At 54.3% G+C, this 56,250-nt stretch overlaps 2 protein-coding genes across 4 annotated transcripts; one reads left to right on the plus strand and one right to left on the minus strand.

Annotated features, from left to right (window-relative positions):
• Positions 1–2,428: 2,428 nt before the first annotated feature.
• CREB3 (cAMP responsive element binding protein 3) lies at positions 2,429–10,222 on the plus strand. Of its 3 annotated transcripts, none has more exons than XM_074953848.1 (10): positions 2,429–2,505; positions 4,904–5,041; positions 5,148–5,445; positions 5,672–5,781; positions 5,965–6,057; positions 7,163–7,269; positions 8,019–8,087; positions 8,305–8,389; positions 8,533–8,617; positions 8,917–10,222. In XM_074953848.1, the coding sequence occupies exons 2-10, from the start codon at positions 4,904–4,906 to the stop codon at positions 9,318–9,320; spliced, it is 1,389 nt and encodes a 462-aa protein (XP_074809949.1). In that variant the 5' UTR covers positions 2,429–2,505; the 3' UTR covers positions 9,321–10,222. The 3 variants fall into 3 exon arrangements, with proteins under 3 accessions (XP_074809949.1, XP_074809948.1, XP_074809946.1); XM_074953847.1 differs by having other exon boundaries at positions 2,432–2,505; positions 4,784–5,041; XM_074953845.1 differs by having other exon boundaries at positions 2,481–2,505; positions 4,345–5,041.
• A 14,264-nt stretch (positions 10,223–24,486) lies between these two features.
• Positions 24,487–45,853, minus strand: LOC141988024 (avidin-like). Its single transcript, XM_074953849.1, has 4 exons — positions 45,778–45,853; positions 32,400–32,610; positions 27,666–27,798; positions 24,487–24,533 (listed from the first exon to the last, which is right to left on the minus strand). The coding sequence occupies exons 2-4, from the start codon at positions 32,566–32,568 to the stop codon at positions 24,500–24,502; spliced, it is 336 nt and encodes a 111-aa protein (XP_074809950.1). The 5' UTR covers positions 32,569–32,610; positions 45,778–45,853; the 3' UTR covers positions 24,487–24,499.
• Positions 45,854–56,250: the final 10,397 nt, after the last annotated feature.

A 56,250-nucleotide genomic window follows, 5' to 3' on the forward strand; every position in this document is an offset into this window, starting at 1 on the left:
CCCGCCCAGCTCATCCCGCCCCGCGCCACTGACCTCGCCCTTCCCCGCCCTGCCCAGCTCATCCTGCCCCACCCCCTGACCCCGCCCTTCCCCACCCAGCTCATCCTGCCCCGCCCCGCCCTATCCCTCCCTTCCCCATCCTGCTCATCCTGCCCCACCCCACCCAGATCATCCTGCCACACCCCCACGCCCCATCCTGCCCCCCCATCCCCACCCAGCTCCTCCTGCCCCACCCCACCCCGTCCTGCCCCACCCAGCTCATCCTGCCCCACCCCACCCACCCCCACCATCCCTGCCCCTGCTCTGCCTCATCCCACCCAGCCATGCTGTGCCCCGCCCCACCCAGCTCATCCTGCCCCACCCAGTACAGCCACACCCGGCCCATCCTGCCCTCCCCTCGCAGCACGGTGAGCCCCCGCCGTACCTCATCCTGCCAGCACAGCCAGTCCCCCATGACTACTCCCATCCCGTCCTGCCCAGCATGACCAGCTACTGCCCCACTTCATCCTGCCCCTCCCACTCAGGACAGCCAGCCCCTGCCCTGCTTTAGACTCATAGACTTTAGGGTCAGAAGGGACCATCATGATCTAGTCTGACCTTCTGCACATCGCAGGCCACAGAACCACACCCACCTGAAATAGACCCCGAACCTCTGGCTGAGTTACTGACACTCTCAAATCATGGTTTAAAGACTTCAAGTTACTGAGAATTCACCATTTACTCTAGTTCAAACCAGCAAGTGACTCATGCCCCACGCTGCAGAGGAAGGTGAAAAACCCCCAGGGTCTCTGCCATTCTGACCTTGGGGAAAATTCCTTCCTGACCACAAATATGTTGATCAGTTAGACCCTGAGCCTATGGGCAAGACCCACCAGATACCTGGGAAAGAATTCTCTGTAGTAACTGAGAGTCCTCTCTATCTAGTGCTTTGTCCTGTCCTGTCCCACCCAGCATGGCCAGCCCCTGTCCTGCCCCATCTTGCCCAGCATAGCCAGCCCCTGCCATGCTTCATCCTGCCCCGTCCAAGGCAGCCTCTACCCTGCCCCACACAGCATGACCAGCCCCTGCCCCATCTTGTCCTGCTCCGTACAGTAAGGCCAGCCCCTGGTTTCTGGTAGGAGAAGCAGAAAAAAATACACTATATACATGAGCAGAGGCTATTAGAGACAGGAAGTAGAGGGAAATACGATCTACAGCTGTGCCTGAGAGCGAGTCTCAAGGGAAAAAACTGAAAGGAAATATGATTGGTGAAAAAGGGAAGTGATCAAAAAGCTGTGTTAGAGGAAAGCAGATCCTGAGAACAGTAAGCAAGAAGCCCACCCAAGTACATGAAGAGAGAGAATGACTGTTTGAACGACTATTGACAGAACACAGTTCCAAGATGACTCATGGACAAACCCAGCAGGGTGAACAGCAGTGCCCAATCCCCCTTGTCCCTGTGAGACTGTGACGAAGTGGGACTGTTCTTAATGTTTCCTTTGAATAGTGTGGAGGTGCCTCAGTTTCCCCTAGGCAGTTCTTAAGTATCTAGGTGGTAGGGTAAGGGTGTATGATCATTGCCTGGGCGGACTGGCTGTGGGAAGCGCAGGGAGGGGCAGAGGAGGCTGAATGCTCCGAGGTCAGACCCAGGAGGGTGGAAGCGGGTGAGCTGTGTGTCCTGCAGACAGGCTGCTCCCCGAGAGGAGACTACCCCAGAGTCCTGCCTGGCTTCATGGGGAGCAGTTCCAGAGCATCGCCTGGGGACCCTGTGACAGACACCAGCAGGGTGAACAGCAATGCCCGATCCCCCTTGTCCCCGTGCTAGGTGTCTGAGAGTGCCCCATCGCCCTCCTCTTTCCTTCATCGTTCTGCATCTCTCTCTTGTGCCCCTTCCTCACGCCAGAGATTCACCTCTGTCATCCACAGCCCTCGGCCCCGCCCCCTCCCACGCCCCCGCGCCCCGTCACTCACAGCCCTTGTCCCGCCCCCTCCCGCGCTCCCGTCACTCACAGCCCTCGGCCCCGCCCCCTCCCACGCCCCGGCACTCACAGCCCTCGGCCCCGCCCCCTCCCACGCCCCCGTCACTCACAGCCCTCGGCCCCGCCCCCTCCCACGCCCCGTCACTCACAGCCCTCGGCCCCGCCCCCTCCAGTGCCCCGTCACTCACAGCCCTCGGCCCCGCCCCCTCCAACACCCCCGCACTCACAGCCCTCGGCCCCGCCCCCTCCCACACCCCCGCACTCACAGCCCTCGGCCCCGCCCCCTCCCACGCCCCGTCACTCACAGCCCTCGGCCCCGCCCCCTCCAGTGCCCCGTCACTCACAGCCCCAAGACCCCGTCGTTCAGGGGCGGGCTGGGGGCGGGCTCTTCAGTGCTGGCTGAGTGACATTATTTCCGACCAATGGGGTCCGAGCCAGCCCCAGCGCGCCAATGAGCGGGCTTTCGGCGCAGAGGCTGCTGGGGGCTCGGTGACGTCATTCTTGATGTGTTGGAAGCGGCTCCGTGCAGCGAAAGGTGCCGAGTGAGGTACGGGGGGGGGGTCGGCAGCGCCGAGGCTGGGGTGCGACCGCCGGGAGAGAACCCAGGAGTCCTGGCTCCCCCCCCCCACTCTAACCACTAGCCCCCGGGCCGGGAGAGAACCCAGGAGTCCTGGCTCCCCCCCCCCGCTCTAACCACTAGCCCCCGGGCCGGGAGAGAACCCAGGAGTCCTGGCTCCCCCCCCCCGCTCTAACCACTAGCCCCCGGGCCGGGAGAGAACCCAGGAGTCCTGGCTCCCCCCCCCCGCTCTAACCACTAGCCCCCGGGCCGGGAGAGAACCCAGGAGTCCTGGCTCCCCCCCCCCGCTCTAACCACTAGCCCCCGGGCCGGGAGAGAACCCAGGAGTCCTGGCTCCCCCCCCACTCTAACCACTAGCCCCCGGGCCGGGAGAGAACCCAGGAGTCCTGGCTCCCCCCCCCCGCTCTAACCACTAGCCCCCGGGCCGGGAGAGAACCCAGGAGTCCTGGCTCCCCCCCCACTCTAACCACTATCCCCCGGGCCGGGAGAGAACCCAGGAGTCCTGGCTTCCCCCCCCCGCTCTAACCACTATCCCCCGGGCCGGGAGAGAACCCAGGAGTCCTGGCTTCCCCCCCCCCGCTCTAACCACTAGCCCCCGGGCCGGGAGAGAACCCAGGAGTCCTGGCTCCCACCCACCCCACTCTAGCCACTAGCCCCTGCTTCCTTCCCAGAGCCAGGATAGAACCTAGGAGTGCTGGCTCCTGGCTCCCAACTCCTGTGGCTCTAACCACTAGATGTCAGTCCCCACCCAGAGCTGGGGAAAGAAGCCAATAGCCCTAACTTCCAGCCCCCCCGCTCTAACCAGGGGACCCCACCCAGAACTGGGGAAAGAACCCACAAGTCCTTTCTCCCAGGCCCCTCCCCTCTCCTGCTCTAAAGCAGCTTAGCTGATGTTACAGGATTTTGGCATGTTCCTGAGCTGTCATTGCAAAGTCGCCTAGCATGGCATGGTGAAGCAAAGAAATTGAAACCAGAGTTAGGCTGAACCTGTTTCTAACCCCCAGGGCCAGATGGTCCCCTGGGCCTGCAGGCTGTGTAGAGGGGTGGGATCACCCTGTGCAGTGCAGGGTGTAGCTGTCTGTTTAGGGCTGAGAATTGCAGAAAAAGCAGCGCAGGGTGGCTGCAGAAATCACACATGATGCAAGTAATCAAGGATCTGTGTAGGCCAGTCTATTGCCAGGGGTGATCACTGGGGCAGTGGCTCATGGCCATGGAATTGGCCACTGGATGCCCACAGAGAACTAGTCTGATTCTCCATTCCTGTATGTGGGCTGCCTGTCCGCAGCTCCCCAGAGCTCAGAACTGGTCAGGAGAGGGGTGCGTTTTGGGGCTGCATGATTGGTCCCTTGAGGGCCCAGACATAGGGACTCAAGGCAGTGAGACGATGGGGGAGCCTAGCCCTGCCTCAGGCTCTGCCTCTAGGCACGCTTCTGCAGCGATGCCTTCTGACTTAGCAGGGCAGAGCCGGCTCCCAGCCTTCCTGTTCCTCAGACAGGCTTGCAGGGGCAGAGAGTGTGGCAGCCGCGTGACCCCCATTCAGCATTGTCTGATGTGCCCAATAGCTGATGCCTCGGCTGCTGGGTGTGCGCGTGCGCGCGTGTGTGTACACACGTATGTTGGGGGAGGTGTCACTCTATGTGCAGAGCAGCTTTTATGACCCTTCCTTCCGAATCGCCTGCTGTAGCCCACAGTGGCCCAGCTCCTCCTCTGGCTTCCTGCCTGGGGACCTGTTCAGTGTGCTCGCTGGAACAATGGGGCCCCTGCGTCCCCCTTCCTCTCACCGCCTTGCTTCCTGCTCCTTTGATGCAGCAGAGGGAGGGATCCACGGACCAACTTCCTGTTTCCGAGCAGCTGCTGCGGTGCTGAGATTCAGGCTTCTGGGATCTGCCTTCCAGCTTGGTCACAAGCTGATGCACCTGTCATCCAGATCTGAGGCCTCCAAGGAGTGCCGGCCTAGCTGGCATCAGGCCAGGGTGCAAAGAATCTTTTGGCTCTAGGGAAAGCTGCAGGAGCCAGCCTCGTATCGTGGCTGGGAGAGGTGACTGCCCTGGGCCCTGCCCAGCCAGCTGCGCCTTGTTGCAGCCGCTCACACTGTGAGCTGCCGTGGCCGCATCGCCTGCTTTCGTTGCCCTGCGTGTGGGCTGCTGGGCCCAGACAGCGCATGGCCAGCCAGGCAGAGGTGCGCCAGTAGTCCGGCTGCAGGAGCCTCCGGGGCCTGGCTTTGCATGTGTTGTGCCCTTCCCTGTAGAGCTCCTGGCAGTTACAACCTTGGAGATGTGAGTGCCCAGGAGGGAGGTCCTGTCCCTCTCCTGGATGCGAGGGTGAGTCTCTCCCACGGCCCCTGGATGGCCCTGTCTGTCTTGCTCAGATGTCGTGCCCAGAAGAGATGGTTGCCTCTGCAGATGACGAGCTGCTCAGCTTCCTCCTGGCGGATGATGCTCCCTGTGCAGAGTTCTCAGGGGACGAAGCCAACCTCCTGGGAGACTGGGGTCTGCTGGAGCCCGAGGTGAGACTGCTGTCTGGTGCAGAGCATAGAGAAGTGAGCTGGGCTGGGCCGTGGGAGGGGGCTTTCAGGCCTCCATCCTCTGCTTAGCAGCAACTTTTCTCTGCAGCTCCTGAATGACAAGGAGGTGGAGGACTTTCTCAGCTCCCTGCTGAGCCCCTTTGAAGAGGGGCCGAGTGCCTTGCAGGGTCACTCGCCTCTCAACAGTGATAGCGGCATCTCAGAGGACCAGAATCCCTTCCCCAGCCCCAGCAGCTGGGACGCGTCTCCAGCCAGGGACCTCGCCTGCAGCCCTTTGAGCTCTGACATCGTGCAGGTTGATCACAGCTACTCCCTCCATCAGGACAGGGCGGTGCTGGAGAGCGTGAGAGCAGACACGGCAGAAGGAGACATCTCCATTGACCTCGGTAAGGGAGAGGCCTGGGGAATTCCAATTCAGCAGCTTGAGCCCATGGCTACCGGCCGTGCTCGGCTTCGCAGGGAAGCAGCCTAGCACTTGGTGCTGTCTGCCAGGTGGAAGAAGAAGGCTGGGGGTTGGGAAGAGGGGCCTGCTGGCTCAGTCTTCCTCTGCCACATGGGGCCAGCTGGCTGGGGTGTACAGTGGGTGGCGCCTGACTCTTGTTCCTCTCCCAGATATGTGGGGGGACTCGGGAAGTACAGAGGAGACGCTGGTCGAGGAGCAGAGTTTCAGCTTCCCGGTTGCTGTGCCCATGGATGACTTCGTGCCTGGGACCCCCATGCAGGTACTGAGGCCCACGCCCCAGGGACAGGCCCCACTGCTAATGCTGGTGGGCTCCTTCTTTCCCTCCTCACTTACACTTCCACTCCCTGTTCGGGTGCTGACTCCCATCCTGCCCTGGGGGCTTCCCTCGCTAGTTCAGAAGAGGGGTTCTCCGTGCTCAGCAGCGGGTTGGTTTGTGTTGTAGTTCGGTTTCCCGGAACTGATCCTGACAGAAGAGGAGAAACAGCTTCTGGAGAGAGAGGGTGTCTCCTTGCCATCCCACCTGCCCCTGACCAAGGTGAGTTCACGCCCCCCCCCCCCCCACGCTCTAGTGCATGGCCCCTCCCCTCACTCATTCCTTCAGAGGGGGCCCAGGCCAGAGACTGATAGGAGCCATGAAGCGGGGGCCCCATTACCACAGTGCAGCGCCGGTGTCTTGCTGAGAGGCTCAGCCTGCAGCTCCGTGAATGGGGATGGTGCTGGATTCCTGCCCTGGACCCTGCTTGCGGGGCTCCATCTTCCATAGCAGCCACTGGCCAGACCCCAGCTAGGTGATCTGCAGCCACTGCCCCTCTAGCTGCTAGAAGGAAGAAGGTGTTGGGGAGGTGTGGCCTGCTGCTGCCCCTCCCCGGCATGTTGGCCACTGTGGAGGGATGACGGGGTCTGTGCTGCTGCGGAGAGTTCACTCGCTTTCCTGCTGCTGGGGAAGTGAGTCTTGACAGTCCTCAGCTGCCCACGGGGACCTGAAGAGCAGCCATGAAACTGGCCAGTCTTAGTCTGCTGTGCCTGTTTGCACCCTCCGGATGGCTGTGCTGCATGGGGCCGTGTTCTGCAGGGACACTGGCTCAGGCCCTCCCCTCCTGCCAAGGAGTTTGGCCTGGTCTCCTAGGGCCAGTGGCTCTTTCAGGCCCTGTTTTGGAGACCTCTGGCTGGGCTGGGTTCTGGTGGGCCTGCCTGGTGTGAGCTGGAGGCCAGGCCCAGGCGCGCATGCCCGCCTGGTGCAGGGGCTGTGGGCTGACGGCAGTGGAAGTAGGTATGGGTGCACATGCAGAGACTGGAACGGCACAAGGTGCTGTCAGAGCTGGGGCTCCTCTGCCGTTTGTCTCCCTGCTGTGCTGACAGTGCCCCTGGATTTCCTGACGCATTGGAAGGCAGCAGGTCACTTTGCCCTCTGGGCCAAGGCCTGCAGCTGGGTTCCTAGTGACACCACAGGTAAAGCATGTGAGAAGTACCTGGAGTAACCTCTGCCCACCCCAGGCCCTTCCTGCCCCTGGCCCGATGGCAGATACCCTCCAGCTGCTCCTCCCTGTGCCCTGGAGGGTCCTTGGCAGGGCGGGGTCAGGGCTCTCGCCCCAGAGTCTGGAGGCCCAGGCATGGCCTGTAACCTGAGCTGGCTATTTCAGGCTGAGGAGCGGCTCCTAAAGAGAGTCCGTCGAAAGATCCGGAACAAGCAGTCAGCCCTGGACAGTCGGCGCAGGAAGAAGGTCTATGTGGATGGCTTGGAGAGCAGGTACTAGGGGCACAGCAGTGGGTTTTGCATCCCCCCCCAGGATGTCAGGGAGTGATAGGCCCAGCAGAGGGCGTCGCTCCTCCCGTGGGTCTGGGGAGCGCCCACTGCCAGAGTACTGGGGGTCGTGAACCCTCTGGCTTGAGGACACCAAGCGCTTGCACTCCAAGCGCTGGAGGCAGCTGCCAGCCCCCGGGCCCAGAGGAGCAGAAGCCGATAGGCATGGCCTGTTTGTACCACGCTCTGGCGGAGCTGCAAAGCTCTGATCAAGGGCTGAGCCCCACCGGCGAATGAGCCCTTTCCCCTCCCATGGGAGCCGCGTTCTGCCAGACACTCCTGCTGAGCTGCCTTGGCGCCAGGGCAGTGCCTGCTGCGAGTGACCCCAGCAGCCCCGTGCTGCGGGAGCAGAGCCGGCTCGGGGGCTCCAAGCACTGGTGTGAGCGTGCGGAGGAGTGGGATCTGATTTTTTGAGGTTTGTCCCAGGGTGACCCCAGTGACCCCGTCTGCTTGCCCCGCGACTGTACTGCAAATCAGTGGCTGCCCATGGCCCTGCCTCCTAGCTGCGTTAGAGCAGTTTGGCTGTCTGTGTCCCCAGCTTGTGGCTGTGCTAGGGACAGATGAGGTCACACCTGCCCCCCACCCTCAGGACATTCTGCACCAGGCACTGAGCCAGGACCCTCCTGAGCCAGCAGCGCGGTTTCCCCTGGGGGTCAGTCTGACTCTTTCCTCTCTCCCCGTCGCTGCTTGGGAAGGGTTGTCACCTGCACGGCGCAGAACCACGAGCTGCAGAAGAAGGTGCAGCTGCTGCAGAAGGAGAACATGTGAGTTCCTGACACTCCAGACATGGAAACCTGGGGGCAAGAAGGTGGGAAAGGGGGCACTGTCTCCCTGTGCCCCTCCAGTCAGCACTGACATGCCAGGGGAGCGAAGGCTGTTCCCCAGGGTGGAGGGACATGGCGGTCTGTGCGGGGCTCAGCGGCAGGATGGGCAGCTTGGGATCAGGGGCTGCACTCACCTGCGTTTCACACTTTGCCCTAGGTCATTGCTCGAGCAGCTACGGAAGCTCCAGGCCCTGGTGAGACAGTCCTCGACCAAAACCACCACCGCCAGCACCTGCGTCATGGTGAGTGGCCCCGTAGCTGGGCATTGGCCCCAGCTTCTGCCCCCAGGATCTGTGCTGGCCAAGTGGGTGGTGCTGAGGAGCCTCCTTGGCTGGCGGGGCTGGAGTCATACGCTGGTGCTGATGGCTCGGTTGTCTCTCTCCAGGTCCTGCTCCTGTCCTTCTGCCTCGTTCTCTCACCCAGTCTCTATCCGCTCGGAGCCAGAGTACAGCAGGAGGGGTTCCGAGGAGGTGAGTGACTGGCTGCATGGGGGTGAGCGGGAGGGGCAGGATTGTGCCCTACAGTGAACTCTTCCAGGGTGAATGTTCCAGGTGATGCGGCCCCAGCAGAGACATGGTTTCCCAGTCACGGGCTTATGCCTCGTGTGTGCGGGGCCTGTTTGTGGGTTGCTCTGCTGTCCTGTCCGGCTGCTGGCAAAGCTGCTCTCCCCTGCCCCGCGCAGAGTAGGGCCAGGAGAGCCTGGGGTCAGCTCCCGCCCTGGCGCACGACATTCTTGGCGATGTCAGGCTGACTCTCCTCTCTCTTACAGTGCTGTCTCGTCAGATCCGGGAGTACCCGAGTGACACGGCCCACTTTCAGGCAGCAGCTGCCCAGCAGGCAGAGGGGCCTGAAACACGGGGGGAGCGCACAATGGAGGGACTGGCCCTGGAATCTGAGAGGGCCCCGCTGCCAGGAAGCCTCAATCACTCCCGGGATGGGGGACAGAGCCCACCCAAGGCGGAGCATGGCTCTGCCATCAACAGTAACTCATCCTCCGACCCACCGCCAGGAGCCAGCTCTGAGCTGGGTCCCCCCCACCAGCAGCCAGAGCAGCTTCCTGGGAAGGGCCCCCTGCACTCTGCGCAGCCATCAGCCTGGGGGACCAAGAAGCATGAGTGGGTGGAGCGCACCACCAGCGTCGTGATCCAGCAGCACCGTGCAGATGAGATGTGAGCGCTGGGCACCTCGTGCTGCCTGGCTGTGAATTTGCCAGGGCCGTTTTGACTGATCCTTGTCTACGCAAATGCTTCTAAATGCCCCTGAGCAGCATCTGTCTCCTGACCCACCAAACCTGACTGGGGGGGGCGGCTGGGCTCTGTGGTAGCAGGAAACTGTTCTAGCTGCAGCGTGGAGGGGGCCCAGCATGGGGAGTTGGGCCTGCGTTACTTAGTTCCCTGCAGCTGGACTGAGTGGGAAACCACTTTGATTGGGCTGGGCCCCTGGGTCCGGGTGCCCTTAGCAAGTCCCGCAGCTCTAAGCGACCTGTCCCTTCCAGTAACACGATGATTCCCCATCCCTCAGCTGGGCACGCCAAGCCCCTATGCCCCGCAGGGACTGCCAGCTGGGTGTGGTTCTGCCAGGGGACAGCACTAAACTTCTCTCATCGACCTCTCCGCTGCAGAGCCCCAGCCGCTGTTCTTGGTGTGGCTGGGGGCGGCTGCAGGCAGAGGGTCCCTGCCCAGCGCTATGTGCTGCCTTCCTGCTGGTCAAGGGGCTGCTGATCATGATCCCCCGGAGGGGAGGGGGCTGCACTGCTGCAGGGGTGGAGGTTCAGAGAGCCCTGAGGGGCAGCCTCTGTAACAGGGCTGGTGGGGCCTGGGGCCCATGTCAGGGGGGAGGGCTAGGTCAGCTGGGCCTCCTCCATAAATTGACCTCTGGCCTGCAGCCCTGGGCAGGGGTCGCTGTAACGTGGCTGAGCCATGGGATGAGGACCGCCAGCTGAGCCAGCACCAGCCAGGGTCGCCCTCCCACCCGGCCAGCTCCAGCCCAGGGAAAGGAGAACAAAGGGGCCTGGTCCAGCAGGCTCCTAACTCCTACAGTAATGGCTCTGTTATAATAAAGTATAAATAAAGTGGACCTGCTGCTGGGCTGTCCCCTGTGTGCAGTGTCTGTCTAACCCCACAGCTGCCTCCCAGCCATGCAAGGGGGCACCTCACTATGCTCCCAGGGTGAGACTTGGCCCCTATTGACCTGGGGCCTGTTCCAGGCCTGCTCCCTCTCCAGGGCAGGGGGTGCTGTGTTTCAGCCAAGCCAAAGAACCAGCCTCCTGCAGGCAGCCTTTGCTCAGAAGCAGCTGAGCCTCTTCCCCTGGGGAACCTGCTTTGCCCCATGTGCATTTGGAACCTCGCTGTCTGCACAGTCCCAGGAAGCCGGGCAGAGCCTGAGCCTGGTGCAGCCAGGGCCAGCCCCACCTGTTTGGAGAGAGGGGCCTGGCCCTGCCCCCAGGGGGAGACAGGTGGTAAAGCAGAGGGGGGAAGTGGGGCTGCCCTGTAGCACTAGCCTCAGAGAGTTTATCCAACAGAAGGCTCAGGGGTGATGATCACACTCGCGGTAAAAGTGGGGGAAGAGGAACTCGATACGCCAGGGTCCGTCACTCAAGCTGAAAAAGGTCCCACTCGAGCCAATGCTGCAGCGGGACCATTCACACTAGAGCGAAGGTGTAAGTGGTGACAGTGAGCGAGGAGCCACGGCAGCAATTTCATACCGGGGTGGTAGCGGATTCTCCATCGCTGGAAATTCTTCAGCCACCAGGGGGATGTTTTTCTAAGGGATCGGTTCAAACCAGGATTGATTCAGGGAAGTCCTGTGGTCAGAGCAGTGCTGCAGCTGCGTGAGTCACCTGCCCTGTCCCGGGTGTGCCCTGGGGAGAGGGCAGCTGCTCTTGCTCCCCCCTGGGGCAGTGCCCGGTGTGGTAAGGCTTGTGTGCCCCAGGAGCTGACCTCTCCGTGGCCGGCAGGGCTCAGCTAGGCCTGTGCTGAGCTGCAGGCCCCTCATGAATGCTTGTCCCTACATCAGGTTTCAGAGTAGCAGCCGTGTTAGTCTGTATTCGCAAAAAGAAAAGGAGGACTTGTGGCACCTTAGAGACTAACCAATTTATTTGAGCATAAGCTTTCATGAGCTACAGCTCACTGCATCGGACGCAAGAATAAATGTGTTCGTCATAAAAACCTCCAGTAAAAGGAATTTGTTACACACCAGCGGCACCTACTGGCTACCAACAGATGTAGCACAGAAACTAAGACCAGAAATCTGAGCGCCCCTTTGACAAGCGTCCAATAAGCAATTAGAAGGCTGCAGCTTCCAACAGGCCCTGACGTACATAATATGAGGTCACCCTGGTGGACCTCAGAGTTTGCTGAACCCCCCAAGGAAGCTGCAGAACCCAGAAATGCTACTGGATGCTTGGGCCAGGCTGCGGGCCATCTCTGCCGTCTCCCAGGGTCCCCAGGGCTGAGGAGCAGGGAGAGTTCATTTCTGAGATTATCCTTCTCTTTGTGAGCTTTAACAGATGTAACTGACTGTTCTTCTGCGAGTGCCTGCTCATAGAATCCTAGAATATCAGGGTTGGAAGGGAACTCAGGAGGTCATCTAGTCCAACCCCCTGCTCAAAGCAGGACCAATCCCCAACTAAATCATCCCAGCCAGGGCTTTCTCAAGCCTGACCTTAAAAACCTCTGAGGATGGAGATTCCACCACCTCCCTAGGTAATGCATTCCAGTGCTTCACCACCCTCCTAGTGAAAAAGTTTTTCCTAATATCCAACCTAAACCTCCCCCACTGCAACTTGAGACCATTACTCCTCGTTCTGTCATCTGCTACCACTGAGAACAGTCTAGAGCCATCCTCTTTGGAACCCCCTTTCAGGTAGTTGAAAGCAGCTATCAAATCCCCCCTCATTCTTCTCTTCCACAGACTAAACAATCCCAGTTCCCTCAGCCTCTCCTCATAACTCATGTGTTCCAGTCCCCTAATCATTTTTGTTACCCTCCGCTGGACGTTTTCCAATTTTTCCACATCCTTCTTGTAGTGTGGGGCCCAAAACTGGACACAGTACTCCAGGTGAGGCCTCACCAATGTCGAATAGTGGGGAACGATCACGTCCCTCGATCTGCTGGCAATGCCCCCATTTATACATCCCAAAATGTCATTGGCCTTCTTGGCAACAAGAGCACACTGTTGACTCCTATCCAGCTTCTCGTCCACTGTAACCCCTAGGTCCTTTTCTGCAGAACTGCTGCCGAGCCATTCGGTCCCTAGTCTGTAGCGGTGCATTGGATTCTTCCGTCCTAAGTGCAGGACTCTGCACTTGTCCTTATTGAACCTCATCAGATTTCTTTTGGCCCAATCCTCTAATTTGTCTAGAGCCCTCTGTATCCTATCCCTACCCTCCAGCGTATCTACCACTCCTCCCAGTTTAGTGTCATCTGCAAACTTGCTGAGGGTGCAATCCACACCATCCTCCAGATCATTAATAAAGATATTGAACAATGTTGATTCCATTCTAGGTGTGTGCGCGCCCATGTGCGTGGCCATCGGCTATTTTTGCCTTAGTGGTACTCGTAGGGCCGGCTGTGGCGCCCCCTAGAGTGCTGCGCTCATGCCGCGGTATATCAGACGCTGCCGGCCCACGGTCTCTCAATTCCCCCTTACCGCCTGTGGTGGTCAGTCAGAGCGCCTCTCTTGCTTGTCAAGAGCTAGCAGTTTCTTCCATTGGGACTTTGTGCCGTCAGGCTGTTGTTCGATTGTAGTTAGTGTTAAGTGCATAGTTAGCTCATAGTTAAGATCCCAGCAGGGAATTCATCCCAAATGGGTGAGCTCCCGGGACACTGGGTTTAGCCGTCGCTGCCCTTCCTCCTCTCGCTCGCCAGCCCAGCTGAGACCCGCTAAACACCCAGGGGGCTAAAAGTGATCGTTTTGAGGCTGCGCTTGAGAGCGACGCCCTAGTCAGCTGGCCGGATCCTGCCCATCCTTTGCTCTACTGCCTTTCTCCCTACCTCTCAGCCTGGTCTCAGGTTACCTCAGACCACTGGGTCCTGGACATAGTAGCTCAGGGCTATACCCTGCAGTCTGTGGATACCCCTCCTTCCCACTCCCCTGCTTCCCCATCCCTCTTCAGGGACCCCTCTCACGAGCAACTCCTGGTTCCGGAGGTCGACAAGCTCCTGCAGCTGGGGTCTGTGGAGGCGGTTCCTTGGGACATGGAAGGAACTATTCCCTCTGCTTCCTAATCCCAGAGGCCAAGGGGGACCTCAGACCCATCCTGGACCTCCGTGGCCTCAATAAGTCTCTCTAGAAGTTGAAGTTTTGCATGGTCTCCATTATTCCCTCCCTGGATCCAGGGACTGGTACGCGCTCTCGACTTAAAGGACACGTATTTTTCCATGTCTCCATATTTCCAGGACACAGACGGTTCCTGCGTTTCATAGTGGCCAGGCACCACTTCCAGTTCACGGCGCTACCCTTTGGCCTGTCCTCAGCCCCCAGGGTGTTCATGAAATGCATGGCACCAGTAGTGGCTTACCTTAGATGTCAGGGGGTCCAGATCTCTCTGTACCTTGACGACTGGCTCGTCAAGGGCAGGTCTCCAGGACAGGTGTGGAGAAGCCTCGATCTGGTACGCTTCACCTGCAGTGACCTGGACCTGCTAATAAACACAGAAAAGTCCTCGTTAACACCAGTCCAGAGCATGGAGTTTATCGGAGTAGTTCTTGATTCCACGCAAGCCAGGGCCTTCCTTCTGGAAACATGCTTCCAGGCCATGGTGGATCTTATTGCCCACGTGAGGAGACATCCGATCATCACAGCCCACACTTGCCTGTGGCTGATGGGTCACATGGCAGCATGCACGTACATGGTCAGGCCCGATTGGCTTCATCTGTGACCCCTGCAAATGTGGCTAGCAATGGTCTACGTTCCCAGCAGGCACCCCCTAGACCGAGCGGTCACAGTGCTGCACCACATCCTCTCATCCTTGAACTGGTGGCTAGACCCCAAGTCAGTGCTAAGGGAAGATCCCTTTGAGCCCCCATCATCGTCGCTCACCCTGGTCTCGGACGCATCAGATCTGGGCCGGGAAGCCCACCTGGGCAAGCTCTGCACCAAAGGTTGCTGGATGCAGCACGACTTAGCTCTTCGTATCAACGTCAGGGAGCTCACGGCGGAGCACCAGGCCTGTCAAGCGTTTTTGTCCCACCTGGGCCCGATCCTGTTTTCCTGCATAATATCTCTATTTCCTCACATATAGAGGCTTTATACTGATTCAAGGGATCTGTTACGGAGTCCCCGGGCGATGCTCTGGAACTGCTCCCCATGAAGCCACTCAGGACTCTGGGGCAGTCTCCTTTCTGTGAGCAGCCTGCCTGCAGGACACACAGCTCACCCGGCTCCACCTTCCTGGGTCTGACCTCGGAGCCTTCAGCCTCCTCTGCCCCTCTGTGCGCTTCCCACAGCGAGTCCGCTCAGGCGGGGTCCTGGGGAAGCCAGAGGGTCCTGCCCCCCAACTCCGCAGTCAGACGGGACTCTCAGCCAGCCAGTAAAACAGAGGTTTATTAGACGACAGGAACATGGTCTAAAACAGAGCTTGTAGGTGCAGAGAATGGGACCCCTCAGCTGGGTCTATTCTGGAGGGCAGAGAGCCAGACAACCATGTCTGCCCTTCACTCCATGTCCCAGCCAGCCCCCAACTGAAACTCCCTCCAGCCCCTCCTCCTCTCAGCTTTGTCCCTTTCCCGGGCCAGGAGGTCACCTGATTCCTTTGTTCTCTAACCCTTTAGCTCTCACCTTGCAGGGGGAAGGGTCAGGCCATCAGTTGCCAGAAAACAGGGTGTCGGCCATTCTCTGTGTCCAGACCCCTGCACACACCTGCCCTCTAGGGCTCTGCAACGATCATACACCCTTATTCCCCCACCTAGATACTTAAGAACTGCCTAGGGGAAACTGAGGCATCCCCACACGATTCAGAGGATCCATTAAGAACAGTCCCACTTCATCACATCTCTCCCCCCTTCGAGATCGAACTGAGCGGGGTCACTTTAACCGGTGACCAGGGGAAGTTCGACGCGACCAATGTTCCCATGGATGCCCCAGCATCTCTCCCATTCCTTGGTGGGAGTTACACCAGGCCCTTCCAGTTTCACGCCCTCCCTTAGGTCGGGGGTGGTCGATAGCCCTCGCATGCCGCATGTGGGAAGGTTTATGCGGCCGATGCCCTTTGGCCACCCCAAAACCCCAGGGGGTCAAACTGGGATCGGGTCTTCTCCCAGCACTCGAGTCTAGAGGGCTGCAATTCGGGCTTTCTTGATTAAGAGCCCCCATCTTGACCTGGGCCACATACTGTTCACTTACAGAACCAGCATGGAGACATTCCTTTCTCAACAACCTTGTCTCCCCAACAAGCTGGCCAAACACAGCCACTTGGTTAGAGGACTGTTTAACTTTCTTAACAGCTTTCACTCCATCTGAGACCTTCTCAAAGCTATCCACACTGGATCCTTCAACAGGAAAGTCGGTGGATCCATTCACAACAGAAAATTTCTGGCTGTTAGGAACTGAAACTTTCTTGATTAAATCACTTTCACACCCTTCAGTGGCAGTAAACTGCTTGCAAAGACTCCATGAGGATTCCTTTCCCTGGGGCTTTTCTATGCAACAACTCACCACTCACAGAAATTCTGCTCTTACCCTCTTTACCTAGGGCTTGCTCTAGAGGAACACTTTCCTGAGCAACAACAGTATCTTTCTGGGTCTCCCTTACATCCAGAATCACCTCTGGCCCATCCGGCGGATTCCTACACAATCCCCTTTCAGGCAAACTGACAGACTTCCTAGAGAAAAGGCTAGAAGCATTCTCCTTCCCTTTGTCACACACAAGTTCAGGAATCTTTTCCTTCGTGCTACAGGTTTCCACACACTCAGTCGGTAACACAATCACATCACCTTCATGCTCTCCTTGTGCCCTGGCTAGGATCTCACCCTTGTTGGGGACACTGGGGCATGGCCACTAGGTAACTCGAGGGGATGGAAGACCACGAGTGTCGATGAAGCCCCCTCGCACTAGGCCCAAGTGTCCTTGGCCCCCCCGCCTGGAGGCACTCGCAGCAGTTATGCTGAGGATCTGCAACAATATGTTGCAGAGTCAGACTGCCTGAAACTAAACAAGGCCAAACAGGGCAGATATGGAAGAACAATGCTGAATAAAGCAGCTTTATGTATGGTTTAAGAAATGATACAGAGAACAAGGGAACTAGCTGGGAACTGGATTGGCTGGCTATATGGATACTTAGGGCAGCTTGCTATTGGATAAGTATGCTGAAGAAAGGATGTATAAAAGCCTGTGTAACTTCCTGCTCTGGGTGCAGGATTTGAGATTCTATTCTCCCTGTACCTTGTTTGCAGCTGCAAATAAACTTTTCTGCTTCTCCACCCTGTTGTGATTATTGGGTGACGCACACCGGGTATCGGACCCCCCCGTCCCCCACTGTTGTTTTGCCTCTCGGCACTGGGTGCTGGCAACAGCTTTTGGCGTCCCTGGGTGGGCGACGAGGCTGCTATTAGGCTTGCCCGGACCCCTCCTGGAGGTTGAGGATTGCGGCGAGAACCGACACCCAGCACGCACCGGTGAGTTCATCGGGAGCCTCGGAGGAGACGCGATATGATCGACCCCGGAGGGCACAACGGTGCAACACACTGATATAGTGGAGAAGCAGCTGTGGGCGATGGTGAGGAACCGGTCCCTTGGACATAGGGGAGGAGCAGCTGCGGGTGACGGTGAGGAACCGGTCCCTTGGATAAGGTAGGAACCTTTTGAAATCCGGATTGTATGTTCTGTTGGAACCTGGGGACGCCCAGAGTTACCCTGTAGGTATGGGACAGGGACAGAGCTCAGGGGTTAGGGCACGGTGTACGCCCCTAGAATGCATTCTAGCAAACTGGAAGGTATTTGGTGCGGATCTGATGACTAAGAGCCAATTAAAACGATTCTGTACAGTTGACTGGCCTCAATATCAACTCGAGGACCAGGAGTGGTGGCCACCAGGAGGGTCAATTAATTACAACACAATCCTCCAATTAGTTTTGTTTTGTCAGTGAATGGGTAAATGGAATAAACATCTGTATGCACAAGCGTTTATAGCTTTAAGGGTTAGAACAGAGTTGTAATTCTGCAGAGCCGTAATTTGACTCCGACTGGTTTGGTAGTAGCTAATGTTAGACCCCAGACGCCCACCCCCACTGTAATGGCAGAGCCGGTGTCCCCTTTGGCCCCCACACCCCCACCTTATAACAGTAGGACGCCTCGGGTTACAGAGATTGCCCCCTCGGTGGGACTCTATCCTTTGATTACCGAGACGGTTGTGGCTTGCCCAGGGGCAGACGGACGTCAGGCTACCACTATGCAAGTTTACCCCCATGTGCCATTCAATCCCATAGACATAGCAGCTTTTAAAACACAGGCTGGGGAATTCTCCATGAACCCAAGCCGGTTTATTTCAGTCTTTGAGGGGTGCCTCAGTAGTCACAAGCCGGATTGAGACAACTGTAATATCCTCCTGAGAACCTGTTGTCTGAGGTGGAGAGGGATCAGGTTACAGCTAAGGCAAGGGGAGCGTCAGCTTTCAAGCAAAAGAAAGGAAGCTATCTGTCAAGTTCGTACCCCAAGTAACCGTAAGCGGCTCAGGGCATTTCTGGGTATGGCAGGCTTTTGCAGGATATGGATCCCAGAGTTTGGACTGTGGGCTAAACCCCTGTACGACTGTGTAAAAGGAGCAGATCATGACCCCTTCTATTGGACCCCAGAGGCTGACAGGGCATTTAAAAATCTTGAAAAGAAAATTGATGGAAGCCCCGGCACTGGGCCTGCCGGATCTCTCTAAGCCGTTTCAGTTGTATGTACATGAACGAAGGGGGGTGGCCCTAGGAGTGCTCACACAGCTGTTAGGAGCATGGAGACGTCCCATGGCTTATTTTTCTAAGCAACTGGATCAGGTTGCAAAGGGTTGGCCGGCACGTTTACGGGCGGTCGCAGCTCCTGCCCTAGTGCTTGAGGAAGCGGAGAAGCTAACATTGGGAGGGGTTATGCAAATCTATACTCCCCATATGGTCCGAGCCGTATTGGATGCAAAGGGAGGGCTTTGGCTCACCCAGGCTCGGATTGCTCGGTACCAGGCTAAGCTGTTAGAGAACTCTGAAGTCACCTTACAGCCTTGCCCCTCCCTTAACCCAGCCACTCTCTTGCCAGAAACAGAGGAACAGAAACATGACTGTTTAGAGATCATAGATGCCCAGTACTGCAGCCGTCCGCATTTAAAGGATGTACCCCTCCCAAATGCAGATTAAGAGTGGTACACTGATGGTAGCAGTACTGTAATAGATGGGCAAAGGAGGGCGGGTTATGCTGTTGTGACCCTCCATGACACTGTGGAAGCTGAAGGTTTGCCTGCTGGGACCTCTGCCCAGCTTGCCGAACTAGTAGCCCTGACCCATGCACTTGAACTGTCAAAAGGAAAGCGGGTCAACATTTTTACTGATTCAAAGTATGCTTTTGGTGTGCTCCATGCTCATGCTGGCCTATGGAAGCAAAGGGGAATGCTGACAGCCCAAGGCTCCCCAGTCAAGTACAGGCCCCAAATCCTCCGGCTCCTAGAAGCCGTACAACTTCCCTCGGAAGTGGCGGTGGTACGCTGTAAAGCCCATCAAAGGGAGGATCAAGATGTGGCCAGAGGTAACGCCCGGGCAGATAGAGAGGCTAAGCATGCTGCCACCCTGCCATCCCCTCAGACTGAGAACGCCCATATGCATGCCCTTATCCCATCAGTAGGGGAGCTTCCAACCCCTCAGTACTCTGGGGAGGAGAGACAGCTAACTGACAAACTCGGTCCCCGGGAAAAGGAGGGATGGCTCCATTCCCCGGAAGGGAAGGTCCTCCTAGCAAAGGGTCTGATCCGGCCGGTGCTGCAAAAACTACATCAGACCACTCATGCTGGCAGGGAAGCACTTATCCAACTAATGGGAAAATACTTTATCACTTCCGGACTCCGACCCCTGGCTGCCCAGGTACAAGCAGACTGCTTAGTCTGCCAAAAGAATAACCCCCGACCGGGACATCCTGTGCCACCAGCTGCCCTAGAACCCACTCCGGGCCCCGGACAAGTGTGGCAAATAGACTTTACTGAGTTTCCCTGGACCCAAGGGTTCAAATATCTCCTTGTCATAGTGGATCGGTTCAGTGGATGGCCAGAAGCCTTCCCATGCCGTAACTGCACTGCCAGAACATTGGCCCTCACGTTTGTTAAGGAGATCATTCCTCGCTTTGGACTCCCCCTGTGGATGGAATCTGACAACGGGACACACTTCACGTCAAAAATCATCCAAAGCATCTCACATGCCTTACAGATCACCTGGAAACTCCATACGCCCTGGAGACCGCAAGCCAGTGGGGTAGTGGAGAGTACCAATCAGACCCTTAAACGGCATCTCTCAAAAGTGTGCCAAGAAGCCTCACTGCGATGGTCTGATGCTTTGCCCCTCGTCCTACTCCGTATCCGCGTTCTCCCAAAGGGTAGATTAGGGCTCAGTCCCTTTGAAATTATGTTTGGAAGGGCATGGCCTATAAATGGCACCCCGGTTCTGTCAGGGGAATGGGAGCTGGGTAATGGTTTTTGTCACAGTATATGTGTTCCCTGTCTGCTGTTCTCTTGTCTCTTCACAGGTATACCAAGGATTCCCAGCCTCTCCCCTTGGACTCTCCCGTCCACTCCTTACAGCCCGGTGACTCTGTGCTTGTTCGCACCTGGAAAGACGAGCCTCTCCAGGAAAAGTGGAAAGGACCCTATACCGTCCTGCTGGTCTCCCATACAGCGGCAAAGATCGAGGGACACAAGAACTGGATCCATCACTCTCGTCTGAAGGCAGTACCCGCCCCCTTGTCAGCAGAACAGTGGACCGTCCAACCTGCTGACTCCTCATCTAGTGACGATCTCGGGCTAAAGCTACTGTTTAAAGACACAAATAGTGGGCACCTTAACGCTAAAATGGGCCCACCCAAGTACTGGAGTCCCTAGGTTAAGAAGGCTCTGGTGATAATTAATTGGGTAATATTGTTATTCTCTGTATTGGTATTTCCAAACCGTGCATATCGGGAGCATAACTCCTTTGTTTTGCTTGCGCACCATGTTGTTACTTTAACAAACCAGACTGATTGCTGGGTACGTGCTCCAACTCCCCTGTCCCCCCAAACGGGAATGCCCCTTGACATGCTGCCCCTGCCCCTAGCAGAATTAGCCACCACCAAAGAGCAGGAAAGAACGGACTCGCCGTTCTGGAATAAGACCTCTTTACAGCAGGCCACCTATCAGGACCAGGAGTATTCAGTATGCAGTACTCACTGAGGGAGTGTTATGTTTTACCCGAAACCAGTCTGATCACTATGGGCGTCCTGTGGAAAACAGCTCCTGTGTTATTACACAGTGGGTTGATGGGTATTGGGTAAAGACCAACAGGGGAGGCCAGCAGTGTGGGTGTAATGGTTCCTCCCCTTTTAGGGAAACTCCTACAAATAATCTTACCACAAAAAAAAGGGTTTGGAAATATAACTTGCCCTCCAGTTAATATCTCCAATGTAGCAAGCCAATGGCGGGTTTGTAGTGGTCCCTATGGCAAGTGTAATTTGAACGGCACAATTAGAAACGCCCCCACTTGTACCCAATCAGGAGGATGGGATGCCCCCTTAGAGGCATATGAACTGTTTGGAAAAACAGCTTTAAATATCCCAGGAATCCCCTTAAGAAACAGTCCTTACTGGGCCCTACAGGGTCACTATTTTGTATGTGGCCAAAAGGCTTACAAGGTGCTGCCAGCCGACTGGACAGGTAGCTGTTATATAGCTCATGGAGTTCCTCATCTTTCCATAACTGCCACACTGCCCAAAGGAAAGATTAGAAATGCCCGAGACACCTCTGTTGAGTCACGAGAAAAGACCCTGCGGCGACTGACTACGGCATTGGAGGGCAATATGAAGAATTCCCTCACAACCGAGAAGCTTGTAGGGTGCTCTGTACTGGGAATAGCACCACTGTTTTCCGGGCCAGCCATGGCATGCACAGGCCGCAATACTGTAAGGCTGCAAATGGTACTTGAGAAAGTTACCTTAGAGTTAGAGGACTCAGTTACTGATTTAGGGTCAGCAGTAAAAACATTAAATAAAGAGGTACAGCAGCTCAGGACCTTTTCCCTCCAAAACAGGCTGGCTTTGGACTATCTCTTGGCATCCCAAGTTGGGGTTTGTGCCCTCGTCGGGCCCCGATGTTGTGTGTATGTAAATGATAGCAGTTGTGAGATCTATGAAAAGGTGGTACAGGCTGAGGCCCATGCCCGAGCCGGAGCCCAGGTTGCCTATACTGCCCCCGAGAGCGATTGGTTGCAAACCTTGTTTTCAGGCTGGGGTTTGTCGTCTTGGCTTGGTGGTTTATTTAGCCTGTTATTGAAACTTCTCTTTCCTGTATTGCTTGTTGTCACGGTGTCCCCGGGCGATGCTCTGGAACTGCTCCCTGCGAAGCCAGGCAGGACTCTGGGGAAGTCTCCTCTCTGGGAGCAGCCTGTCTGCAGGACACACAGCTCCCCCGGCTCCACCTTCCTGGGTCTGACCTCGGAGCATTCAGCCTCCTCTGCCCCTCCCTGCGCTTCCCACAGCCAGTCCACCCAGGCAGGGTCCTGGGGAAGCCAGAGGGTCCTGCCCCCCAACTCCGCAGTCAGACGTGACTCTCAGCCAGCCAGTAAAACAGAGGTTTATTAGATGACAGGAACATGGTCTAACACAGAGCTTGCAGGTGCAGAGAACAGGACCCCTCAGCTGGGTCCATTTTGGGGGGCAGTGAGCCAGACAACCACGTCTGCACTTCACTCCATCTCTCCAGCCAGCCCCAAACTGAAACTCCCTCCAGCCCCTCCTCCTCTGGGCTTTGTCCCTTTCCCGGGCCAGGAGGGCACCTGATTCCTTTGTTCTCCAACCCTTTAGTTCTCACCTTGCAGGGGGGAAGGGCCCAGGCCACCAGTTGCCAGGAAACAGGGTGTCGGCCATTCTCTGTGTCCAGACCCCTGCACACACCTGCCCTCTAGGGCTCTGCAATGATCATACACCCTTACCCCACCCCCTAGATACTTAAGAACTGCCTAGGGGAAACTGAGGCATCCCCACACTATTCAGAGGAAACATTAAGAACAGTCCCACTTCGTCACACGTAGTCACCCCCTCCTAGCACCCTGAGATACCCCCTGCCCGCACACAGGCCCTAGTCACCCCTTCCCTGCACCCTGAGCTACGCCCTGCCTGCACACAGCTCCTAACTACCCCCTCCTTGCACCCTGAGCTATCCCCCTGCCCGCACACAGCCCCTAGCTACCCCCTCCTTGCACCTTGAGCTGTTTTCAAACTTTTTGAGCTTAGCCCCCCACCTTTGAGTTATAATTTTTGGTTGCACGCCCTGGCCAACCCAGACAGGTGGGTGGCCTGCTGCGGTGAGTCGGGTGGGGGGGGGGAGGTGGCGCTGCCTCCCCGGACCCGCTGTGCGGAACTGGCTCAAGTCCTGCTAGCCCCTGCCCCCAAAATAGACATCAAAGTACACCTATGCCTGAGCCCTCCCCCTGCCCAGATGGGAGCTGGGGGCTCAGAGAGGGATCCCCTGGGAGCGGGGGGGGCCTGGGGAGACAGGGAGGGGTCCCTTAGAGGCAGGGGTGGTGGCTAGGGGCCCAGGGAGGAGTCCCCTAGAGGCTGGGGGTGGGGCTGGAGGCACAGGGAGGGGTCTTCTGGGAGCTGTAGGGGGCTGGGGGCACAGGGAGGGGTCCCTTGGGAGCAGGGGGGGTGGGGGCTCAGGGAGGGATCCCCTAGAAGCGGGGGGGTTGGGGGCACAGGGAGGGGTCCCTTAGAGGCAGGGGGCATGGCTGCAGGCACAGAGAGGGGTCCCCTGGAGCAAGGGGAGCTGGGGGACAGGGCGGGTTCCCCTAGAGGCAGGGGGTCTGGGGGCACAGGGAGGGGTCCCCTAGAAGGGGGGGGCTGGGGGCTCAGGGAGGGATCCCTTGGGGATCAGGCCCCCGTAACACTTACTGGTCTCTTCTTTGCCCTGCAGTTTTAGTCCCCTCCCCTCCCAACCTGGTCCTGGAAGAGGCCGGCAACTTCCAGCTCCCATGGGCTGGCCGAGACGCCCCCTCACCGTCCTTTGTGTAGTGCGGCTTTCGTTCGGGCGCGGAGGCGGGAGCTGGGCTGGGCGGGACCCCACGTGGGGTGGGGAGCAGGACAGCGCTGCGCCGGCGGGAGCGGGGTCACCGTGCTGCTGGGAGCTTCTCCCGCCGGGGCTGGAGTGTCTTCACTAGCCCGCTGCAAGTGCACCGGGACCTGGGTGGGACATCAGGTCACCCTGCCCCAGCGCCACGTGTCACCAGCAGACCCGGGCTTGGGTGCTACATAAAGGCCAGATCCTTCCCTGGACCTTTGTGCAACCAACCCAGTGAGAGTGGGGGGCCGAGGGGAGCACCTGGTGTGACGAAGCAGGACTGTTCTTAATGTTTCCTCTGAATAGTGTGGGGGTGCCCCGGTGGAATTGGACACCCTGCACAAAACAGCCTCCCCGTGCCGGGTTCCTCCGGAGCCTTACGCCTCCCCTGGAGGGTTTCAAGGAAGAACCACACAGAACTGAGCTGTGTTTTTCTGATGGAAAATGTTTGTTTGGCTTCTGGTGCCTAGATCTCAAGGTGGGCGGCGCCAGATGCCGGAGAGAAACGAAACCCAGGGCTGAGAGCGCTGGACAGGAACCTCCTGAGTGAGCGAAGGGCCGTTTAGCCGGGAAGGGCGTCTCCTTGGGGCTGTACACCGGCTGCTGCATTCTGTACCCCGGCCATGGGCAGGGAGCAAAGGAGCAACCCAGGGGGATGAACCTGCCAAGGGGTGTCCCAGGAAGGGCCCAGCTAACGGGAGAGAATCCGGCACCTCCCGGGGAATCCAGGGAGGGGCAGGTGGGACTCACGGCTCAGCAACAGCTTCACCCCAAGGGCCAAGAGCGGTAAAAACACCAGAGACTCATTTGCCTCCCGCGCTAGAGCTTTACTGGGAAAGGAACTAAACTGCAGCATGGTGGGGGGGGCGCGGTCAGCAATTCTGCGGGGTCACTGGAGAGCGAGGGGGAGGTGGAGACAGAGACGGGAGATTCTGCAGCCCAGCAAACAGCCCTGAGGCCGGGCGAGACGCTCTCGAGAGAGCCCAGGACAATCCCGGATGGGGGGCCAGGAGCCCTGGGGCTGCAGAGTGTGGTCACGGTGCTGCTGGGTCACCGGGCACCGTCGCTCCTCACGGATTCGCCCACGTTCCGTCACTTGATCCGAGTGAAAATGGTTGTGCCGACCCTGCGGGGAAGCACAGAGCTGGAGTTACTGGCCCAGCACAGGCCTGCGCTTGGGGCTGCCCCATACATGGGGTGGGGTGGGGGGGCAGGGGCACAAGGTGCATTAATCTGAGATGGATAGAAGCCCAAAGAGGCACCTCCTCCAGGCTCCACTTCATGGGGGCACCCAGCCACCCAGCCCAGGGAGGCAGCGTGCCTGTGGGCACCCCGCACTGGCAGCGCCTCAGAGCCACCCAGCTGCACAGCTGCACCCCGGGGGTGGGCAGGGGCTCCGGGGGCTGCTCATCCAGCCATCCCCTCCTGGGTGGGTCAGCAAGGCCATCCTTTGTGCTCTTCCCTGGTGACTGACTCGTCTACCCTGGGGATGCTGCCCCTCACAGGATGCCCACACCCCTGGTGGATTGCTCACCCATTAGCAAGTTCTTGGAGAAGAGCTATGGGGATCACACACAGCCCTGGGGTGTGACAGTGCCCAGGGAACTCAGCAAACCTTCTGTGACATTATTGACATGAACTGTGACCGTATAGATCATTGTGGCAACCAAGGCCCTACAGTTGCACCAAATCTTGTACAAAGGAAGTCAAGTAAGGTGTCTATGGAAAGGTTGTAATTTGCTGGGTATAATTAGGGCTGTCTGTATGTGTGTATCATTTTTGTATTTGAAGTCATGAATATTGGCTCTGTACTTGTATCGCAATGTGTTTGATTCTTAGTAGCATTAGTGAGGCATGTGGTCAGCTTCTTGAGAAAGGAATTTTCAGATTAAGTGCCCAGTCAAGAAACACTTCACTGACAATGGACCTTGGGAGACTCCAATCTACATATGGGAAGCCTTCCTGGGAACGTTCAAGGCAGCCTGTGAACAATGGCTGCTCTACCTGTAAAGAACTGAGTCATGCATGGACATGTGATTTGCCCATGTGACTCCAAACTCCACCTTGCTGCTGTGATTTTCCCTAGTAAGAACAAAGGGGTGTCCTTCTACAAGGCAGAGGATATAAAAGGCCCTGGAAACCCCCCATTGTGTCTTCAGTCCTGCTTCTGACCTCTGGAGGAACTTTGCTACACTGAAGCTCTGAACAAAGGACTGAATGACCCATCCCAGCTGGGGATGTTCTCCAGAGACTTCATTTGAACCTGCTGTTTATTCCATCACTGCTACAAGCCTGAATCAAGAACTTTGCCATCACTGTCTGTCATTGATTCCATTGAACCAATTCTAGCTCTCATCTATATTTCTTTCTTTTTATGAATAAAACCTTTAGATTTTAGATTCGAAAGAATCATAGAATATCAGGGTTGGAAGGGACCTCAGGAGGTCATCTAGTCCAACTCCCTGCTCAAAGCAGGACCGATCCCCAATTAAATCATCCCAGCCAGGGCTTTGTCAAGCCTGACCTTAAAAATTTCTAAAGAAGGAGATTCCACCACCTCCCTAGGTAACCCCTTCCAGTGCTTCACCACCCTCCTAGTGAAAAAGTTATTCCTAATATCCAACCTAAACCTCCCCCACTGCAACTTGAGACCATTACTCCTTGTTCTGTCATCTGCTACCACTGAGAACAGTCTAGAGCCATCCTCTTTGGAACCCCCTTGCAGGTAGTTGAAAGCAGCTATCAAATCCCCCCTCAGTCTTCTCTTCCGCAGACTAAACAATCCCAGTTCCCTCGGCCTCTCCTCATAAGTCACGTGTTCCAGTCCCCTAATAATTTTTGTTGCCCTCCGCTGGACATTTTCCAATTTTTCCACATCCTTCTTGTAGTGTGGGGCCCAAAACTGGACACAGTACTCCAGATGAGGCCTCACCAGCGTCGAATAGAGGGGAACGATCACGTCCCTCGATCTGCTGGCAATGCCCCTACTTATACATCCTAAAATGCTATTGGCCTTGTTGGCAACAAGGGCACACTGCTGACTCATATCCAGCTTCTCGTCCACTGTCACTCCTAGGTCCTTTTCTGCAGAACTGCTGCCGAGCCATTCGGTCCCTAGTCTGTAGCGGTGCATGGGATTCTTCCGTCCTAAGTGCAGGACTCTGCACTTGTCCTTGTTGAACCTCATCAGATTTCTTTTGGCCCAATCCTCCAATTTGTCTAGGTCCCTCTGTATCCTATCCGTACCCTCCAGCGTATCTACCACTCCTCCCAGTTTAGTGTCCTCTGCAAACTTGCAGAGGGTGCAATTAACACCATCCTCCAGATCATTTATGAAGATATTGAACAAAACCGGCCCCAGGACCGACCCTTGGGGCACTCCGCTTGACACTGGCTGCCAACTAGACATGGAGCCATTGATCACTACCCGCTGAGCCCGACAATCTAGCCAACTTTCTATCCAGCTTATAGTCCATTCATCCATACTTCTTTAACTTGCTGGCAAGAATAGAGGATTGGCAACAGCGTGATTTGTGGGTAAGATCTGACTTGTATATTGACCTGGGTCTGGGGCTTGGTCCTTTGGGATCGAGAGAACCTTTTTTCTTTTACTGGGGTATTGGTTTTCATAACCATTCGTCCCCACAACGAGTGGCACTGGTGGTGATACTGGGAAACTGGAGTGTCTAAGGGAATTGCTTGTGTGACTTGTGGTTAGCCAGTGGGGTAAAACCAAAGTCCTCTCTGTCTGGCTGGTTGGGTTTGCCTTGGTGTGCAAAGGAACCCCAGCCTGGGGCTGTAACTGCCCTGCTCTAAGCGATTTGTCGTGAATTGATACTCTCAGAAGTGTCCTGCCAAAGGCCACATCGTTACACCTTCATCCTTCCCCAGCAAGAGACACGGCTTCCTAGATTCCCAGGCCAGAAGGGACCATTGTGATTTGTGCCTGGCCCCTGTACAGCACGGGCCCTAGGACTAGTCTGACCCCCTGCATAGCACAGGCCTTAGGGCTTCCCCCCCTAAAATTCCTAGAGCACATGGTGGGTCCCCCAAGAGTTTGTGATTCTGGGCTGAGAGCCCTGCCCTGCCCCACCTCATCCCACACGGGGTTCCCTGTATCCCCAGCACCACAGCCTCAGAGCCGGGCTCGGGATCCCAGCCCTTGGCACAGCGCCGAGCAGAGACGGGGCCAGGCCCTGCAGTCCCAGCTCTGCAGGCAGCACCTTCGCTCCTGGGCAGTCTGTGCCCCGTCACCCACCTGGTCGCTTCCCAGTCGGCACCGGGGGATCCGACCTCCTTGCGCAGCAGCCACGTGGTCTGCAGGGTCTCTTCTCCCTGGTCATCCGTGAAGCACTGGCCCACGAAGATGCTCACGGACTCTGGTGGAAACTCTGACAGGTGATAGAGTGACAGGGTCAGCGCTGCTCGCTCTGAGATCCCGGCACAGGGTCCCCAGACAGAGCCCAGAGCCCGAGGGAGTCTGCTGCGTGTCGCTGGGGCGGTGCCACGCACCTGCAATAGTCACACCAGAGCAACCCACTGGGTCCTCGGCAGCATCTCCCCAAGGCTGGCTCCAGCCCCAGGGGAGGGTCAGTGCAGTGACCCATTCTTGGGGCAGCGGGCGGGGGGGGGGACCAAGGAAGTTGGGGAGGGGACAGAGCACTGGATGTGGAATGGGGAGAGGGAGAAGCAGCTGCCCAAAGGTGGAACCGGAGGTTTCTGCAGCAGCAAGCGATGTCAGCCTTCCCCTTTGGCATCACTGCCCCCCTAGCCCCGTGCCAGGTCAGCCCACGACAGGCCTTAGTCACCCATCACAGCCCGGACCCCGAGCGGTGCGTCTGCAGAGACAGGCTCTGATTCTCACGTAACGGGACCCTGCACAAGCCTCCTTCTCCCTGTCTGCCCCCATACTGGGTGCCCCCCAAGCCAACACGCTGGAGCAAAATACAAGGTGGGTTGCTCGCCCGCCCTCAGTAACGGGCCTCCCTGCTGTTACCCCTCTGTGCCCACGCGGTTGGCCCAAGGCAGGGCCCTGCGGGTCGTTCAGCTCTGCAGGAGAAATGGGTCTTGGAGCCAGGTATCTCGGAGGCAAACACGGCAGGCGAGAGCGGCTTTGCGCGCAGCTCCGAGCCCTGCCCAACCAGCCCTGGGCCCCACAGCTCTCCCCATTGGCGCCGACTCCGGGCTGGGCTCTCCGGCTCGTCTCAGGGCCAGGCTCCCAGGGCCTCGGGCTGCGCCGGCCGCTGCCTTCTCGCTGCGTCTCTGCTCCTCCTGCCTGCCTGTCCCAGGCACAGAAACCTTCCGAAAGGACCCCCAGGGACCCCTCCGGCCCCGGGCCCGGGCGCGCCTGGCCGTGGGGTGCAGGGGCCTCTCAGCCCCTGCCTCCAGAGGTGCTGGAACTCGGGGTGCGGGGGCTGCCGCACCCCCTGACTGGATGTGGTTTCTATCCTACGCGGGGTTTACAGCTTGGCTCAATGGCTCCCAGCCCCCCACTACACACATGGTTCCCGCCCCCCGGGCCTGCCTCTCCCCATCACCCCACGGGGAGCGCGGCGGCCACACCATCGGCTTCACACCCATTTAACCCACTCTAGACCAGTCGGGAGGTCCCAAGTTTCCCAACCCCGGACCCCCTCCCATCCCCCCTCCAGTCAGCAGTCGGGGGGTGACTGGGACGCCTCCCGCCCCTCCCCTGGCCTGCAGGCCATTTCCAAACCCCACGGCTGCGCCCCCCTCAACAACTCCAGGGTCCTGGGCGCCAACGTCTAGTTTTCCCCGGGGGTGCTTTACCCCCACTCCGCCCCTCCCCCACAGCCCAAGCCTTGCCCCGCCTCTTCCTGCCCCCACTCTGCCCCTCCCCCGCAGCCCGAGCCTTGCCCTGCCTCTTCCCGCCCCCACTCCGCCCCTCCCCCATGACCCCACCCTCACTCTGCCTCTTCCCACCCCCACTCCGCCCCTCCCCCGCAGCCCGAGCCTTGCCCCACCTCTTCCCGCCCCCACTCCACCCCTCCCCCACAGTCCGACCCTTGCCCCTGCTCTTCCCGCCCCCACTCTGCCCCTCCCCCATGACCCCACCCTTCCTCTGCCTCTTCCCACCCCCACTCCACCTCTTCTGCAAGGCCCCACCCTCGCTCACCCACATGGCACCGTGGGCTTGGTGCCCCTGCCCGAAGCGCATCATAGAATCATAGAATATCAGGGTTGGAAGGGTCCTCAGGAGGTCATCTAGTCCAACCCCCTGCTCAAAGCAGGACCGATCCCCAACTAAATCATCCCAGCCAGGGCTTTGTCAAGCCTGACCTTAAAAACCTCTGAGGATGGAGATTCCATCACCTCCCTAGGAAACCCATTCCAGTGTTTCACCACCCTCCTAGTGAAAAAGTTTTTCCTAATATCCAACCTAAACCTCCCCCACTGCAACTTGAGACCATTACTCCTTGTCCTGTCCTCTTCTACCACTGAGAATAGTCTAGAACCATCCTCTCTGGAACCACCTCTCAGGTAGTTGAAAGCAGCTATCAAATCCCCCCTCATTCTTCTCTTCCGCAGACTAAACAATCCCAGTTCCCTCAGCCTCTCCTCATAAGTCATGTGTTCCAGTCCCCTAATCATTTTTGTTGCCCTCCACTGGAATCTTTCCAGTTTTTCCACATCCTTCTTGTAGTGTGGGGCCCAAAACTGGACACAGTACTCCAGATGAGGCCTCATCAATGTCGAATAGAGGGGAACAATCACGTCCCTCGATCTGCTCGCTATGCCCCTACTTATACATCCCAAAATGCCATTGGCCTTCTTGGCAACAAGGGCACACTGTTGACTCATATCCAGCTTCTCGTCCACTGTAACCCCTAGGTCCTTTTCTGCAGAACTGCTGCCTAGCCATTCGGTCCCTAGTCTGTAGCGGTGCATGGGATTCTTCCGTCCTAAGTGCAGGACTCTGCACTTGTCCTTGTTGAACCCCATCAGATTTCTTTTGGCCCAATCCTCTAATTTGTCTAGGGCCCTCTGTATCCCATCCCTACCCTCCAGCATATCTACCTCTCCCCCGCAAGCTTAGTGTCATCTGCAAACTTGCTGAGGGTGCAATCCACGCCATCCTCCAGATCATTAATAAAGATGTTGAACAAAACCGGCCTCAGGATTGACCCCTGGGGCACTCCGCTTGATACCAGCTGCCAACTAGACATCCACACGGCCCCTTGGGCCTGGGTCCCCCTACCCTATGCTCACTCACACGGCCCCTAGGCCTTGTCCTTTACCCCACGCTCACCCACGTGGCCCCCTGGACCTGGGGCTTTCTGCCCCACACTCACCCAGATGGCCCCCTGGGCCTGGTGTGCCCCCTGCTCCACGAGCAGCCACATGGCCCCTGGGGCTGGTGCTTCCTACCCCATGATCACCACATTTCTGTCCCCATTAAAATCCAGTTTTGCCTGCAGGGCATCCAGATGTCCGGCTACTCCCCTTCTCTCAAACCGCTGCCTCCGAGTCTGTCTTTCCTTAGTCTGGAAGCTCTTTAGGGCAGGACCACCCTGCCTTGCTCGCCTGAAGAGTGCCCAGACGTGCACATGGGCTCTGGCATAAACAAAAATACATTAAACAACCTCACTGAGCAGATGCAAAAACCGCATTGCCCCGTACTGCTTTGCTGAGAGTCCCTGAACCTGGGGATCGCCAGTGTAAAAGCATGGGGCTTTTGGTATAAGCCACTGCAGTAAGGATACGTCATATAAGAATATAATAGCATTAGAACGGCCAGACTGGGTCAGACCAAGGGTCCATCTAGCCCCGTGTCCCGTCTGCCAACAGTGGCCAGTGCCAGGTGCCCCAGAGGCAGTGAACAGAACAGGTGATCACCAGGTGATCCAACCCTGTCGTCGCCCATTCCCAGCTTCAGTGTGTATTACAGAAGAGAGATTTAAGGCACAATTTTGTTTATTAAAGGAAGTTTAAGGGGTGACATTAGAAGCATGGTCTAAATCAGGACCACCTGTCTTCCACAATTCCACAACATGGAGTTCTCCCCTTGCTCCTGAATTATTACTACGTTTAATATTAAAATCGTGTTTCTAGGCCCTCTGGTAGCAGAGAGAACCTTGAAAACCTGGCCTGCGCCTAGAGCAAATCTGCAGAACACCTGCAGCACCGGCTGAACGAAGGGGCAGTCCCAGTCCGGGCTCCACGGATTCCAGCTGCAGAAGCTGATACTTTTGCCATGGAAATTCACTATTGTGCTACACCAACCCGTTTCCTGTCTCCCTGCCCTGCCTGCAGTATCCTCCTGCTCCCCCAGTAGGAGTCAACTGGACTTCAAGGCTGGGGGAAGGAGGTTTTGAGCTGGGCCACCTGAAGACAACTTCCAAGTAGTTGTGGAAAGTAAGCGTGACCACCTCCCTCTGGGCACTGAACCCAGGATCTCCCCAGCTAACGCACAACACCTTACAGTGTGAGCTGCAAAGCTAGTGTCTGTAACGGACTCACATCCTCCGTGGCTCGAGCATCGACGAGGACATGTAACACACTGGTCAGTGGATTACATGAGCATCACGAAGTTTCCATCAATGAGTATTTTCCATTGCGAGCTGTAGCTGGATGTGTCTGGCATGGGAGGGAATTCCATGGAGACAGAGATCCCCACCCTGAGCCTTCCCTGCGGGTCCTTCTCCCCAGACCAGTCTGCTTCCACTCTCCATGCCTTCGCTTAAAGTTTGGTTTGACCATCACCCACCTCCTCCCAGCCTAAGCCTGGACCGCCATGCACTGTGCCTTCCAGGCCTACCTTCAGAGACCACCAGAAGTGGCTCCAGGCCTCTCACTGACTGAGGAACAGGCTTTCCTTGTACACGGTCCTGACTTCCTCAGTCCCAGGGTACCCGAGTCACCAGCCCTTCCCAAGACTGGGGCATGAGACCTCCAGGTTTTTCAGCCCCCCGTCAGATCACGCTTACCCCAGCTCCACCTGGCCAGCACAGAGGTAGTGTAAGCTACACACCTGAGAACTGCCACTTCACTGTGAACCCGAAGGTTGGCTGCTCCTTCTGGTTGGCATTGTGCTGGGCTCCATGCAGGGGCGATGACAGGATACCAGCCTTGGGGGCCATTGCCACAGAGTTGTATGAACCCGAGAACGCTCCAGCCTTGCTGAGTTCAGATATAACCATCCTGCAGCCCAGGCTGCTCCTCCATGATCCGGACAGGACACACTGAAAAGGGAGGGATGCAGTCAGCAGGAACAGGGGCCCCACACAGCACTGCGGGTCCGATGCTCAGCCGAGGCTATGACCCTGCCAGTCCGGAACGCAGGGCACAGACCGCTTAAACCGGAGATGAACAACGAAGTCTTGGTGTGTGCTCTGCTTCCTGAGCTCTCCAGGGAAGCCCCTTCCCTCCCTCTGTGACCCCTCCCCACTTGTCTCTGGGTTTTTCAGGCTGGGGATTCCACCAGAAATGCAACTAACTGAATAAATCCTAAACCATATGTCACGAAGTGTGGGGGAGACAAGGCCCTGCACCCCCAACTTCCTGCGATTCACCATGACTCTCAGCCAGCCAGTCAAACAGAAGGTTTATGAGACAACAGGAACACAGTCCAAAATAGAGCTTGTAGTTATAGAAAACAGGACCCCCTCAGTCAGGCCCATCTTGGGGGGCAGGGAGGCCAGACCACGGTTCTGGGCCTCCCTCTCTTTCCCCAGCCAGCTCCAAACTGAAACCCCCTCCAGCCGTCTCACCCAGCCTCCCCCCAGCCCCTCCTCCAGCCTTTGTCCAGTTTCCCGGGCAGAAGGTGTCACCTGGCCCCAACCCCCCTCCTGGCTCAGGTTACATGCTCAGGTATCGTCCCTCCAGTGAAGTCACACCCTGATATCCCACCACCATCCAGCACCAATGCAGACAGTCCCAGTAAAACTCCCACACAACATTCCCAGGTCAATACGCTCCACTCCCTGCTCCATCACATCATAAACACAGAACTGGGGACCTCCTCTGCTCCTGGGAGGTCCTTTGCTTTCTCCTTCCTAACCCATAGGGTGGGGGGAGCTGTCCTCCATTCCCTCGCCACCTGGGCCCTCTCCCCACAGGCCGAGGAGCTTACTGAAGCAGGAGAGAGGAGGCAGCTTCACCCCAGAGAGCAGTGGGGCCCAGGCTGGGTGAGGGTCCTGGAGAGCAGACAGGCCCCATGGCGCTCGTACTGTAATGGGATGCTAAGCTGTATCACGCTGTTTGGCCACGAGGTGGCGCTGTATGGCACAAATTTATTTAAGCCACCGTGGGCCATCCCTGGCAGACCATTAAAGGATCTGAGACCGAACACACCGGCTGTGTATCGCGCTCAGACAGAAGCTCTGTAGCCAGCCCATATCTGGGACAGGCAGACGACAGTGCTGGCTCCTCTTCCCGTTCCCAGCTGCTCTTCAGGGCCCAGTGAAACCCCCTGGATGGAACACACCCCTGTATTCACATCCTACACACCCCTGCAAAATCTTGGTACACAATATGCTGTGTGAGCTATCGTCTGAAAACCAAGAATGCACCGGCCAATAGTATCAGGGCGAAATGTGTGTAGCAACATTACATGTAAAGAGATAACATACGCAGAAATTGTGACTGAAGTGTGTTCACCAGAGAAGTCTGGGGCGGGGGTGAACCTGTTTCTCAAAGATAAAGGACAAGGTGACACATCTGGCCAGGTGCCATCAAAGCCGATGGCCCATCACCTGTCAAGTGTCCATTCCTTGGCAAGGGAGGGGGGCAGGAACAAACAGTTCTGCATCTTAGCAAACAACAGCAGGGAACCTCTTTCACCACTAGACTCCTTGACTCCAACCTCACATCAGGAATGAACTTTATCAAGGGGTATCCCTTGGGAAAATGCATTTCAAAGGGAAAAGGAAAACAGCCGTTGGACTTTGGGAGCAGATCCAGTCTGAGAATTTGGTCAGCAATGATATGGAAACATGTACTAAGGGAACCTCACCTTGAACCGAGTCAAGTTAGTTAAATTTACTACGAGGAAGTGTTTTACCATTATGTCTCTTGTAGCCATTTCTGACTTTCATGCCTTACACTTGTACTCCCTTAAAACCTGCCTCCTTGTAGTTAAATAAACTTGTTTTATTCTTTAATCAGAATGAATCCAGTGTGTGGATAGCTCCATTTAGGGTAGCAAACTATTGTCTATTCCAGGGGTCAGCAACCTATGGCACGCGTGGTGATTTTCAGTGGCACTTTGCTGCCAGTCTGGGGTTCCGTCTGCCGGCCCCTTGCCAGCCGGGGTCCTCGCGGCCGGCCTGCTCAGCCCGCTGCCTGCCTGGGGACATTGAAAAACTCAGCAAGGAAAAGCAAGGGCAAGGATCATACTAAACTGATAAGATCAGCATTTTAATTTAATTTTAAATGAAGCTTCTTAAACATTTTTAAAACCTTATTTACTTTACATGCAACAATAGTTTAATTATATAATATAGACTTATAGAGTGAGACCTTCTAAAAACATTTAAATTTATTACTGGCATGCAAAACCTTAAATTACAGTGAATAAATGAAGACTTGGCATACCACTTCTGAAAGGTTGCTGATCCCTGGTCTATTCATTCCCTTAGAAGGGCAACAGACCTCCTATGTCTGGACTGCCCAGGAGTGGGCTGGACAGTACAGAACACACATTTTGGGGGAAAATCCAGGACTGGGAGTGTGTTGGGGTCATACGGTGAGTGGTAACCCAGGCTGGTGGAAGCCGGAGCATGACTGGAGTGCTGCTGGCAGGCTGCACCTACACACAGACACTCAGGGTGTGACCTGCTGCCTGAAGGCTTCTTGTGAGCAGCCCAGCTGGGAGCTGCAGCAGCAAAGCATTGGGAGGCACACAAGTTTGCAGGGGAGGGGGTGACAGCCCCTCACTGGTCTGGACTGCACCCTGCAGTGTCATTACCCCCTGCCCCCTGGCACTGATACACAAGAGGATGGGGAGAGGACAGAGACGACACCACTGACTTGGCAGCTGTCTGCAGGAGTGGAAACCTGCAGAGGAGCAGGGCGGGCAGCATGGGCCCAGCCCGGGGGAAGGGCCTCATGGCCCCCCCTCTGATCTTTCCAGCCATGGACGCAACGTTTCTAGTGGCCGCTGTGTCTGATGCAGGCCTGATGAGCTCCCTGCTTTGTCCATCAAAGAACCTTCAATGCAGCTTCCTTTGCCAGAGGAAGTGGCTCTGCAGATGCCCCTGTGTGGCTGCCACAACAGCTTGTGCTTTACTCACATCCAGGCACTGCACTTCTCCTCCCAGAGCAGCCAAAAGCTCTCCAGAAGCTACCGCCTCACCAGGGGATCGGATCCTCACATGCCAGCATGAACGTAGCCTCACACCCTGGTGGGGTAGAGACATGCGTGCTTCTGCCAATTCATGGAGATGAGTGACTTGCCAAGGTCACACAGGAAGTCTGCCACAGGGCTGGGAGCTCTGAACCCCATGATCATCCATCCCCCAAAGGGAGCTGTGAGCACGTGCCTCTCTGCAAATCCGGCCCTTCTTTTTAGGGGCCTGATTCTGACATCACGCTGGAGGGGATCAGGTGCCACTCTACTGAGATCACTGGACTTATACTGGGGTGAAACAAGAATGAGATCAGGATCAGCCCCTTGGGTACCATGGCAATGAGATTAGATGGTTAGACAGAGTCCAGCTGCTTTCATAGAATCATAGAATATCAGGGTTGGAAGGGACCCCAGAAGGTCATCTAGTCCAACCCCCTGCTCGAAGCAGGACCAATTCCCAGTTAAATCATCCCAGCCAGGGCTTTGTCAAGCCTGACCTTAAAAACCTCTAAGGAAGGAGATTCCACCACCTCCCTAGGTAACGCATTCCAGTGTTTCACCACCCTCCTAGTGAAAAAGTTTTTCCTGCAATGTAGGATGGAGCTGCAAAATACCTACTGACCCCCAATCACAACACTTAAGCTAGACAAAAAGATGTGTCTTTAAAACATGGCTGACATGTTTTACCTGACAAGTCTTAGAACCCTAGTGTAGACAAGGCCACTTGTAGTTTCAGGATTAGTTGGGAGCCTCGGCCAGAACACAACCAGCTAACATGTGTTAAAATACAACTCATCTTGCTTACAGCTGGGTTTTTAAAATGTTACTTAAAACATTAGCAACCTGTTTTTGAGAACCTGCTCTTTTCCTTGTCCCGGCCCTCGAACCCCCAGGCCCTTCCTTCCCAAGAGCAGACAAGGGATTGTCACCCAATGAGATATTGCTGGGTCCTGCCAGTCGGCTGGTATAACTTGGGTAATGAGAGGGCTGGGGAAAGCTGATCTGGGGGTATGGAGCAGAGCTACACTCGGCATCCTGCTTTGTAAACTGCCATCTTGGTGGTGATGGGGGCCTTCAGCTACCCAGAGACCTGTTAGGAAAATCTAAAAATGCAGGGCACAGATTATCCAAAAAGTTATTGGAATGTATTGGAGACAATTTTTTAGTTCACAAGGTGGAGAAAGCTACTAGGGGAGAGGCTGTTCTAGATCGGGGGAGGTTCTGGATGATTGGAAAAAGGCAAATATAGTGCCCATATTTAAAAAAGGGAAGAAAGAGAACCAAGGGAACTACAGACCAGTCAGCCTCACTTCAGTCCCTGGCAAAATCATGGAGCAGGTCCTCAAGGAATCCATTTTGAAGCACTTGGAGGAGAGGAAGGTGATCAGGAACAGTCAACATGGATTCACCAAGGGCAAGTCATGCCTGACCAACCTGATTGCCTTCTATGATGAGATAAGTGGCTCTGTGGATATGGGGAAAGCGGTGGACGTGATACATCTTGACTTTAGCAAAGTTTTTGACACGGTCTCCCACAGTATTCTTGCCAGCAAGTTAAAGAAGTATGGGCTGGATGAATGGACTATAAGGTGGATAGAAAGCTGGCTAGATTGTCGGGCTCAACGGGTAGTGATCAACGGCGCAATGTCTAGTTGGCAGCCGGTATCAAGCAGAGTGCCCCAAGGGTCGGTCCTGGGGCTGGTTTTGTTCAACATCTTTAGTAATGATCTGGATGATGGGATGGATTGCACCCTCAGCAGGTTCGCTGTTGACATTAAGCCGGGGGGAGAGGTCAATACGATGGAGGGTAGGGATAGGGTCCAGAGTGACGTAAACAAATTGGAGGATTGGACCAAAAGAAATCTGATGAGGTTCAATAAGGACAAGTGCAGAGTCCTGCACTTAGGAAGGAAGAATCCAATGCACCGCTACAGACTAGGGACTGAATGGCTCGGCAGCAGTTCTGCAGAAAAGGACCTGGGGATTACAGTGGACGAGAAGCTGGATATGAGTCAGCTGTGTGCCCTTGTTACCAAGAAGACCAATGGCATATTGGGCTATATTAGCAAGAGCATTGCCAGCAGGTCGAGGGAAGTGACTATTCCCCTCTATACGGCACTGGTGAGGCCACAGCTGGAGTATTGTGTCCAGTTTTGGTCCCCCCCACTACAGAAGGGATGTGGACAAATTGGAGAGAGTCCAGCGGAGGGCAATGAAAATAATTAGGGGGCTGGGGCACATGACTTATGAGGAGAGGCTGAGGGAACTGGGGTTATTTAGTCTGCAGAAGAGAAGAGGGAGGGGGGATTTGATAGCTGTTTGCAACTACTTGAAGGGGAGTTCCAAAGGGGATGGAGCTCGGCTGTTCTCAGTGGTGGCAGATGACAGAACAAGGAGTAATGGTCTCAAGTTGCAGTGGGGGAGGTTTAGGTTGGATATTGGGAAACACTATTTCACTAGGAGGGTGGTGAAGCACTGGAATGGGTTATCTAGGGAGGTGGTGGAATCTCCATCCTTAGGGGTTTTTAAGGCCCGGCTTGACAAAGCCCTGGCTGGGATGATTTATTTGGGGTAGGTCCTGCTTTGAGCAGGGAGTTGGACTAGATGACCTCCTGAGGGCTCTTCCAACCCTAATATTCTGTGATTCTGTGATTTAATTTTGACAAACAAGGAGGAACAGATTGAGAATTTGAAAGTGGAAGGCAGCTTGGGTGAAAGTGATCATGAAATGAGAGAGTTTGTGATTCTAAAGAACGGTAGGAGGGAAAACAACAGAATCAAGATAATGGATTTCAAGAAGGCAGACTTTAGCAAATTCAGGGAATTGGTAGGTAAGATCCCATGGGAAGCAAGTCTAAGGGGTAAAACAGTTCAAGAGAGTTGGCAGTTTTTCTAGGAGACATTATTAAGGTCACAAGAGCAAACTATCCCATTGCGTAGGAAATATAGGAAGTATGGCAAGAGACCACCCTGGCTTAACCAGGAGATCTTCAATGACCTGAAACTCAAAAAAGAGTCCTACAAAAAGTGGAAACTAGGTCAAATTACAAAGGATGAATATAAAAAAATAACCCAAGTATGTAGGGACAGAATTAGAAAGGCCAAGGCACAAAATGAGATTAAACTACCTAGAGACATAAAGGGTAACAAAAAAAACATTCTACAAATACATCAAAAGCAAGAGGAAGACCAAGGACAGAGGAGGCCTGTTACTCAATGAGGGTGGAAAAACAGTAACAGAAAATGTGGAAATGACAGAAGTGCTAAATGACTTTTTTGTTTCAGTTTTCACGAAAAAGGTTAGGAGTGATTCAACATGTAATATAGCGAATGCCAGTGAAAACGGGATAGGACCAGAGGCTAAAATAGAGAGAAAAAGTTAAAAATTACTTAGCTAAGTTAGATGTCTTCAAGTCCCCAGGGCCTGATGAAATACATCCTAGAATACTCAAGCAGCTAACTGAGGAGATATCTGAAACATTAGCAATTATCTTTGAAAAGTCATGGGAGACGGGAGAAATTCCAGAGGACTGGAAAAGGGCAAATCTAGTGCCCACCTATAAAAAGGGGAATAAGGACAACCCAGGGGATTACAGACCAGTCAGCTTAACTTCAGCATCCTGAAATATAATGGAGCAAATAATTAAACAATCAATATGCAAACATCTAGAAGATAATAAGGTGACAAGCTACAGTCAGTGTGTATCTGCCAAGAACAAATCATGTCATACCAACCTGAGAGCTTTCTTTGACAGGGTAACAAGTCTTGTGGATGGGGAGAAGTGGTAGACGTGGTATATCTTGACTTTAGTAAAGCTTTTGATACTGTCTCGCATGACCTTCTCATAAACAAATTAGGGAAATGCAACCTAGATGGAGCTACTGTAAGGTGGGTGCAAAACTGGTTGGAAAACCATTCCCAGAGAGTAGTTATCAGTGGTTCACAGTCATGCTGGAAGAGCATAACGAGTGGGGTCCCACGGGGATCAGTTCTGGGTATGGTTCTGTTCAATAGCTTCATCAATGATGTAGATAATGGCTTAGAGAGTATATTTATAAAGTTTGCGGATGACACCAAGCTGGGAGGGGTTGCAAGTGCTTTGGAGGATAGGATTAAAATTCAAAATGATCTGGACAAACTGGAGAAATGGTCTGAAGTAAATAGGATGAAATGCAATAAGGACAAATGCAAAGTACTCCACTTAGGAAGGAACAATCAGTTGCACACACACAGAATGGGAAATGACTGCCTAGGAAGGAGTACTGAGGAAAGGGATCTGGGGGTCATAGTGGATCACAAGCTAAATATGAGTCAACAGTGGAACACTTTTGCAAAAAAAGCAAACCTCATTCTGGGCTGTATTAGCAGGAGTGATGTAAGTAAGACACGAGAAGTAATTCTTCCACTCTACTCCGGGCTGATTAGGCCTCAGCCGGGGCATTGTGTCCAGTTCTGGGTGCCACATTTCAGGAAAGATGTGGACTCATTGGAGAAAGTACAGATTAGAGCAACAAACATGATTCAAGGTCTAGAAAACAAGACCTATGAGGAAAGGTTAAACAAAACCAATTTTTTTACCCTGAGAAGAGAAGGCGGGGGGTGGGGGAGGAGACATGATAACAGTTTTCAAGTATATAAAGGGTTGTTACAAGGAGGAGGGAGAAAAATTGTTGTTCTTAACCTCTGAGGACAGGACAAGAAGCAATGGACTTAAATTGCAGCAAGGGCAGTTTAGGTTGGACATTAGGAAAAACTTCCTCACTGTCAGGGTGGTTAAGCACTGGAATAAATCGCCTAGGGAGGTTGTGGAATCTCCGTCAGTGGAGATTTTTAAGAGCAGGCTGGACAAACACCTGTCAGGGATGGTCTAGATAATACTTAGTCCTGCCCTGATTGCAGGGGACTGGACTAGAGACCTCTGGAGATCTCTTCCAGTCCTAAGATTCTATGATCTACCAGATGTGATGGGACCCCCAATAATAATAATGCTTCCAGGGCTCCTCCCATCTGTTCCCCACTTTGCTAGTGACAGCCTGGTGGGCTTTATTTTCTGCAGCCCAAATGCGCCCTTCATGTGGCTCGCTGCTCCCGGCTCCATCATTCCTATGGGGTTGGGGAGATTTACAATGAAATAACCCCTGGAGCTGTTCCTGTCCCTGCCCTTTATGGGAGACAGAATCTCCCTTGCTGTAACAGACATCAAGGCTTTACAGCCAGAGCGAAATCCCTGCAGGGGAAAGGCCCCACCCCCTCTTCACCTCCCGCAATAGTCCCGAGCTCCCACTCCTGCCTGCCCACAGCAGGACCCCCCTACATGAGCCTGATCCATCAGACAGTCAGCCCCCAGCCTCCTCGGCCCCTCACCCCGCCCTGTCCTGAGACACCCCAGAGCGAGCGCCCAGCCCCCTCGGCCCCTCACCCTGCCCAGTCTGCCCCATACCTTTCTCTCTGAAGAGGTGCCAACAGTCACCAGAGCCAGGGCGAGGAGCAGGGAGAAGCCGATTTTCCCCATCATCACTTGGAGTAGAAGCCACCTGCAGAAGCCAATTGAGTCTCCCCAGCACTTAGTCTGGGGCCACCAGTCAGGCCCTGACTTTATATCCCCTCGCAGCAGGCAGGGGCTGCAACCTGAGCTGCGCTGGTTCTCTCCTTGCTGGCAGTTCCCAGAAGCAAGCGGGCACTTCGGTTATTTTGTTTATGTCTCACTGACATTCAATCTCCAGCCCCAGCTGCTGGCAGGGCCAGCAGGATAAAATGAAAAGAAGGGACGTGTGACCTGGGCAGTGATGTGTGGAGTGTGGTCAGTGACCAGCTATAGATAGATCCCAGCACATGGGAGAGCTGGACAGAGACCAGCAGGGCCATTGGCCTGCAGTGACAGGTGGAAAGGTGCCTGGCTCTGAGGGCTGTGCCTGCCATGGCTCATGGGGTGTGTGAGGGCACATTGCCCCGGGTTGGTGAGAGAGGTGATGGCAGGACAAAGGTTCTCCGTATGCCATGCATGGCAGAGCAGGGGCAAGGCGGGAGCTGGAGTCCATTAGCAGTCAAGATCCTGAGCCTCTGAATGGTCACTAATTCCAGCGGAAATAATGACGTCTGATATCAGCCAGCACCAGCCTCTGCCTCCCAGACAGGTGGTAACGAGTGATCCGGGGTGCTGTATCAACCAGGCAAGGTACTAACAAGCTTCAACAGGACTTTATTTTTGAAGTGGAAACCTCGTTACCAAGCTGCTGCTGCACCCTCGGTAGCTTTCTCCCAGCCTCTCAACTCCTCCCCGCTCCTTCCTGGTTCCTGTCCTTTCAGACTCCCAACAGCCAGTGCTCCCAATTCTAATCATTACAAGCAACATCTAAACACCACATTCCCTCCTCTCTTAAGAAACTCTCCCAATTACAACAAACATTGTTGTTCTAACCACAGGAACAAATAGGAAACAAGACACTACACTGCTGGCAGAAATATGACACTGAAAACACTGTAGATACTATATATCATAGTCTCTAGTCCAGACAGGTGGTCGTCTGGGTCTGACAGGCCGTCTCTCAAGCCCCGGTTCCAGGTCAATGTCTTGTTGTGTTGGTACCAAGGTGAAACCGTCCAATGCAGACTGGGTGTCGGCATAATCTCCTCTTGGTGCATAGGCAGGTGCAAGATAAGAAGCATGCCATACCCGCCCATCAGAAAGTCGGTAGGTGTAAGGTCCCTTCTTCTCTAGGATTTTAAGAGGAGCTGTGAATTTATGGTCCCCTTTGCGTAAAATTCCAGGGTTTCGTATTCTCACGAAGGAACCACACTCAAACTTTGGTTCCTTAGCACCCCGCCGCTTGTCTGTGAAAGCCTTAGACTTTGCTTGGTTCCGTTCAACTGTTTTTCTCACATCATCCTCGGTTGGGGCATCAGGTCGTGCCTTTAACAGTCCAGCAATGTTCAGTTTAGTATTCATCTGTTTCCCATGCAGTAACGCTGCGGGCAATCTTTGCATGGTGGCATGTCGTGTAGCCCGGTATGCTTGCAAGAAATCAGTAGTGAAGGGTATCCACAATCGCCCTTCCAGTTTAGCCGTTTGCAAACTCTTTCAAACTTCTGTTAAACCGTTCGATTTCCCCATTGGCTTGAGGGTAATATAGGGATGACCTTCTGTGTAAAATGTTCCTCTGTGCTAGAAAAGTTTCAAACTCCAGGGAAGTAAATTGACTACCTGTCACGGAGTGCCCGGGCGATGCTCTGGAACTGCTCCCCATGAAGCCAGTCAGGACTCTGGGGCAGTCGCCTTCCGGTGAGCAGCCTGTCCGCAGGGCAAACAGCTCACACGGCTTCCACCTTCCTGGGTCTGACCTCGGAGCATTCAGCATCCTCTGCCCCTCCGTGTGCTTCCCACAGCGAGACCGCTCCGGCGGGGCTCCTGGGGAAGCCAGAGGGTCCTGCACCCCAACTTCGCAGTCAGACGGGACTCTCAGCCAGCCAGTAAAACAGAGGTTTATTAGACGACAGGAACATGGTCTAAAACAGAGCTTGCAGGTGCAGAGAACAGGACCCCTCAGCTGGGTCCATTTTGGAGGGCAGTGAGCCAGACAACCACGTCTGCCCTTCACTCCATGTCCTAGCCAGCCCCAAACTGAAACTCCCTCCAGCCCCTCCTCCTCTGGGCTTTGTTCCTTTCCCGGGCCAGGAGGTCACCTGATTCCTTTGTTCTCCAACCCTTTAGCTCTCACCTTGCAGGGGGGAAGGGCCCAGGCCATCAGTTGCCAGGAAACAGGGTGTCGGCCATTCTCTGTGTCCAGACTCCTGCACACACCTGCCCTCTAGGGCTCTGCAATGATCATACACCCTTATCGCACCACCTAGATACTTAAGAACTTCATAGGGGAAACTGAGGCACCCCCACACTATTCAGAGGAAACATTAAGAACAGTCCCACTTCGTCACATCTCTCCCCCCTTCGAGATCGAACTGAGCAGGGTCACTTTAGCTGGTGACCTGGGGAAGTTCGAAGCCACCAACGTTCCCATGGATGCCCCAGTATCTCTCCCATTCCTTGGTAGGAGTTACACCAGGACCTTCCAGTTTCACGCCCTCCCTTAGGTCGGGGGTGGTCGATAGCACTCGCAGGCCGCATGTGGGAAGGTTTATGCGGCCCGTGCCCTTTGGCCACCCCAAAACCCCAGTGGGTCAAACTGGGATTGGGTCTTCTCCCCATCAAGCTGGCCAAACACAGCCACTTGGTTATAGGACGGTTTAACTTTCTTAACAGCTTTCACTTCATCTGAGACCTTCTCAAAGCTCTCCACACTGGGTCTCCCTTACATCCAGAATTACCTCTAGCCCATCCGGCGGATTCCTACACAATCCCCTTTCAGGCAAACTGACAGACTTCCTAGAGAAAAGGTCAGAAGCATTCTCCTTCCCTTTGCCACACACAAGTTCAGGAATCTTTTCCTTCTTGCTACAGGTTTCCACACCCTCAGTAGGTAACACAATCACATCACCTTCATGCTCTCCTTGTGCCCTGGCTAGGATCTCACCCTGATTAGACAGAGTTGCGACACCCTTTCCCAACAACACACTAGCAACAGGCAAAATACAAGCACCAGAATTGTCTGGGCTCTGGGATTTTACATAGACACTAACTGGATGTGACCTAGTTACAGGGCCATTCTCCCGAGCAGACACAAACTTAGGACCCTTCCCTTCCTGGGCTTTAGCTGAATCCAGAACCAGCTCTGAGACAACTGCACTACCCTCAACCATCACAGGCGGAAAGGCCCCTTCTGTCTGCTGCACAGACAAAGAAGAGCCGGACACACTTTCTCCTTTCCCAGACACACAGCTTGGGATCTCTTTCCCCTTGTCCCAGCACACAGGGCTGGTCACAGACAACTGCTTGGAGATCAGGGTAGCTCCCTCCATAGGCAAGTCAATACCCCTGACAGACACAGACACATTTCCTTCACTGTCCCAATTCTCCACCCAGCTAACAGGTAAGGTCCAGGGACACTCATCTTCCACTCTCCTCGCCTTCCCACCCTGCTGACTAGACAAAGCCATCAGATCACAAGGCTGCCTAGGCTCATCCAAACTTTCCTTACCCAGCACCTTGCCACTCCCAACAGATCCCCTGCCCTGCCTGTGTCTCCCCTCACTCAGCTGGGGTCTCAGCTCCCATTGTGCTCAGCGCTGCTGTCCCAGTGGGGGTAGGCAGCGAGCTCCCTGCTTTCCTCACTGCATCAGAGCCAGTGTGAGCCCCCTCTCCAGTGTGCAAGGGGGCGGGGAGCATCTCTCTGTCCCACCCAGACCCAGGGGTCTGGTTACAGGCAGGCAGGTAGCCTGAGCTTAGCGGCTCCCCCCACCTGCCAGCCAGGTTATCTGCATTTTCACTGACCATTTCCCTCTCCGCTGATTGGTTCCCTGGATTCAAATTCAAACCCTTGGCAGTTACCGGAGCAGGGCCTGGATCCTGTCCCAAAGAGACACAGTCCCCCCACAACAGGGTCTTGCAGCCGATATCCTGGAGAACCCCAACAACCAGCCAGCCCCACCCCTCCTGGGTCTGCACAGGGATCTGGGCCATAGGCAGGGCGAGGGGCTTCGTCCCTGGGACCCTCACCCAGCTCACACAGCCCCTCAACCTCTGAGGCTGCACCACCCAGGGCCTGACAACAGTTCTCTCTGTCCCAGGATCTCGCCACCCCAGGAATGTCTCCCCATTGACCATCACCTTCCGCTCCCACTGGGGGTCCGAGGGGCCTGGCCCCAGGAAACTCCACACAGACATATAGGTTGGGGTCAGGAGTGGGAGCCTGTCCACCTCCCCACCCATCTGGCCGACAGAGTCTATGGCCTTGGGACCCAGCAAGGGAGCTAGACACCGGGGCTTTTCCGCAGGGTCCCCCTGGTTCAAATCTCCAGCCTGCTCAAAGGCAGTGAGGTGGGCATCCACATCCCCCCCCCCTTAACCAGGGGCAGCAATTTAGTCTCGAGGTTCCCTGCGGAACTGGCCCCCCGGGGTCTATCCCCACTCACCCCGGGGAGGTTCCCTAGGCCTCTCCGCTCCCCCACCGCCAGTTCATGCTGCTGCTGCTTCTGCAGCTCTTTCTCGGGCTCTCGCTGTCTCTCACAGTCCTCTTGCTCTCTCGGACTCAGCTCCAATCCCGTCCGTCTCCGATCCCCGGATGGGGAACCCGATCGTGAAGACCCTCGTCTGGTCGGGGACAGGAGTCTTGGGGATGCCTGGCTACTACTCCAGCTGCTCCCAGATCCTGCTATAGCCCCATTTGGGGTCAGGAATCTGTCCCTTAGAGCGGTCATCCTCCTCCAGCTGCACGATTAACTGTGCTTTGGTGAACTTTCCAATGCTCAACCCTCTCTTTTTGCACAGGGTTACAATGTCCTTCTTAAGAAGACGGTGACAGACCATCACTCCACTCTTCCCAAGTTGTTGTGGACTCACAGGCCTGTGTGCTCGCAGCTCCCCACGGTTTCCAGGGAAAACCCCTAGTGTGCCAGCCCTTCTCGAGGTCACCACCTCTTTGCCAGGGTCGAGCTGCAGACTCCTCCGCCCCTGGGACCGCTCGCTGCAGTCCCCCGGGGGACCCTGTTACTGCAAAAGTCCTTTTCTCTGGTCACACGATCCTAGGGGTTAACCGCCCCCTGAAACCGTCTCTCTCTGCATCTTCAGCACGCCTAGTCCCCATCAATCCCCCTTTGTTTTACTGCTCCCCAGTCACTTACTGCAGGAAGCGCCATCCACGGGGTGCAGTAGATCCCACCGCTGCCACCAGTTGTCACGGAGTGCCCGGGCGATGCTCTGGAACTGCTCCCCATGAAGCCAGTCAGGACTCTGGGGCAGTCGCCTTCCGGTGAGCAGCCTGTCCGCAGGGCAAACAGCTCACACGGCTTCCACCTTCCTGGGTCTGACCTCGGAGCATTCAGCATCCTCTGCCCCTCCGTGTGCTTCCCACAGCGAGACCGCTCCGGCGGGGCTCCTGGGGAAGCCAGAGGGTCCTGCACCCCAACTTCGCAGTCAGACGGGACTCTCAGCCAGCCAGTAAAACAGAGGTTTATTAGACGACAGGAACATGGTCTAAAACAGAGCTTGCAGGTGCAGAGAACAGGACCCCTCAGCTGGGTCCATTTTGGAGGGCAGTGAGCCAGACAACCACGTCTGCCCTTCACTCCATGTCCTAGCCAGCCCCAAACTGAAACTCCCTCCAGCCCCTCCTCCTCTGGGCTTTGTTCCTTTCCCGGGCCAGGAGGTCACCTGATTCCTTTGTTCTCCAACCCTTTAGCTCTCACCTTGCAGGGGGGAAGGGCCCAGGCCATCAGTTGCCAGGAAACAGGGTGTCGGCCATTCTCTGTGTCCAGACTCCTGCACACACCTGCCCTCTAGGGCTCTGCAATGATCATACACCCTTATCGCACCACCTAGATACTTAAGAACTTCATAGGGGAAACTGAGGCACCCCCACACTATTCAGAGGAAACATTAAGAACAGTCCCACTTCGTCACACTACCGTTATCTGAAACCAGTTCTTTGGGGTTACCTTCCCTGCTAAAAACTGAAGAGAGGAACTTAATTACTGTAGCAGAAGAGATTTGCGATGTAAACGCTACCTCAGGCCATTTACTGAAATAGTCTATTAAGGTGATGGCATAACGGCAGTCAATTGGAGCAGTATCAAAGGGTCTTACAATGTCAATCGCCACTTTTCCCCATGCAGATTCAGGAAGAGGAACAGTCTGTAATGGAGGGGTACATGTCACTGCTGTCTTATCATGCATTTGGCAAGTGACACAGGATTTTATGAGTGCTTCAGTTTGAGAGTCCATCCCTGGCCACCAATACAGATCCCGTAGTCGTCGTTTGGTTCTGACAATTCCTGGATGAGTATCGTGTGCCAGGTGTATGAGTTTTGACTGTAATTCTTCTGGCACAAGGAGCCGGGGTGTACCTGGTAGCACACAGCCATCAAGCAAAGAAAGTTCATCCCAAATTCTAAAATAAGGCAGCAAAACTGGGTCAAGGTTTTTAGGGTGACTGGGCCATCTCTGTCAGAAATTCCCATAGTTTTTGTTGAACTGGACACGCTGAACAAGCAGCTTGAAATTGTTCTCTTGTAACTGCAGTGAGAGCGCTTGTAATAAGCGCAAGCACGACACCCTCATCCTCCGGTGGACCCTCTGGTGACGGGAAAGGCAGGCGAGAAAGGCAATCGGCGACCACGTTTTGGTTTCCAGGCTTATATTCCAGTTCATAACTGAAAGAGAGTAGTCTTGCAGACCCTCGAGCAATACGGTATCCTGCTCTGCCCAGTCCTTTCGTGGTGAGCAACGTCGTCAAAGGGCTGTGGTCTGTGCACAACTTGAACGTGCGGCCCCATGGGTAAGTTCTCCATTTTTCCGTAGCCCAGACACAAGCAAGTGCTTCTTTTTCGACTGTAGAATATTTCCTCTCAGCATTACTTAGTGTCCTTGAACCAAACGCAACCGTCCTCTCTGTGTCGTCCTCACGCAGTTGTGTGACAACAGCCCCAAGGCCATAATCAGACGCATCAGTAGTTACAAGTGAGGGCAATGCAGGACTGAACAGTGCAAGTACTGGACTAGGTACAATCAAGTCTTTCACCGTTTTGAAACTAGCTTGTGCATCTTCTTGTCCACACTAAGGTTGAACTTCTCCGTAGTAATTCCCGTAACGGTTGAAAGACAGAAGCATAATTGGGAATGAATTTTGCATACCAGGAGGTAAGACCCAAGAATGAATGTAAGGTTTGCAAATCTGTTGGAAGAGGAGCATTTGAAATTGCCAGGATATGATCTGGATCAGGCTTAAGTCCAGCCTGTGAAATTGTATGCCCCAGAAAGGAGAGTTCCATTTGTCTAAATTTGCATTTGGACCTATTGAGCTGGAGGCCTGCTTTGCTGAGGCAGTTTAGTACAGACTGCAGGTTATTGTCATGCTCCTCCGAAGTATTTCCAAACACGATAATGTCATCCAGATAGCACTGAACTCCATGTTGATTCTTCAGAATCAATGACATCATTGTTTGGAAGGCACTTGGGGCTGATGCGAGACCGTATGGAACACATTTAAAACGGAATAGTCCCTCATGTGTAATAAATGCTGTGAGGTCTCTGCTATCTTCATGCAACATAACCTGGTGGTATGCGCTCTGCAAATCAAGAGTAGAAAACATCTTTGCTCCACGGAGTTCTGCAAATGCTTCTTCTATGTGAGGAAGAGGATGGCTGTCAATCACAATAGCTTTATTTGGCTCCCTTAAGTCCACACAAAGGCGAATGCCTCCACCCTTCTTCTGCGTCACTACGACAGGTGAAACCCATTCCGAGGAGTCGATCTCTTCAATAACGTCCTTTTGAACAAGTTTTCTCAGTTCCTCTGAAACAGCTTTTCTAACTGAAAATGGTAAGCGCCGTAACTTCTCTCGTACAGGCATCACATTATTCCGCATTTTACCTTTATGCAGAAACCCATAAGCACAGCCACGTTTCTCCTCAACCTGGTGTTGGGTCCCAGCTGAAACTGGTGCGTGTACCGCGAGAGTGCTTTGCTGAGGAAGATCAATTCGTCCATTAACTACCCTGAGATTTAAAAATTTCAGAAAAAGAAAAGGAGGACTTGTGGCACCTTAGAGACTAACCAATTTATTTGAGCATAAGCTTTCATGAGCTATAGCTCACTTCATCGGCTGCATTCAGTGGAAAATACAGTGAGGAGATTTATATATACACAGAACATGAAAAAAAGGGTGTTATCATACACACTGTAATGAGAGTGACCACTTAAGATGAGCTATTACCAGCAGGAGAGCGGGGGGGGGGGGGGGGGAAGAAAACCTTTTGTACTGATTGTCATGGAGTCCCCAGGCGATGCTCTGGAACTGCTCCCCATGAAGCCAGTCAGGACTCTGGGGAAGTCTCCTTTCTGGGAGCAGCCTGTCTGCAGGATACACAGCTCACCCGGCTTCCACCTTCCTGGGTCTGACCTCGGAGCCTCCAGCCTCCCCCCCGCCTCGTGCGCTTCCCCCAGTGAGTCCGCTCAGGCGGGGTCCGGGGGAAGCCAGAGGGTCCTGCACCCCAACTCTGCAGTCAGACGTGACTCTCAGCCAGCCAGTAAAACAGAGGTTTATTAGACGACAGGAACATGGCCTAAAACAGAGCTTGTACATGCAGAGAACAGGACCCCTCAGCTGGGTCCATTTTGGGGGGCAGTGAGCCAGACAACCACGTCTGCCCTTCACTCCATGTCTCCAGCCAGCCCCAAACTGAAACTCCCTCCAGCCCCTCCTCCTCTGGGCTTTGTCCCTTTCCCGGGCCAGGAGGGCACCTGATTCCTTTGTTCTCCAACCCTTTAGCTCTCACCTTGCAGGGGGGAAGGGCCCAGGCCATCAGTTGCCAGGAAACAGGGTGTTGGCCATTCTCTGTGTCCAGACCCCTGCACACACCTGCCCTGTAGGGCTCTGCAAGGATCATACACCCTTATCCCACCCCCTAGATACTTAAGAACTGCATAGGGGAAACTGAGGCATCCCCACACTATTCAGAAGAAACATTAAGAACAGTCCCACTTTGTCACATCGATAATCAGGGTGGGTCATTTCCAGCAGTTGACAAGAACGTCTGAGGAACAGTGGGGGGTGAAGGGGGGGAGTAAACATGGGGAAATAGTGTTACTTTGTGTAATGACCCATCCACTCCCAGTCTCTATTCAAGCCTAAGTTAATTGTATCCGGTTTGCAAATTAATTCCAATTCAGCAGTCTCTTGTTGGAGTCTGTTTTTGAAGTCTTTTTGTTGTAATATTGCGACTTTTAGGTCTGAAATCAAGTGACCAGAGAGATTGAAGTGTTCTCCGACTGGTTTTTGAATGTTATAATTCTTGACATCTGATTTGTGTCCATTTATTCTTTTGCGTAGAGACTGTCCAGTTTGACCAATGTACATGGCAGAGGGGCATTGCTGGCACATGATGGCATATATCACATTGGTGGATGTGCAGGTGAACGAGCCTCTGATAGTGTGGCTGATGTGATTAGGCCCTATGATGGTATCCCCTGAATAGATATGTGGGCACAGTTGGCAACGGGCTTTGTTGCAAGGATAGGTTCCTGGGTTAGTGGTTCTGTTGTGTGGTGTGTGGTTGCTGGTGAGTATTTGCTTCAGGTTGGGGGGCTGTCTGTAAGCAAGGACTGGCCTGTCTCCCAAGATCTGTGAGAGTGATGGGTCATCCTTCAGGATAGGTTGTAGATCCTTGATAATGCGTTGGAAAGGTTTTAGTTGGGGGCTGAAGGTGACGGCTAGTGGCGTTCTGTTATTTTCTTTGTTAGGCCTGTCCTGTAGTAGGTGACTTCTGGGTGCTCTTCTGGCTCTGTCAATTTGTTTCTTGAACAATTTTTTTCAGCTGAAGTGAAGAAACAGATGGACGGAGCCAGAAGAGTACCCAGAAGTCACCTACTACAGGACAGGCCTAACAAAGAAAATAACAGAACGCCACTAGCCATCACCTTCAGCCCCCAACTAAAACCTCTCCAGCGCATCAGCAAGGATCTACAACCTATCCTGAAGGACGACCCATCACTCTCACAGATCTTGGGAGACAGGCCAGTCCTTGCCTGCAGACAGCCCCCCAACCTGAAGCAAATACTCACCAGGAGTTCAAGAAGCATAGGGTTCAAGGCCAAGGCAAAGTTTGTGCCTTGGGGAAGTTTTTAACCTAAGTTGGTAAGAATAAGCTTAGGGGGTCTTTCACGGGTCCCCACATCTGTACCCTGGAGTTCAGAGTGGGGAGGGAACCCTGACAGCCACCTGGAAAGATACTCTGAGACAACTGCACGCGTCACCGAGCAGACAGGGAGGGGACTTTCAGATTTCCCAAGGAATGTCCGGGGTGGGGCTGACGGCTGGTCACCTGAGGGCAGGGCAGTAGAGTTCAAACCGATGGCCAGGGAGGCGAGAGCAGGCATTGTGGGGCACCTCCCGGAGGCCAGGCGCAGCCCTGTAACCACCAGGGAGTCTCCACGGGCACCGCGGTGCCGTAGCCCTGGCGATGTCACATCCCCAACACAAAATTGATGCAGGAAGGGATGACACCAGCATCGCTGAGTGCATCCCAAGAGCTCCCCCTCCTGGGTTCTGCCTTACTACAGCGAGTACTGGGTTAGAGGCCGTACCAGCGTAGAACAGAAACGGTTTATCAAAGTCATGTTCAATAACACGATTGAATCTTTTTACAAACTCAAAGTAAAACTTGGTTAGAACGACAGTGGATTGGATCTGCTCTTGCAGCATGGTTCCTTTATGTCTCATGTGATCTTGCCAAGAGCTAAAGAACATAGCTACTTTATCCATACAAGCTCTGGCAAATGTTTGGAACCCAATTAACATTAAGTCAATGTAGATATTAATGTTGTTCATAGACAGGAATCTTGACATTTAGCCATGAAAGCAATATGGTAGTGTGCCTCAGTTTCCCTCACTACCCTGCCCACCCTGTCAGTCCAGCTGACTTGGAGCCCTGGCCTCTCCTGATTGGCCATGGGGACTGTCAGTCTCAGGGTCCTGACTCCTCTTCAGCCCTTCCTCATTCTCATGGTATTGGGAGAAAAGCAACCAAAAAAACCCACTAAGTTTTATCAAGCTCCCTTGCATTCCCCCTTGCTAAAATCCTGCCATTGCCAGAGTGCTCACACCTGCACAGCCAGGTCCTATGTTTACAACAAACATGTACACGCATCATAGTATACATAGAAAACTAGGGCTGTCAAGGAATAAAAAATGTAATCGCGATAAAAAACATTAATCGCAATTAATCATACTGTTAATAATAGAATACCATTTATTTAAATATTTTGGATGTTTTCTACATTTTCAAATATATTGATTTCAATTACAACACAGAATACAAAGTGTACAGTGCTCACTTTGTATTTATTTTTGATTACAAATATTTGCACTATACAAAACAAAAGAAATAGTATTTTTCAATTCACCTAATACAAGTACTGTGGGGCAATCTCTTTATCATGAAAGTTGAACTTACAAATGTAGAATTATGTACAAAAAAAACTGTATTCAAAATAAAACAATGTAAAACTTTAGAGCCTACAAGTCCACTCAGTCCTACTTCAGCCAATCGCTCAGACAAACAAGTTTGGTTACAATTCGCAGGAGATAATACTGCCCGCTTCTTATTTGCAATGTCACCTGAAAATGAGAACAGGCTTTCTCATGGCACTGTTGTAGCTGGCATCACAAGATATTTACGTGCCAGATATTTACGTGCCAGATGCGCTAAAGATTCATATGTCCCTTCATGCTTCAACCACCATTCCAGGGGTCATGTATCCATCCTGATGACAGGTTCTGCTCGATAACAATCCAAAGCAGGGCGGACGGACGCATGTTCATTTTCATCATCTGAGTCAGATGCCATCAGCAGGAGGTTAATTTTCTTTTTTGGTGGTTCGGGTTCTGTAGTTTCCACATCGGAGTGTTGCTCTTTTAAGACTTCTGAAAGCATGCTTCACACCTCATTCCTCTCAGAGTTTGGAAGGCACCTCAGATTCTTAAACCTTGGGTCGAGTGCTGTAGCTATTTTTAGAAATCTCATATTGGTACCACCTTTGCGTTTTGTCAAATCTGCTGTGAAAGTGTTCTTAAAATGAACATATGCTGGGTCATCAGCTGAGACTGCTAGAACATGAAATATATGGAGAGTGCGGGTAAAACACAGATCAGGAGACACACAATTCTCCCCCAAGGAGGTCAGTCACAAATTTAATTAATGCGTTATTTTTTTAACACGCATCATCAGCATGGCAGCATGTCCTCTGGAATGGCGGCTGAAGCATGAAGGGGCATACTAATGTTTAGCAGATCTAGCACATGAATACCTTGCAACGCTGGCTACAAAAGTGCCATGTGAACGGCTGTTCACACTTTCAGGTGACATTGTAAATAAGAAGCAGCCACCACTATCTCCCATAAATGTGAACAAACTTGTTTGTCTGAGCGATTGGCTGAACAAGAAGTAGGACTGAGTGGACTTGTAGGCTCTAAAGTTTTACGTGGTTTTGTTTTTGAGTGCCATTATGTATAAAAAAAATCTACATTTGTAAGTTACACTTTCACGATAAAGAGATTGCGCCACAGTACTTGTATGAGGTGAATTGAAAAATACTATTTCTTTTGTTTTTACAGCGCAAATATTTGTAATAAAAATAATAATATAAAGTGAGCACTGTACACTTTGTATTCTGTGTTGCAATAGATATCAATATATTTGAAAATGTAGAAAAAAATCCACAAATATTTAATATATTTCACTTGGTATTCTATTGTTTAACAGTTAATCATGATTAATTTTTTTAATCACGATTAAATTTTTTGAGTTAATCACGTGAGTCAACTGCGATTAATTGACAGCGCTGTAGAAATCATTTAATAACTAACAAACCAATTTCTAACACATTTTACATTCTAGTTTCACTTGCTTGTACTATTCATTAAAACAGCACATGAAACCAGTAACAATCAGAGCTAAGTGTAACGAGCAGTTGTGGCAAACTGGGGTTTTATTCACCTTGTTACGTTGCATGTGAGTCCGATACGAATACTGTGTGTACCTCAGTTTCCCTTTGTACTGCACCAATGCTTAGGTGATGGGAATTTGGTGTGTGACTTTCGCTGTGGCCTTTGGGCAGATGTGGCTGCCCAGCTCTACACGTAGGCGATGGCCTTTGTAACCTGAGACCCAGGAGGGGGATGCGACCAGGTGACTCTTTGCCCAGGAAGTGAGACAAAAGGCCAGGAGGAGGAGCAATGGGCGGGTCAGAGGTCGGGTCACTGGAAGCTGGGGAGTCAGGATTTTTGGGGACTAGATATGGGGGAGTCCAGGGCGTCTGACCCAGGATTCCCAAGATGGACTTGGCTGAAAGTCACTGATTTCTGTGCTAACAAGCTCTGTTTTAGACCGTGTTCCTGTCGACTAATAAACCTTCTGTTTTCCCGGCTGGCTGAGAGTCCCGTCTGGCTGCAGAGTTGGGGGGCAGGACCCTCTGGCTTCCCCAGGACCCCGCCTGGGCAGCCTCGCTGTGGGAAGCGCACGGAGGGGCAGAGGAGGCTGAATGCTCCGAGGTCAGACCCAGGAAGGTGGAAGCTGGGTGAGCTGTGTGTCCTGCTCCCAGAGAGGAGACTTCCCCGGAGTCCTGACTGGCTTCATGGGGAGCAGTTCCAGAGCATCGCCTGGGGACTCCGTGACAACTGGTGCCAGAGGTGGGATAAACTGCACCCCGGGGACAGAGCATCCTGCAGTAAGTGACTGGGGAGCAGTAAAACAAAGGGGGATTAACGAGGACCAGGCTCAGAGAGGTGCGGTTCCAGGAGGCGAAGGGGCCTACGACTTGACCCCTGAGAGGGAGTGGAGCTCCGAGAAGGGCTGTCACACTGAAAGGGTCCCCCCAAGCGCTGTGGGGAGCTGAGAGAGCACAGGCCTATGAGTCCGTGACCACTTGGGAACAGCGTGGAGATGGCCTATAACCATCCCCTTAGAAGGACATTGTAGAGCTGTGCAGGGAGAGAGGGCTGCACGTTGGAAAGTTCACCAAGGACCAGCTGATTGCTCAGTTGGAGGAGAATGATTGCTCTAAGGAGCCGGTTCCTGACAAAGCTGAGGTCCTGAGAGAGGCTGTGAGCAGCCCCAGGGGCCGCCCCAGGCCCTGACCCAACTGAGGCCACGGGAGGGGCTGAAAGCAGCCAGGCGATCCTGGGACCCACCTATCCAACCAGCAGGAGATCTTCACAACCAAGTTCCCCGTCGGTGGAGCTGAGACTGGAGCTGAGATGGTTGGAAGTGGAGCTGAAACTGAAAGAGCTGGAGGACTGTGAGAAGTAACGGCAGGACCGTGAGAGAGAGTGAAAGCATGAGGAAGAGCAGAGACGGCATGAACTGGCGACGGCAGAGCTGAGAGGCAGAGAGATCCCTGCTGGGGTGAGTGGGGATGGGCCAAGGGTGGCTAAGCCCGCAGGGAAAGCCGATATCAAAGTGGTGTCTCAGTTTAAGGAAGGGGATGATGTAGACACCTTCCTCACTGCTTTTGAGAAGGCCTGCAATGCGCACCAGGTTGACCCTACAGACAGGCTCCAGCATCTCACCCCCTTACTGTGTCCCAAGGCCATAGGGATGTTCAGCCAGATGGATGGGGTGGAACCTGGGGACTATGAACTGTTCAAACAAGCCCTGCTGCGCAAGTTTGAATTGACCCCCGAGGTATACAGGAAAAGTTTCCAGGGTGTGCAGAAGACCCGGGGATGACCTACCTGCAGATGGGTGACCGCCCTTCTGTGGTGGCTAAGCACTGGAACAAGTTACCTTGGGAAGCTGTGGAATTTCTGTCACTGGAGGTTTTTAGAACAGTTCAGACAGACACCTGTCAGGGATGGTCTCGATAATACTTAGTCCTGCCTCAGTGCAGGGATTGAACTAGACGACCTATCAAGGTCCCTTTCATTTCT

This window comes from Natator depressus, chromosome 5 (assembly GCF_965152275.1).
Source record: "Natator depressus isolate rNatDep1 chromosome 5, rNatDep2.hap1, whole genome shotgun sequence".
NCBI lineage: Eukaryota > Metazoa > Chordata > Testudines > Cheloniidae > Natator > Natator depressus.

Bases quoted from the DNA above. Each gene is read 5' to 3' on its own strand.
- CREB3 (XM_074953848.1), top strand. From the start codon at position 4,904: ATGTCGTGCCCAGAAGAGATGGTTGCCTCTGCAGATGACGAGCTGCTC. The intron at 7,270-8,018 runs GTACTAGGGGCA...CTGCTTGGGAAG, and splicing joins GTGGATGGCTTGGAGAGCAG to GGTTGTCACCTGCACGGCGC. The intron at 8,618-8,916 runs GTGAGTGACTGG...TCTCTCTTACAG, and splicing joins GCAGGAGGGGTTCCGAGGAG to TGCTGTCTCGTCAGATCCGG.
- LOC141988024 (XM_074953849.1), bottom strand. From the start codon at position 32,568: ATGGTTATATCTGAACTCAGCAAGGCTGGAGCGTTCTCGGGTTCATAC. The intron at 27,799-32,399 runs GTGTGTAGCTTA...ATCACCTGTCAG, and splicing joins AGTGAAGTGGCAGTTCTCAG to AGTTTCCACCAGAGTCCGTG. The intron at 24,534-27,665 runs GTGGGTGACGGG...GCTTCCCCGCAG, and splicing joins GCCGACTGGGAAGCGACCAG to GGTCGGCACAACCATTTTCA.